At 45.7% G+C, this 72089-nt stretch overlaps 1 protein-coding gene across 1 annotated transcript; it reads left to right on the top strand.

Moving 5' to 3' along the window:
• Positions 1 to 19888: 19888 nt before the first annotated feature.
• Positions 19889 to 68388, top strand: LOC130281905 (steroid 17-alpha-hydroxylase/17,20 lyase). The gene is made up of 8 exons (XM_056529645.1): positions 19889 to 20233; positions 25023 to 25161; positions 40872 to 41101; positions 43234 to 43320; positions 44917 to 45129; positions 48374 to 48543; positions 54291 to 54394; positions 65393 to 68388. Exons 1-8 carry the CDS (start codon positions 19919 to 19921, stop codon positions 65668 to 65670), a joined length of 1536 nt encoding a protein of 511 aa, XP_056385620.1. The 5' UTR covers positions 19889 to 19918; the 3' UTR covers positions 65671 to 68388.
• The last annotated feature ends 3701 nt before the right edge of the window (positions 68389 to 72089 follow it).

The following is a 72089-nucleotide window of genomic DNA, read 5'->3' as shown; positions in this document are numbered from 1 at the left end:
GAGCAGGACGGGCCGGCGCCATCTTCAACGACTCTCATCACGGAGCGCCTGCAGCGCTTTGTGCGCATCACTGAAAGGCCTGCTGCCGACAGGGAGAGAGAGACGAGAAGCCCCTGGAGCGCCGTGGAGGGTGAGAAGACTGACTGGCCTGTTACCGGTGATCTTCAACACCTGACTCGAATGTCCACAGTAGGTGAGGGATCTGGGCTGGCTGCTGCTGCGCTCGACTCTACATTTAACCCTAGCAGTACTGGAGTGCAGTCTGCTCTCCTAGGGGACTCCTCTACCATACCCCCTGCTCACTCCTGAGGCTGCTGCTTCTCAGATGGAACCCCCCATTCCTGCTGCATCATCTCCCATGCTCATTAACCCCTTGACTGCTGCACAGGACCCTATACTACTGCCTGTCCCTGCCTCCCCCTCTTCCCCACCAAGCCCCACTCTAAAAGATGTGTTCCCAGCCGTATCCAAGGGGAATGCGGATGTCAAGTTGCTGCTTGGTAGCCTGCGTGAGGACATTAACCTTATCCGACATGACATGCAAAAGGTGTCCGAACGAGTCAGTGCGGTTGAGGAAAGTGTGGGTGATATAGAAGACCAGGTCCCCCCACTTAAGAGGGACATGCACTGAGTGAGTAACCATCTAACTGCTCTAGCGGCCAAGTCGGACGATATGGAGAACCGTCTTAGGCGGAACAACGTCCACCTGATAGGCGTCCCAGAAAAAGCGGAGGGCTGCAACCCTGGGGAATTCTTTGGAAATTGGCTCCTTCACACTTTTGGCCGAGAGACTTTGACCCCTCTATTTGCTGTGGAGCGCGCTCATAGAGTGCCTACCCGCCCCCTGGGGCTCCGCCAAGGGCTGTCCTCATCCGGATTCTTTATTAAAAAGATCGTGATATTATCCTGCGCAAAGCCCGGATTCTGGACTCTCTTGCTATTGATGGTCATCGTGTCTCCATTTTCCCTGACTTTTCGGCTGAAGTTCAGAAGAGGCGCGCTAAATTTACAGACGTCAAGCGTCGTCTGCGTGCACTTAATGTGGTCTATGCTCTATCCTGCACGCCTCCATGTGGTTGCTCTTGGAACTACCCATATGTTTGATACTCCCACAGCGGCTGCGGAGTGGCTGGATGGTCATGAGGCTCAGATTGGACGTGCTGCACCTTGACATCTCCTTTTGTCTATTCGCTAAACTCCCTGGCTGAGGGGGTGTACCCGGATTCCTGGAAGATTGCATATGGACCCTACTTCGGAGCGAAACTGTGTGCCTGTTCTCCTGCACTCCTTTGTTAATTTCTGATGTTATTACTATTTTTATTGTTTCTTTCTGCCGTATCTCAGTTTTATGCTCTAAGTGCCTCATATTGTTGCCAAATGTTCCCATTTTTTTGTTTTTCTAGGCTCAGCCCTGAGCGAGGAATGCTAGTATTGTGCCTTCTGTGTTCCCTATGCTACCTGCTCACCCTAACTGGGCTTTATATTTGCCTCCAATGTCGCGAGTTGCGATGGTTTAGTTTGTAGTTTGTCTGGGGTGTTTTTGTGGTTCTGTGTCTGCCCTTCGGAATTTTTGTGTTATGCTCTATTGTCCTTGTCCGGACTGTCTATCTGTCCGTTCATATTGGTCTCTGCTTTTCTTCCTTTTAATTTTTTTGCACCTTTGCTCTGTGCTACCACGATCTTTGTTTGATGTGGATGCTCCTGGTCCGTGTCTTTCTGTCCTTCCCTGGCCTCCATCTTGTTCTCCTGCCGTACTGCCTAGTACTATCTCCTCTATATTCCCTGTCTTGGGTATCTCTTTCTCCTGGTTGTCATTTATATTCTCCTGGTGGCATAAGGGCTGATCACTTGACTGTAGTGGCGTGGAACGTGCGGGGTCTTAATGACCCTACTAAGCGACTGGCTGTTTTTCAAGCCCCATACCAGCCTGCCATACTATGCCTCTCTGAGACTCACCTGACTGCTGATACTATGCATCTATTGAATAAGCCGTGGTTCAGCCACACTTTTCATGCCACTTTCTCCTCACCTGCTAGGGCTGTTAGTGTACTTATTTATAACAGTATTTTATTTACATGTATATCTAAATTGGTCGACCCAGAGGGCAGGTTCGTATGCCTCTATGGTGCATTTAATCGTATTTTATGTGTTCTTGTTGCTTTGTATATCCCTCCCCCGTACTCGGGTGGCGCTTTACACGGAGTGGTTTCCTTTCTCTCCTCTTTGCCTGATGCGCCACTCCTAGTGGTGGGGGACCTCAATAATGTGCTTGATCCGAACATAGATAGATTCCCTGCTGGGGGACGGGTTGGGTCCACCGGGGCTACAGGTTTAGCTAGATTTCTAGAGATTGATTTGTGGAGACGGAGACATCCCACTGACTTACAGTTTTCTTGCTACTCTAGTTCTCATGGAACGCTCTCACGCATTGATTTTGCGTTGGGTAATGACCTGCTTCTTCCCTTAGTCAGGTCGGTGGATTACCTTCCCCGTACCCTTTCTGATCATTCTCCAATCCTTCTACGTTTTATTACCGACCCGCATCCCAGAATGTGCGGCTCCCTGTGGCGCTTGAATACTTTTTGGCTTCAGGTTCCCACGGTGGGTAATACTGTTCAATCCGATATTGTGGCCTTCCTCGAGATTAATGTGGGGAGCACTTCCATGTCTACAGTCTGGGACTCTTTAAAAGCATATGTCTGAGGTGTCTTTATTAGTGATATTTCTACCTGTAAATCGAAAAATAGGGCTATTGAAACCTCTCTACGGTAGCAGGTACTTAGGTTCCTTAGAGACCCTTCTGACCGCAGTAGGGAGAACTGGCAATCCACGCAAGCCTTGTTGGACGCACATTTACTACAAATGGTGGACAATAAGCGCTTCTTTCAACAGCAACACTATTTCGAGAGTGGTGAAAGTACAGGTCGTTTGTTGGCTCACACCGTCAAGGCTCAATCAGGATCAGCATGTGTCTCTGTGACGGTACCGGGATGCTGCTTCAGGATGATGAAGCTATTTTAGCTGCTGTAGTCTCCTTCTATGAAGAGAGACTTATTCCTCTAAATTAACATTCAGCACCACTGATATCGACCGGTTTGTCGCCGGTATTTTGCTCCCGACCCTGTCGCAGACCCAGAGAGACATGTTAGACAAACCTATTACGCTTGAGGAATTAGAGGTGGCACTGGGTGCGCTGCCCTCCGAGAAATCTCCTGGTGTGGATTGCCTGCCTAATGAGTACCTTAAACGTTACCAAGAGGTGTTGTTGCCCAGATTACTGGAGGTGTGGTGGGTGGCGGCAGAGGGGGAAGGGCTCCCAGGATCCATGATGGAAGCTATTGTTATTGAAACCAGGTAAGGACCCGCTATTTGCAGATTCCTATAGGTCAATCTCCTTTTTGTGTTCAGATATCAAATTGTTGGCAAAAGTATTGGCAAATAGATTGTTGAGGGTGATTGCTACTCTAATCCACGGAGATCAGACAGGATTTATGCCAGAAAAGTCCACCGCTGATAATATTTAAATATTTGATATTTGAATCAACAATAGCAACCTGAAAATGCCACTCGCAGGGTTGTACTTTCCCTCGACGCTGCCAAAGCTTTTGACAGCGTCGAATGGAACTTTTTATAGAGCGTTATGCGCCAAATGGGATTTGGTCCCATATTTTTGAATTGGGTCCGTCTATTATATACTGCCCATAAGGCTAGGATTAGAACTAATGGTATGTTATCCCGCTCATTTCCATTGGGACGCGGTACTCGTCAGTGGTGCCCCCTATCCCCCTTTTTATTTGCCATTGCAATAGAGCCGCTGGCGGCAATGGTTAGGACCTCTCCTGACATCCGAGGGTTTTGCTATGGGACTCGGAAGAACGTTTCGCTCTCTATGCGGATGACATGCTCCTCTTTTTAAGCGATGCTCCGCAATCATTACCTTCTTTAATTAGTCTTATTGAATCATTTGGTTGCTATTCCGGCCTTGCTATTAATTGGGATAAATCCACGTTACTTCCCTTGGACCCTCTCCCTCCGATACCTGTAGTTACTAGGGTTAGGCTTCCCATAATTACTAGGTTTAAGTATCTCGGTGTGTCTGTTACGGCTAATCCTTCTGACTATGTCTCCCTAAATCTAATCCCATTACTAGATCGTAGCTCCCAAAAGGAGTCTGCATGGCGCAAACTCCCCATGTCCATGATAGGCAGATCTAATCTGGTTAAAATGGTTCTTATGCCCCAATTTTTGTATATTCTGCATAATACTCCTGTCTGGATGTCTATGCACTTTTTTCACAGGATTCAGTCCTTATTTAGAGAACTTATCTGGAATGGCAGATCGGCTAGGATCCGCCTGGAAACATTACAGCGCAGCAAGGAGGCGGGTGGTTTGTCTGTTCCTAATCCGTGGTTATACTTTTTAGTGTCTCAGGTTCAACTATTGAAGGGATGGGCACAGTTAGACACCATGGGGCGTACAGGGGCCTTCGTATCGCATTGAATAGGTGGTATGACTCCCCTCTATCTCTTGGAGATGGCGGCGCAGACACGTCCCCTGATTTTCCTCCTACTTTTCTGCTTCTCCGTAAAGTGTGGTTAAAATTTTAGACTCTCTTACAGTTTTTGTAACGTATTCACCGCGGTGGTATAATCCGAGTCTTTCTGAGTTGACTTCCTTGCCTGATATTGCTTTGTGGTTATCCTATGGAATACTGTACCTCTCACAGCTGTATGATAGGCCGACGCTGAAGTCATTTGCTCAACTGCAGGTTGACTTTTCTTTACCACATTCTTTTTTCTTTCATTACCTGCAGCTGAGGCATGCACTGGATGTGCAGTCCCGGGCGAGTGACCTGACCGTCGGCCCCTCGTCAGTGGTAAATGACTTGTTCACCCGAGTCTCTACTAAAGTAGTTATCTTGGTATTGTATAAGGCATTGTTATTTAAATACCATGAAGCCTATCCCTTACTTGTCAGGGAGAAGTGGGAGTCGGGATGTGGGTCCCCTGTCGGACCAACAACGGGCAAAAATTTTAACTATGACCCCGTGTCTCGCTGTCTCGGAGGCTCACTGGGTGTCCCAAATTCTACTGTTACACCAGGTGTACCGCACCCCTGTATTCCTACATCGGATTGGGGTGCACTCGGACTCCTGTTGTCCCAGATGCTCTAGATCTGATGCCCATTTGCTTCATATGATGTGGGACTGCGCCTCTCTTACACAGTTTTGGGCTGATGTAGGACAGTTGATTGGAAAGGTGTTCGGGTGTCCGTTTACTATATCTGCTATGTCATGTATCTTGGGGTACGTAGATGGTCTAGATGAGGATGGCGGTTTATATATTGGTATCAGTAGAATTTTATATCAAGCCCGCAAGTTGATTGCACAACATTGGTTGAAAGCCTCTCCGCCTACTGTTTCAGAACTCATAATGAAACTGAACCATTGTTACGATTCGGCAGGCTGGATGTGGATCCTCTGTGTCAGCGAGGGATTGGCGTGGACCGTGTCGGTGGACCGGTTCTAGGGTTGCTACTGGTTTTCACCAGAGCCCGCTGCAAAGCGGGATGGTCTTGCTGCGGCGGTAGCAACCTGGTCGTATCCACCGGCAACGGCTCAACCTCGCTGACTGCTGAGAAGGCGTGGGACAGAAGGACTAGGCAGAGGCAAGGTCAGACGTAGCAGAAGGTCGGGGCAGGCGGCAAGGTTCATAGTCAATAAGGATAGCAGGAGATCTGGAACACAGGCTTTGGACAACACTAAACGCTTTCACTGGCACAAGGCAACAAGATCCAGCAAGGGAGTGCAGGGGAAGTGAGGTAATATGGACAGGGAGCAGGTGGAAGCTAATTAGGCTGATTGGGCCAGGCACCAATCACTGGTGCACTGGCCCTTTAAATATTAGAGAGCTGGCGCGCCCTAAGGAGCGGAGCCGCGCGCGCCAGGACGTGACAGCCGGGGACCGGGACAGGTGAGTGACTTGGGATGCGATTCGCGAGCGGGCGCGCCCCGCTATGCGAATCGCATCCCCGCCGGCAATGTCAGTGCAGCGCTCCCGGTCAGCGGGTCTGACCGGGGCGCTGCAGAGAGAGGGACGCCGCGAGCGCTCCGGGGAGGAGCAGGGACCCGGAGCGCTCGGCGTAACAACCATATTATTCGGTTAGAAAAGGGAGTGTATCTTAAACGAAAAACCATGCATAAGTCTGAGCTTATATGGGAACCTTGGATTGACACTCCAGGTCTGCCGTCAATATACTTACGGAGGACCCCAATTGAGGTATTGTTGGGGGGAGCGAGAGTCAGCCTGTCTGTCTTCCTTTTCTGCTATTTTCCCTGTGTCGCCTCTGCCTTGTATGTCTTATACCCCTATGTTTGTTTAATCCTTTTGTGTGTTTTTATGGCGGTGGTGTCCTTTTTGAGCTTATGAGTGTGACCCCAATTCTGTTTCTTATGCCACCCCTTGTGGACGTCACCTCTCGACAACTTTGTCTTTGTTTCATGTGTCGTGGTTGTACTGTATCCATGCTATCTATGAACGGATCTTGTATCTTATTGCATTTCTCTTTGTCTATTTTGCGGTTTTCTCTTCATCTTTCACGGAGGGCACGACACGGGAATCACGGGGGGAGGGGGGTGGAGTTTCTTTGGGTGGGGGGGGTGGGGTTTTGTTTTGCTTTGTTGTTTGTTTGTAATCTAAAAAATGTTCAATAAAAATTTTCTGATTTAAAAAAAAAAACTCAACATTTCTCTGTGTACAGTAGCTGCGGTGGCCGAGCTTGACTATTTGTTTTCCTGTTCCCTACTACAGTCCTAATGTTTATTCTTTACTATGTGGTTCCTTGCTTTCAGCTACCGTATTTATCGGCGTATAACACGCACTTTTTAGGCTAAAATTTTTAGCCTAAAGTCTGTGTGCGTGTTATACGCCGATACACCCCCAGGAAAGGCAGGGGGAGAGAGGCCGTCGCTGCCCGCTTCTCTCCCCCTGCCTTTCCTGGGGTCTAGAGCGCTGCTGTCGGCCCTTTTCACCCCCTGGTTATCGGCGGGGAGAGAAGGGGCAGCGGCACCCATTGCCGGCACCGCTGCCCCGTTGCCTCCCCCCATCCCCGGTGGCATAATTACTTGAGTCGGGTCCGCGCTGCTCCAGGCCTCCGTCGTGCGTCCCCGGCGTCATTGCTATGCGCTGAACGGTGCGGCGCATGACGTCAGAGCGCCGCGCCATGCATAGCAACGACGCTGGGGACGCACGACGGAGGCCTGGAGCAGCGCGGACCCGACTCAGGTAATTATGCCACCGGGGATGGGGGGAGGCAACGGGGCAGCGGCGCCGGCAATGGGTGCCGCTGCCCCTTCTCTCCCCCTGGCTGTCGGCGCCGCTTCTCTCCCCCTGGCTATCGGCGCCAGCACCGATAGTCAGGGGGACAGAACGGGCAGCGGCGCCGATAACCAGCGGGAGAGAAGCGGTGGCTGCAGGGCTCTAGACCCCAGGAAAGGCAGGGGGAGAGAAGCGGGCAGCGACGGCCTCTCTCCCCCTGCCTTTCCTGGGGGTACATCGGGGTATACACGCGCACACACGCACCCTCATTTTATCATTGATATTTGGGTAAAAAACTTTTTTTACCCAAATATCCTTGGTAAAATGAGGGTGCGTGTTATAGGCCGGTGCGTGGTATACCCCGATAAATACGGTAAGTCTACTACATATTATCATTTCCTATTGCTATTGGTAAGTGAATTGTTCCTCTGAAAATCCTTGCCCCTTTGCCCTATAAAGACTTATGAAAATCACAGCTGGAGTCCCCTGCTCACGATGCCTATGTGCCAAAATAAAGAGCCATTGATTTCAATAGCAAACGTGTAATGTTACAGTATAAAAAGAGAAAATAGCAAAAGCTAACACTGACTGGAGCTCAAACAAAGGATAACTTATTGAATATATCCACCAACACAAAGATTATTGGCTGGACTTCTAAAACAAAAATGTATTATCTTGTTAGAAAATTACAAATACCAAGAGATTGCAGCATAGACCTTGGCACTTTAGAGTCAACTAAGAGGTAGGAGGTGCCAGACATAATATAGCGTATGCTGGCCCAACTTGTTATGAATATTTTTACATCACTATCGCTAGTACAAGTGACTTTAAAATAAGCAAAAATCTGCTCATTGTATTTAGGGTACTTAGGTTGGTCTTATACAGTGCAGTACTGCATTAAAACACAGGCAGTGTTTAGATACACAGTAAGGGTACGTTCACACGAGCAGATTTTTGCAGCGTATTTCGCTGTGGATCCGCTGGTGAAGGCCCGCTCTATGCTGTCTTTACATGTGCCTGCTCGTAGCGGCAATACGCCGCTAAGAGCAGACACACTGTCATGTGTGAGTCGCAGTATACTTGCACATCACGGGAGCTCTCTGCCTAGCTCAGAGCAGAGAGAGTGACTGCGATGTGCAAGAACGCCGCGCACATCGCTGCAGGGTGTCTGCTCGTCGCGGGGTATTGCCGCTACTAGCAGGCACATGTAAAGACAGCATAGAGCAGGCCTTCACCAGCGGATCCGCAGAATAAAATACGCTGTAAATCCGCTCGTGTGAACGTACCCTAAAGGTAAAAGCTGATCCAATACATGAAACAATTGACAAAACACAATTCACATAAGGCTGCTCTAACACAGGTTTTGTAATGCACAATAAAAAATTAAACAGCAGCACTTATCAGGAAGGATTAAAATGTCCAACTTTAGTCTGGCTTCATTAAAATATACATGCTCGGGTGCTGTGAAGGGAGTCTGTCGTCTGTTTCGTGGTCTGCCTGCTTTCTCGGACCCTGCCTGGCATTATTCCAAGGCACTATTTCTCCTGGTACTTCTGATGATATAACTGGGATTCTCAGTCAGTAGTGAGCAAAGTCTATATCAGAATTGAATAGAAAAAACAATGCAGAACTACTATAAAAGATACAACAAGAGGACTATTGATGTAATGCAAATTGAAGTAGGAAAGATCACAGGAAGGCATTCAACTCATTGGGATCATTCAGACCGAGCTCTCCCTGAGCTCCAGTCTGAACGATCTACACTTCTTTTTCCGCAGGAGATTGTCTATTATGTCCTTGCTCTATTCTTTCTAATCCTGCAGACTACAATGTTTTGATCTCAGTATTATGAGCAATTCTAATATGCTCTATCATACGAGATGCCCTTATTCCCATCTGTGAGGATAGTATGTGCTCCCGGAATCTAGAGTGAAGCCAATATAAAAACGGCCACAATTACAGTATAGACAGTACACGACAAACTTCGACCGTCAGCAGATGAATTGTCTAATATTAATATCACTGCCTTCAATTAAAAAAAAAAACTATTTCTTTTGGTGTGACTGCACCATGCACAGTGTCCACATGGATAATTCCTTGTTAAAGGAAAACGGTCATCCCGTTCACCCACACTAAACCCAATACACTGGGTTATAGTGCGGGTGAACAATAGACCCATGCGGGGTCTCTGACTAATATACGTACCTGCAGCCCGAAGCGGTGTCCCTCTGAAGGTCCGCTTCTTTCATTGGCTAATTGCACACTGGAGGTGGGGCTTTCGCGGGAATTGGAAAATTCATGTGGCGCTGGTCACTTGAGCAATTGCGCCTACTGAGCGCTCACGTGACCAGCGCCCATAAATATTCAAATTCACCCGCCTCCAGTGCGCAATTCGCCGAAGAATGAAGCGGACCTTCAGAAGGACACTGCTCCAGGCTGCAGCTACGTATGTTAGTCAGAGACCCGCATCGGTCTCCTGTTCACCCGCACTATAACCCAGTGTATTGGGATTAGTGTGGGTGAACAGGATGTTTTCCTTTAAAAAAAAATGTCGGCAACCAAGTCTTTTTCACATCAACTCATGGACTAAAAGCATTACTCACAAGTTCATTGCTTCTACTTCTTATAAAATGACATTAAAGGATTTTTTCATAATTTAGGATTGATGTCCTTGTCAGTTGCTATTATGTCCCAATATTTGTGAATAGTTTTTCTTGTTATGTCAAATAGTGAATTGTACCTTAACCCGTACAGGACCTAGGGCGTATGGATACGCCTTCTGTACCAGGGTCTTAAGGACCCAGGGCGTACCTGTACGCCCGTGGGAATTTCGGTCCCCGTCGCGCGCAGAAGCAGGCACCCTGTGCAAATGCCCAGGGGGGTCATCAGACCCCCCCCCCCCCCCATGTCGGCGATCGGCGCAAATCGCAAGAGAATTCACACTTGCGATTTGTGCCGATTCCCGATCATACAGTCTATGGTGACCCAGTGACCCGGAATATAAGGGGGATCGCGGTTGTCTAAGACACCCACGATCCCCCTGTAGTGATACGAGTGAGGTGGCAGAGGTACCACCCCTCTTATCTATGCTATTGGTGGTCTAGACGCGACCACCAATAGCAGATCGGGGGCGGGGGGGGTTTACTTTCGTTTTCCCCGTTCTGCCCACTCACAATAGGCGGGGAAGAACGGGGAAACGACGGGGACCGAACGCCGAAGATCCACTTACCCGTCGGTGGAAGCTGCGGGACGGGATCGTCAGCGGTGATTGGCACAGGCGGCGAAGTCGTGCGGCAGAAGAGGACGGTTCCCTGGATCCGACGGAAGCCGGTAAGTTGCCTAGCAACATCTAGAGGGCTACAGTCTGAGACTGTAGCCCTCCAGATGTTGCAAAACTACAACTCCCAGCATTCTCCCTACAACTCCCAATAAAAGTGAAAAACGTATTGTACAGCAGTGTTTCCAAAACGGAGCCTCCAGCTGTTGCAAAACAACAACTCCCAGCATTTCTGGACAGCCACTGACTGTCCAGGCATGCTGGGAGTTTAGCAACAGCTGGAGACACCCTGTTTGGGAATCCCTGGCGTAGAATACCCCTATGTCCATCCCTATGCAATCCCTAATTTAGTCCTCAAATGCGCATGGCGCTCTCTCACTTCAGAGCCCTGTCGTATTTCAAGGAAACAGTTTAGGTCCACATATGGGGTATCTCTGTACTCGGGAGAAATTGCGTTACAAATTTTGGGGGGCTTTTTCTCCTTTTACCCCATATGAAAATGAATAGTTGGGGGCTACACCAGCCTGTCAGTGTAAAAAAATTAAAAATTTTACACTAACATGCTGGTGTTGTCCTTTACTTTTTTTTTCACAAGTGTTAAAAGGAAAAAGAGACCCACAAAATTTGTAACGCAATTTCTCCTGAGTACGGAAATACCCCATATGTAGGCGTAAAATGCTCTGCGGGCGCACAACAAGGCTCAGGAGTGAGATGGCACCATGTACATTTGAGGCCTAAATTGGTGATTTGCACAGGGGTGGCTGATTTTACAGCGGTTCTGCCATAAACGCAAAAAAAGAAATACCCACACGTGACCCCATTTTGGAAACTACACCCCTCACGGAAAGTAACAAGGGGTATAGTGAGCCTTAACACCCCACAGGTGTTTAACGAATTTTCATTAAAGTTGGATGGAAAAATGAAAAAAAAAAAAAAATTTCACTAAAATGCTGGTGTTACCCAAAATTTTTCATTTTCACAAGGAAAAATAGGAAAAAAGCCCCCCAAAATTTGTAACCCCATTTTTTCTGAGTAAGAAAATACCCCATATGTGGATGTAAAGTGCTCTGCTGGCGCACTATAATGCTCAGAAGAGAAGGAGCACCATTGGGATTTTGAAGATAAAATTTGTCCGGAATTGAAGGCTACGTGTGTTTACAAAGCCCCCATAGAGCTTAAAGTGACAGTGGTCAGATGTGCAAAAAATGGCCGGGTCCTACAGTGAAAATTGGCTGGGTCCTTAAGGGGTTAAAGAGAACACACAATGCTGCTCTTTTACTTCCTTTTTATAGTTTTTCCCTAGTATGCCCTTTCTAGAAATTATTGAAAGCATTCTCTTCAGATCCAACAAAAACATTTTTATTTTTTTTTACATTTCACTCAGTACCTAATTCTGACCATGTACATGTAATTTTTAACGTGTCTAGCACCTTTATTTTTTTTAAATACACTTTTAATTGTATTTAACTGATTGACAGTAGCGGGACACAAGCTGACAGTGGGAGGATTTTTCCTCCAGCTGTGAGCCCTGCACTCACAGCTGTCAATCAAGGAAGTGTGTCCATGACATAGGTGATGACTCATGGACACAGCAGGACTAGTATGTGTCCAAGCAGGCAGGGGGGGGCAGTTGTTTGACTGGCTTTTTCGGTTTGAAATACTGAAAATTTTCTAATGAAGGCAATTGCAAAACCTATTGGTTTTGCATGCTTTATAACATATTTATTTGTTTCAATTGCAACAACTGCCCATAGGGAATTGCTTTCTTCCCATGTACAGGGTGGTAACTTCCATAATTCATATTCAATGCTGTTGGTTTTTTATAGTTGTTTCTGAGGACTCCTTTTTTCCCTTTCACCAGCTAAATGTCTAGAAATCCCATGTGTCTGGAACTTGGATGTAAAAGACATATTCATCTTATTTTGTTTGTTCAAATAGCTTACAAAATTACTAAACTCCTGTTCAGAACCTGACCAAGCGAGAAAGAATGTCATCTACATTCCTGGTGTATATTTTGATGTTACTAATAAATGGGTATCACTACCGAAGTGAAAAGTGTTATAAATGAAATCCACATATTTCTCACTTTTACCAACATTCATTAGAAAGTGTCGGACAGCTTGAACTCCCGAGGCTTGTGGAATTCTAGTGTACAAACCTTCTGAGATAGGCTATACTGGCAGCGATCAGTCTACTTGGATGGGCAACTGTGGACTTGTGTGTGTTCAGCAAAAAATAACAATTAGGTCTCTTTGGATTCATTTTATTAGCAGTTTCTCTGGTCTTTTTTAGATAGAATTACTTGCTCAACACACGTACGTAGAAAAGTCTGTAGCTTAGCAGAGATCTTGGGGGTAGGATCCCGGCGTAGAGGTTTATAAATGTCTGTGTTTTTTTTTTATTTGTCTTTAAGCTTGTCTTTGGATTTTAACAATTTCAGTACCTTTAGTTCTCTTTCTGTAAGGTTATTGGGGCAGCGGGGTACATCAAAGCCTTTACATCCTTTACGCCCAGACTTCTGCCAGTGGGAATAGCAGGTGAAAATATGGACTTACCCCCACCAGTAATGTTCATGATTTCCATTTCTCTCTCTGCCTGGTCTGGTTCCGATGTTTCCAACTCAACCAATGTGGCTATACTCTCAACTTCTCTTTCAGAGAAGACGGTACCTGCAAAAAAGCCCAATGGACCAATGACTGTGGGAGTTTCTGCCTCCAGTCTTGTCTGGCTCTTAAATTTTTTTTTTCTCTTGGAAGAATTTATGTAAATGAATTGTTTTCACACCTTGCTAGAGGTCTACCGCGAACAATACGAAAATTAAGACCTTTAGACAGATGACTAACACAACCCTCATTTAAACTTAGGTTTGATAAATGAATTACTAAAAATCATTTTTTATTCATCAATGCTGATTCCATTTAACTTATTTGCATTTCGCGCTGTGCATTATTATGCCCCCTCGTTGTGTTTTCTCGCTAAAGGGACTTTCTTAGAAGTTATGTTGGGGGCTTCAGTACCTATACTTGTCGTTGGTTTTACTTGTCTCCTTCCATTCTGCTTGAAAGGCTTTATCTGCTTGAAATTGTGAAGCTTCTTTATAATAATGTAAGCCTTTAGGCACCAATCTACATTGGCTATACGAATCCAATGATTTCACTGTCCAGAAGAGTCGCACTTCTTTCTCTGCAAGTTGAATAATTTTTTTATTCCAGACTCCATGTACTAATAAGTTGTAGGTCCTCTTTTACATTGCATTGTGCAAAAGCATCTTCCACATTTTCTGTACCTGCGCATTCACCTGCTTAATGTTTCTTTTGTTATATCTTCCATATCCAAAACTGTGTTATGTGGGACAGTGTGCACAAGACCTTTAAAAAGAAACAGATACAAAAAATACACTAAACACAGGAGGGCACTAGCAGTCCCAAAAAAAGGCAGCCCAATATGATTAGTTATCCAAGGACAAAAACTGCAGGCAGGTATTTCATACTTTTAGGAGTACACAGATTTTGTGTATAAAATAATACACAATAGAAAAAGTAATCGGCAGCACTCACCGGTTAGGATTAAAACTTCCAACTTTAGTCTGGCATCATTAAAATAGAGTCTGTGATCAGCACGGGGCTGACTGGCAGAGAGGCCATCGTCTGTTTCCCGGTCTGCCCGCTTTCTCTGAGCCTGCCAAGTGTAATTCCAAGGTGCTATTTTTTCCAGCACCTTTGATGACGTAACCAGGATTTCCAATCAGGCATGATCAAAGTCTATGTCAAAATTAAATATGAAAAATAAAAACAATGCAAAGCCATCTACTATGAAAGATACAACAAGAGGACTATTGATATGTTGCTCAGGATTGATGTCCTTGTCAGTTGCTATTATGTCCCAATATATGTGAATAGTTTTTCTTATTATGTCGGATAGGGGATTCTTCTTAAAAGAGAACACAAAATGCCACTCTTAAGTTATTTTTTTTCTTTTCTTATCGTTTTTCCCTAGTATGTTCTAATAGTTTGTCAGGGTAATTTCTTTTTTGAATTTGAACACAAAGTTCTTTGGCTTTCTCTTCAAATAAGGCGTTGTTACTGTTTATTTTTTTAATCACAACAACTGCCCATTGGGAATTGCTTTCTTCCCATGTACAGGGTGGTAACTTCCATATTGCAATAGCATATTTGATGTTGTTTGTTTCTTGGTAGTTTTTTTTTATATTCTCGTGGTTTTTCTTCCGAAGAGCTGGAGTCTGTATCAGTCGTCCAGTAGTCTTTATTTCTTTTCTTTGCTTTTCTTTTGTTTTCTTGGTTGCAATTTTTTTTTCTTTATTCCATGTAAATATCTTAATATTTTTAAAGTCCTAGTGATCCCTTATAAATTTATACTTTTTCCATTTTTTGATCTTGGATTGTATGGGGATCAATTTCTCCTACAGTTTTTGTAAAAATTGCTGGTACTGTTTTTCTGTAGCCCGTTTCTTTCACTCCAATATTGCTTTATACAGTTCCATGGTGTTAATGTGATGTGGTTCATTACCCCTTGTATGATCGCTTTATGGTGTCCAGCCCAATTCGCTGTGTGTATCCTACTTAACACCACACAATGATTACTGCAGTATCCTTAGGTTCTATTCACACGGCAGAATTTCCGATTGCGGAATTCTGCCTCACATTAAAGCCCATAGACTTCTATGGGATTCCGCACTCCCATTCACACTACTGAATTTCCGCTGCCATGTGAATAGACCCTTACTGTGATGTGGTTGGTGATCGGGTGGCTAACTTGCTGGGTCGCGGCACTGGCTGCCGTGGGTCACTGGGGCAGACGCAGGGAGCCAGCGTCTCCAGTCTCCAAGTTACAGACCATGTGAGGAAATCATCCAGTCAGATGTTAAGGGCTGCAGAGGGGCAGTAAAACATTATCCACAAGAACAACACCATAGTTTAGGTCCTGGATGGAGTGAGTGATCATACTTCTGTCTTCTAGTCCCTAAATGAATTAATTGTTACACACCTGTATTATTCTAGATACTTGAGTGTATTTTCAAGTACTGTTTTAATGTATCAGGTTTTGGTATACACTTAATATTTGCACATACCATATTACTATGAATTGTTTACAAGATGATAACACTAGTGATAATTTGTATAAGAATTTTGTACGTTTTTTAAAATCACTGGGCCCCAAAGCAAAATCTGTAACTGGGACCCTTGTCCACCACGTGCCATTCATACTACTGGTGTCTTCATATGGGGCCCAGCAGTATATTTAGAATGCTGGGTTTCCACGACAGGGGTTGGGATGTCACCCAACGCCCCCTCATGAATCCACACCATGCCCCCTCGTAATGTCACATCACACCCCTCCATTCATGTCTATAAGAGGGACATGACAGCCGTCATGCCCACTCCCATAGACGTGAATGGAGGGGGTGGGGCGTCATGAGGGGGCATAACCCCTGCCACGGGGCATGACCCCTGCCACGGGAACCCAGCGTTCTAAACATACTGTTTAGAATGCCGGTTGCTGCATGGAGATTCCAGGGGGTCCCAGCGGCGGGACCTCCACAATCACACATCTTATCCCCATTTCCTATGGATAGGGAATAAGATGTCTAGGGGTGGAGTACCCCTTTAATAATGTGTTTAACTTTGCTTGAAAATCTAATGGAGAATCTAAACATTGCTGATGTGACATGAGTTAAATAAATCGCACTTATCTGGAGTGTTGAACCATTGAGTATCTCTTTAAGGGTAGGTATTACACACTGCAGATGTGCCAACGGCAGTCACAAGTGTGGGCTCCCCTTTGTGGCTGGGTAGCTCTGTGTGTCCGCTGGTAGCGGCAGATTTCTAACGCTACAAGCAGACACACAGAGCTACCCAGCTGCAACAGGGATCTCACTCTTGTGACTGCCATTGGCGCTTCTTCATCATGAAATATGCTGCATATACGCTCTGTGTGACCCTGTTATGATTCGGCTAGCTGAATGTGGATCCTCTGTGTCAGCGAGGGATTGGCGTGGACCGTGTCGGTGGACCGGTTCTAGGGTTGCTACTTGTTTTCACCAGAGCCCGCCGCAAAGCGGGATGGTCTTGCTGCGGCGGTAGCAACCAGGTCGTATCCACCGGCAACGGCTCAACCTCGCTGACTGCTGAGAAGGCGTGGGACAGAAGGACTAGGCAGAAGCAAGGTCAGAAGTAGCAGAAGGTCGGGGCAGGCGGCAAGGTTCGTAGTCAATAGTAATAGCAGGAGGTCAGGAACACAGTAATGGTAACCACAGTAGAAGCTTTCTCAAGGCACTAAGGCAACAAGATCCGGCAAGGAAGTGCAGGGGAAGTGAGGTAATATAGCCAGGGAGCAGGTGGAAGCTAATTAGGCTGATTGGGCCAGGCACCAATCATTGGTGCACTGGCCCTTTAAACCTCAGAGAGCTGGCGCGCGCGCGCCCTAGAGAGCGGAGCCACGCGCCAGAACATGATAGCCGGGGACCGGGACGGGTCAGTGGCTTGGGATGCCATTCGCGAGCGGGCGCGTCCCGCTATGCGAATCGCATCCCCATCATGAATGTCAGTGCAGCGCTCCCGGTCAGCGGGCCCGACCGGGGCGCTGCATAGAGGAGAACGCCGCGAGCACTCCGGGGAGGAGCAGGGACCCGGAGCGCTCGGTGTAACAGACCCTACCCTAAAACTAGATGCCTCAACCGAAAAAAGCTGTTTAATTCAATCTCCTTTCATTCTGCACGAAAGGCTTCATTTTCTTGAAATCGTGAAGCTTCTTTATAATAATCTAAGCCCTTAGGGACCCGCTATACGAAGCCAACGATTTCTCTGTCCAGTAGAGAGGCACTTCTTTTTTTTCAAGTTGACTAATTCTTAATTCCAGACTTCATATGCTTATTCATTGTAGGTCCTATAAGAAATCCTTATCTGCCTGCATTCAGAGCTAAGACAAAACTGCACTGTCTAAGAGCACATGTGGCAAGCCAGGGAAGTTGTCTGAGTAGGTTAGTATGATGAGGGTAGTAGTTTTTGATGTGTTGCATGAGTTCCTTGATGTGACTTCTCTTGCACGGGTATTTGTGAATCTCTAAATGCTGATGTAGACAGACGTGTGAGTCTCTGATGCACTAGCTTTATGTTCCTATTACATGTGGTAATTGAACAAGGAATCTCACAGGGGCAAGAGAAACTGTAGAACTTCACTCCACTTACTTTAAAGGGCTACTCCGGTGAAAACATGTTTTCTTTTAAATCAACTGGTGCCAGAAAGTTAAACATATTTGTAAATTACTTCTATTAAAAAATCTTAATCCTTCCTGTACTTATTAGCTGCTGAATACTACCGAGGAAATTCTTTTCTTTTTGGAATGCTCTCTGATGACATCACGAGCACAGTTCTTTCTGCTGACGTTATTATAATAATAATAACACTTTATTTATTGTTGTCCTTAGTGGGATTTGAACCCAAGTCCCCAGCACTGCCACCATGCTGCCCTTAGCATACATCTGCTATGCATGGTTGCTAAAATGAACAGAGATGTCAGCAGAGAGCACTATGTGTTCCAAAAAGAAAGGAATTTCCTCTGTAGCATTCAGCAGCTAATAAGTACTGGAAGGATTAAGATTTTTTTAATAGAAGTAATTTACAAATATGTTTAACTTTCTGCCACCAGTTGATTTACAAGAAAAAATGTTTTCACCAGAGTACCCCTTTAATGGAAAACTGAAGCACAACACTGGAAAAAGGGGATAAGATGTATGATCACGGGGGTCCCGCCGCTAGGAACCCCTGTGATCTCTCCTGCAGCCCCCGACTCATCAGCTGCACAGAGCTAAGTTTGCTCCAAACAGCTGATGACTCGGGGGTGCTGCAGGTGAGATCGCATGGGTTCCCAGCAGCGGGACCCCCGCGATCAGACATCTTATCCCCTATCCTTTGGATAGGGGATAAGATGTCTAGGGGTGGAGTACCCCTTTAACAGGTAAGGCACTGTTTCATGACCTGAGGAAAAACAAAACCAAGGTAGACAAACACAAGGTCCTTGTGCTGCATTATCCTCATAATACCCCTTTGGTACGAAGCTGGCCTAATCAGCGGCCACAACAGTGTCCTGCCTCTGATTGGGTAAGTGAGCATGTGATGTACCTTCTCCAAACCTGTAAGCGCCAGGCAGCAAAAATGAGAAAGGCAAGAGAGTGTTTTTTGTTTTGTATCTTTACCCCTCCTTGATTATTGCTGCTGCTGGTCATCTACTTAAAATAGTACTCCGGTGGAAAACTAATTATTTTCTAAACCAAAAAGTTAAAAAGATTTGAAAATTACTTCTATTTAAAAATCTGAATCCTTCCAGTACTTATCAGCTGCTTTATACTACATAGGAAGTTGAGTATTTCTTTTCAGTCTGACCACAGTGCTCTCTGCTGCCACCTCTGTCCTTGTCAGGAACTGTGTGGAGCAGGCGAGGTTTGCTATGAGGATTTGCTCCTACTTTGTACAGTTCCTGACATGGACAGAGGTGTCAGCAGAGAGCACTGTGGTCAGGCAGAAAAGAACAACTCAACTTCCTATGTAGTATACAGCAGCTGATAAGTACTGGAAGGATTAAGATTTTTAAATTGAAGTAATTTATAAATCTGTTTAACTTTTTGGTTTAGAAAAAAAAAAATTCCACTGGAGTACTACTTTAAAGGGGTACTCCGGTGGAAAACTTTTTTTTTTTTTTTTTTAATGAACTGGTGCCAGAAAGTTAAACAGATTTGTAAATGACTTCTATTAGAAAAATCTTTATCCTTCCAGTACTTATTAGCAGCTGTATGCAACAGAGGAAATTCTTTGCTTCTTACATTTCTTTTTTGTCTTGTCCACAGTGCTCTCTGATGACACCTCTTTCCGTGTCAGCAACTGTCCAGAGTAGCATAGGTTTGCTATGGGGATTTTCTCCTGCTCTGGACAGTTCCTGATACAGGCAGAGAGCGCTGTGGACAAGACAAAAAAGAAATTAAAAAAGAAATGAATTTTCTCTGTAGCATACAGCTGCTAAAAAGTACTGGAAGGATAAAGATTTTTTTTAATAGAAGTAATTTACAAATCTGTATAACTTTCTGGCACCAATTGATTTAGAAAAAAAAAAGTTTTCCACCGGAGTACCCCTTTAAGATACATTTTTATTTTAAATTTGAAACATATGGCACGAGCATGGGAAACGAAAACTTTGTCCAGCACTGTGGTAGTTAAAAATGTCCTTGCAGTGATTGGTTGCTGTAAAAATCCTGACAATATTTATTTGAGCTGTAGAGTGAACTTGTCATTACCAGGTGGAGGAGGTCCCAGCATGATCGTGTGGCTTGGTGGTGCTTTGCTTCTGTCCATTGGGCTTATTCTCTTCTCTATCTGGAGATGGGGATTAAGAAGCCATGGATCGGTAAAATACCCCAAGAGCTTACCTTCATTGCCTGTCATTGGGAGTCTACTTCACCTTGGGAGTCACTTACCTCCACACATTCTGTTCTGTAATCTCCAGGAAAAGTATGGCAGCCTCTACTCCTTCATGATGGGATCCCACTATGTGGTTGTTGTGAATAACCATGAGGATGCCCGGGAGGTTCTGCTGAAGAAGGGTAAAACGTTTGCCGGAAGACCCAGGACGGTGAGTATCAATTGGATAAGTCCTACTTTAGTTACTTCATGGTGAGACTATAAGTGAAGGCTTCATAGATGCATAAGAAGTATCTCATACATATCGGTTAACATAGTAATACCGTACGTTATTAGTGTAAGGAATGAGCAGGATAGTCAGATACTTGGATGCCTTGGGTTGTCATAATGCTAACGCTCATTTACAAGGACAGAACTTCAAGGCTGAACACAAGACACGGTTAAATTCTTTAGACATGTCTAAACATTACTATCTCCTGGCGGCATTGCGACTCTTATATCCTGTACAGCAGAATTATTCAACTTTTTGGTTCAAGGACCACAGATAAGTTTTTACTGGAAGGATGAGATATAATATTTAGCTAGGATGTAGCAAACAAACTTCAAGTTTATCGTAAAGCTGCCAGAGGGCCACCTGTAAAACAGGGAAATGCATGGGGGTTGGAAAGACCAGTGTATGTATAGAAGTGGTGACCATAGGAAACGGTAAATCGGTTTATCGGAGGGAATAGGAAGCAGTATTTGTGAGGTTGGGAGCAGTATGTGTGAAGTAGGGGGCATAGGGAGCAATAAATATATTCTGTCCAATAAAACAGAAAGGTAATGATGAGAAACACAGTGAGCATGATGGAACAGGTGAGGCAGGGGACGCTCAGGTGGGCAACGACATGTTTCACGCTCTACGGCGCTTCGTCTGGCCCTTACGGGCCAGACGAAGCGCCGTAGAGCGTGAAACATGTCGTTGCCCACCTGAGCGTCTCCACCTCACCTGTTCCATCATGCTCGCTGTGTTCCTGTACCTGTTTATATACTTCCCCTAATGTGGGCTAAAACCTGAAGTTTTTTACAGCAACTAACGGGTGAGTGCTTCATCATTACCTTTCTGTTTTATTGGACTTTACATGGAACTGTATCCTTTAGATGTGAGCACTACCCACGCTGATTGAGGTACAGGCACATTTCTGCTAATAGCAAGCGGCTTCCCGTAAGTCCGAGGTGGACAACAGCTAGTGGTGCCGGAATATCTGCCATATATATATGTATAGTGAGCATAGAAAGCAGTATATATAACATAGGGGGCCATAGTAATCAGTGTATATCAGAGGGGGGGGGGCATAGGGAGCAGTATATGTGAGATACAGTGCCATAAGTGGAGGGAAGGAGTCTCTGGAGTCTATGGGGAAGATTTATCAAAATCTGTGTAGAGGAAGAGTGGTGCAGTTGCCCATAGCAACCAATCAGATCGCGTCTTTCATTTTTCACAGGCCTCTTTAAAAAGGAAATAAGCTATCTAATTGCTATGGGCAACAGCACCACTCTTACTCTGCACAGGATTTGATGAATCTCCCCCTATATCCCAAGATTAAAAGCCCTCACCTACCCGAGGGATTGGTGAAAAGTATTGGATCGGTGGGATTGGACAACTGGCACCCCCCACCGATCTTGAGAATGGAGGTCCCTTGTGACCCAGGTAAATGGAGAAGCAATACACATAATCACAATGCTCTATTCATTCTCTATCAGACTTGCTGAGCACTGAACCTATCACTGTATGGAGAAGGTATAGAGAATGAATGGAGCGGAAGGCGATCATGGGTATTTTCGCTCCATTCACTCAGGGGACAAAGGACCTCCATTCTAAGTATCAGTGGGGGTTCCACTAGTTCGACCCCCCCACTCATCAGATACTTACAGTATTCCCAGTTCCGTGGATTAGTGAATAGTTTAAATCTTGGGATAGCCCTTTGATTTTACAGTTTAGTCTGAGGCCCATTATTTTGTAGTTACCCAGCCTCATGTTCACATCCATCATTGCCATCTCTGCCCACCCAGCATGTCCTCATCCATACTGGGCACCCTCTGCATATCCCCCATACAACCATACTGTGCCCCCTTCAGCATGTCTCCATCCATACTGTGCCCCTCGTCAGCACGCCCTTCCATCCATTCATCCATACTGTGCCCCCTTCAGCATGTCCCCATCAGCATGCCCCCATCCATCAATACTGTGCCTTCCTCATAATGTCCCTAATAATACTGTGCCCTCCTCATCAGCATGTCCCCATCCATCCATACTGTGCCCCCTTCAGCACGCCCCCATCCATCCATACTGTGCTTTCCTCATAATGTCCCTAATAATACGGTGCCCTCCTCATCAGCATGTCCCCATCCATCCTGTGCCCCCTCAGCATGTCCCCATCCATCCATCCTGTGCCCCTCAGCATGTCCCCATCCATCCATATTGTGCCCCCTCAGCATGTCCCCATCCATCCTGTGCCCCCTCAGCATGTCCCCATCCATCCATACTGTGCCCCTCAGCATGTCCCCATCCATCCATATTGTGCCCCCTTAGCATGTCCCCATCCATCCTGTGCCCCCTCAGCATGTCCCCATCCATCCATACTGTGTCCCTCAGCATGTCCCCATCCATCCATACTGTGCCCCTCAGCATGTGCCCATCCATAGGCGTGCGCAGCCTATTGCATTAGGGTGTGCACCCTAAAGCACAAACTCCCGCTGCGCGTGTGTGTATATATATATATATATATATATATATATATATATATATACACGCACACATACACACAGTTAGTATAGTTCCCCCACATTAGGTGCAGCATAGTTCCCCCACATTAGGTGCAGTATAAGTCCCGCCACATTAGGTGCAGTATAATTCCCGCCACATTAGGTGCAGTATAAGTCCCGCCACATTAGGTGCAGTATAAGTCCCCGCACACTAGGTTGGCAGTACAGTTCCCCCACATTAGGTTTCAGTATAAGTCCCCGCACACTAGGTTGGCAGTACAGTTCCCCCACACTAGGTTGGCAGTACAGTTCCCCCACACTAGGTTGGCAGTACAGTTCCCCCACATTAGGTTGGCAGTACAGTTTCCCCCCATATTAGGTTGGCAGTACAGTTCCCCCACATTGGGTTGGCAGTACAGTTCCCCCACATTGGGTTGGCAGTACAGTTCCCCCACATTAGGTTGGCAGTACAGTTCCCCCACATTAGGTTGGCAGTACAGTTCCCCCACATTAGGTTGGCAGTACAGTTCCCCCACATTAGGTGCCACCTAATGTAGGGGAACTGTACTGCACCTAATGTGGGGGAACTGTACTGCACCTAATGTGGGGGAACTGTACTGCACCTAATGTGGGGGAACTGTACTGCACCAGTACAGTTCCCCCACATTAAGTGCAGTACAGTTCCCCCACATTAGGTGCAGTACAGTTCCCCCACATTAGGTGCAGTACAGTTCCCCCACATTAGGTGCAGTACAGTTCCCCCACATTAGGTGCAGTACAGTTCCCCCACATTAGGTGCAGTACAGTTCCCCCACATTAGGTGCAGTACAGTTCCCTCACATTAGGTGCAGTATAGTTCCCCCACATTAGGTGCAGTATAGTCCCCCACATTAGGTGCAGTATAGTCCCCCACATTAGGTGCAGTATAGCTCCCCCACATTAGGTGCAGTATAGTCCCCCACATTAGGTGCAGTATAGCGTGCAGTATAGTCCCCCACATTAGGTGCAGTATATTCCCCACAGACATAAAGCCTTCAGCCATATACAGTGTATGGCTGGAGGCTGTATGTCTGTGTACTGCCCCACTTCAGTGTTCCGACCACCGGTCCTCCGGTCCGGGGTCACGATCTACTGCTATGGCCTATAGTCCATAGCAGTAGGTCCCGGGACCGGAGGACCGGTAGTCGGAACACTGAAGAAGACGTGCTGCCAGATCGTGTTGGTCACTTACCATTCCGGCCGGCGCGCGCATCCTCTTCCTTGAATCTCCGCTCCTCCGTTACTATGGGCGCACGCACGGGACGTCAATGACATCCCTGCGTGCGCTACTTCCCGGCGGCCCCTGTTTTTTTAAAGTTAACGCGGGGGCCGCTGTAGAAAGGTAACCGGGACATCCTTGTGTCCCGAAAAGATCTTTCGGGACACAGGGATGTCCCGAATGTGAGGGCTGCGGGCTGCTCAGTGGTGGCCTCGGATGCCCCCCTGAGCTTGATTAGGGTGTGCCTGGGCACACCCGGCACACCCCGTGCGCACGCCTATGTGCCCATCCATCCATACTGTGCCCCCTCAGCATGTCCCCATCCATCCAGAGTCCCCCTTTAAGCATGTCCCTATTCCTACTGTTTCTCCCTCATAATGGGAGAGATTTATCAAAACCTGTCCAAAGGAAAAGTTGCCCATAGCAACCAATCAGATCGCTTCTTTCATTTTTAACAAGGCCTCTGCCAAATAAAAGAGGCAATCTGATTGGTTGCTATGGGCAACTCGGCAACTTTTCCTCTGAACAGGTTTTGATAAATCTCCCCAATGTCCCTAATAATACTGTGCCCTTATCGTCAGCATGTCCCCATCCATCCATACTGTGCCCAATCAGCATATCCCCATTCAGCCAGTGTCCCTCCTCAGCATGTCCCCATTCAGTCCCCATCCATCCGGAGTCCCCCCCCCCCCCCCCCCATTCAGAATACCTAGCAACTTTTGCTTAGAGCAAAGAGGGTCAGCCACACCCCTAACCATGCACAGTCTCCTTCAAAATTCTCACTGTTTTAACCCCTCAACGATACAGGATGTATATTAACATTCTGCGCCGGCTCCCGCGATATAACGCTTGGATACATGGTGACTCTGCGTCATATCTGGTCAGTCCTGGTGGCCATTGTCTCCTGGGAGGTGCCTTTAATACAGGGATGGGTGCCTATGTATATGCAGTGCGTCAGATATTGTATCTTAAATAATTATGTCCTTTTCCTTTCAAGGTCACAACTGACATTTTGACAAGAGATTCCAAAGATATTGCTTTTGCCGACTACAGCCCCACGTGGAAGTTTCACCGTAAACTGGTGCACTCTGCGCTCGGCATGTTTGGTGAAGGGACCATTGCCATTGAGCAGATCGGTGAGTACCGAAATATTTATTCTATGTTGGACATTTATTCATGTTGGTGTGAGGTAGTAGAGATTTTACCCCTGTTGCTTGGTGTATATTTTATACAGTATCTCAAAATGTATCAAAATGGTGCCCAGAAGCAATTATAGAAGCCAGTGAGCTAAAGAGATTGGGTTAAGCTTTGTGCTCGTCCTGCTTGTTGTCATGCACCTGCACAAAAAAAAGCAGATGTGCGCAAAAAAAAACACTACTACATTTATTTTGCGTAAATAAGAAATACAGCTCCACTGCAAAGAGTGATGTACGGTAGGGCTGGGCGGTATGACCAAATGTGTGTATCACAGTATTTTTTTTACTTTTGGCGGTTACACGGTATATAACGGTATTTCCTAGCCCCCCCCCCCCCATATTAATTATTAGCCCAGCGCTGTGCTGTCCCCATTGGGGTAAATACTCACATATCACCCGCAAGCGCTTCCCTCCTCGTCCTGTTTGTTGCGGCCGCCGGAGCTGACACTCTATACTGTGCGGTATCCCTATGCCCGGGCTGCAAAAGGTAAACAAAATAAACCTTAACGCACCTACGTCGGCCTTACGCTGGGGACGGGAACGTCGGACAGCCGTCAGCCTATCACCGGCTGCAGCGATGTTCTGCCTCGGCCGGTGATAGGCTGAGCGCACTGTCATGTAAGAAACCGGCTTCTTACATGACAGTGCGCTCAGCCTATCACCGGCCGAGGCGGAACATCGCTGCGGCCGGTGATAGGCTGACGACTCGCCGACGTTCCTGTCCCCAGGAAACAGGTGAGGCCGGTACCGGACCAGCGGGAGGTGAGTTAAAGTTTATTTTGTTTATTTTTTGCAGCCCGGGCATAGGGATACAGCGTACAGTATAGACCAGTGGTCTCCAACCTGCGGCCTCCAGATGTTGCAAAACTACAACTCCCAACATCTGGAGGTCCGCAGGTTGGAGACCACTGGTATAGAGTGTCAGCGCCGGCGGCCGCAACAAGCAGGACGAGGAGGGCAGCGCATGCGGGTGACATGTGAGTAGTACCTTGATGGGGACAGCGCTGGGCTGATAATTAATTGGGGGGGGGGGGGGGCAGAACAGTGCTCGCAGGTCACATATGATTAGTTCCCCGGGACAGCGCAGCGTTGGGCTGATTCATTCATTCCCGAGGGGGAGGGGCCAAACCGGTATTGCGGTTTGGGTTAAAATTCATATCGTGCAGGACAAAAATTTTGGTGTTCAGTATGAACCGGTATACCGGCCAGCCCTAGTGTACGGTGCACCAAACAGTAGATAACTTTGAAAGTGGTATAAAGCCAATTAGAGATGAGCGAACTTACAGTAAATTTGATTTGTCACAAACTTCTCGGCTCGGCAGTTGATGACTTATCCTGCGTAAATTAGTTCAGTCTTCAGGTGCTCCGGTGGGCTGGAAATGGTGGATACATTCCTAGGAAAGAGTCTCCAAGGACTGTATCCACCTTTTCCAGCCCACCGGAGCACCTGAAAGCTGAACTAATTTATGCAGGAAAAGTCATCAACTGCCGAGCCGAGAAGTTTGTGACGAATCGAATTTACTGTAAATTCGCTCATCTGTAAAGGCAATGATAAATGTCCCCCTATATGTCTATACAAGTAGAAGGGCAAATGCTGAACTCGGACACCAGATTTCAAGGGGCTGTCAGCCTTAGGCTGGGTTTCAAAGGACTGCTAACCTAGACAATTACCACTTGTTGGAAGTGTACCCAGATGATAACCTGATCGTGGAGGGGGAGATTTATCAAAACCTGTGCTGAGGAAAAGAGGAGCAGGTGCCCATAGCAACCAATCAGATTTTTTTTCTTTATTCTTTAAAAAGGCCTCTGAAAAATGAAATAAGCCATCTGATTGGTTGTTATGGGCAAATGTACCACTCTGCACAAGTTTTAATCAATCTCCCCCTGGGTGTCCTGCTTCTAGGACCCCAAGTGAGAAAGTATAATGTTTGGAGAAAGTTGGCAGCAAGTATTTAGTTCCCCCGCAGCCCCCTGACAAGGGAAATTAACGAATACCCAAAGATGCTAGGTCCCTTGTAGCATGCTGGGAGTTGTAGTTCTGCAACAGCTGAAGGCACTCTGATTAGGAAACACTGCTCTGTGCCCATAATATTTGCTTGTTGTAAAGTTGACGTGCTCCCTCTTGTGGTAAAGTTTAAGAATACAGCTCAAATTACAGTGATCATGTAACAGTTCAGGAGGAAATATTATTTATAATCCGATACATATTTCCTTTAAATGTAATACCAGATAAATCAGCTGGGGCAAAAACTATCCAATCCCTGCCACAGAGAAAACATACATGAAGATACTTCAGAACAATATCACAGTGATCCTGGGCTAGTGCAGTACTATAAAGTGGAAAGGGGGAAATGATTGCAGCTCTGATGACCTCTAGTGGTCAAATATTATAGTACTGTATATAAACAACATTTAATACAATACACTGTTCCCTCAACTTACAATGGCCTCAACATACAATAGTTTCAACATACAATGGTCTTTTCTGGACCATTGTAACTTGAAACCAGACTCAACATACAATGCTATGGAATCTGCGAAACGTGTCAATGGCTGGAAGAACCGACCAATCAGAATGGATATTTCACTGGTAAAACCCCTGTGTATGCACTGACTGGTATCTGGTAGCGCCCCCTACAGTACAGGGAGGTATTACATGTTCTGTACTCTTAACCTGTGCCAGGGTTAGCTGCTCCTTTGGACACCAGGTGAGGGCGGCTCCATTCTCCATTTTTTAGGACATTGCGTGTTCTGTACAGGACCCTGAAAAAGCTTCTGTCCTCTGCATAGACCAGTGTTTCCCAAAAATGGTTGCCTCCAGCTGTTGCAAAACTACAACTCCCAGCATGCCCGGACAGCCAAAGGCTGTCCGGGCATGCTGGGAGTTGTAGTTTTGCAATAACTGGAGGCACCCTGGTTGGGAAACACTGACACAGACAGTGATTTACAGCTCCCAGCAGATCTTTCTTACTTTTATATGTAAGGATTTGCTTTATCTATATTAGTTATCTACTTATTTATCTTTAATCCTCACATTTTCCTATTTTTGGATGACATTTTGGTGGCTTCAGAACCAATTAACAGGTTTCCATAGAGTTATGGTCTCAACATATGATGGTTTCAACATACAATGGTCGTCCTGGAACCGATTAATATTGTAACTTGAGGGACCACTGTAGTCCCTTAAGTTTTAATATTAATGGGTTTCAGGACGATCCATTGTATGTTGAAACCATTGTAGCTTGACCATAACTCTATGGAAACCTGGTAATTGGGTCTGAAGTTCCCAAAATGTCATCCAAAAAAAAAATATATATATATAGGAAAAAGTGATGATTTAAGAAAACAAGTAGATGACTAATACAGATAAAGCAAGTCCTTACATATAAAATGATATATAAAAAGAAAGAGCTGCTGGAAGCTGTAAATCACTGTCTATGTAGACCAGTGGTCTTCAACCTGCGGACCTCCAGATGTTTCAAAACTACAGCTCCCAGCATGCCCAGACAGCCGATGGCTGTCTGGGCATGCTGGGAGTTGAAGTTTTGCAACATCCGGAGGTCCGCAGGTTGAAGACCACTGATATAGACCATTCTATGTTAAAAATATAGGGGGACATATTCAAAACTCTTTTTTATGTCATAAATTTCACCTTTTACACCAAAATTTCAGCAAAAAAGTTTCCATCAGATATTCAAAGTGTTTTACATGAGAATTAGAGATGAGCGAACTTACAGTAAATTCGATTTGTCACGAACTTCTCGGCTCGGCAGTTGATGACTTTTCCTGCATACATTAGTTCAGCTTTCAGGTGCTCCCGTGGGCTGGAAAAGGTGGATACAGTCCTAGGAGCACCTGAAAGCTGAACTAATTTATGCAGGATAAGACATCAACTGCCGAGCCGAGAAGTTCGTGACGAATCGAATTTACTGTAAGTTCGCTCATCTCTAATGAGAATGATCCAAGATTTACACTAGTCATGGCATATATAAATTTTCTTTACGGTCACTGCTCCTGCACTCGCATTTAACCCCTGGACATGTTTCCTCCACACAGTTATCACTTGTCTGGGCACTAGTAATGATGGAGCATTACGGGAGATGCTTCCAGCGGAATTTTCCAGGTTTTACAATTTAGTGCCAAAATCAACAATGAACAAATTTGTCTGTGTATTTTACTTTTAGCGAACCTTAAATGGTCCTAGATAGTATAAGTGTATATAAAGCAATGCAATATACTCATGATATGTAAACCTAAGGGGATGTGAATAGAACCTATGAGTCACATGTTTCTTTCCCACTGCAATGCACTGTGGTTGTCAGTGTTTTATAGTACATGCAGGGGTGGAATGATCGTAGTCACAGGGGGTACAACCAGAGCTCAAGTCCTGCAGGAACTCGTGGGAACGGAGTTCCTGCACTTTCCCATTACCAGGAGTCCTGCAGGACCAGCCATTGAGTGGAAATCTTGGGTGAGTTCCTACACTTTTCCCAGGACTTGACCCCTGGGTACAACCACAACCAGGCCTGTAGGGGAATGGAGGTCCTTCTGTGAATTCAAGGCCCATGCATGAGCTTAGCACTGGGCAATGTCCAGAAGCCTCATAGAGAATGAATGGAGAGCTGGCCATGCATGGCTGGGACACTCCACTCATTCTTAGGTTGATTGATAAATGGCATATCTGTAGACTTTCTAGTTTAGGTTTACGCCAACCAGAACTGTTGCACATTTTGGCTGCATACAGGCCACACCCCTTTTGCCAAAACCCCTTATACAGAGGCCATAACCCTTTTGTTATACACCCAGCAAAAAAAAGTGTCATAAAAGTGTGTAAGGGCTGGGATTGCACACAACTTTTGTTTGGCACTTTAAGGGCCAGAAAAAAAAATACACCACGAAACAAATTGCCCTCTTATTTTTTACTCCCAAGGTTCAGTCTTTGTGACAATAGTGTGCACTAGTATATGTGTTTTTATGTGATTTTTTCATCATGTGATTCAAGGATTTCTATTGAAGAATTGTCGGGGAAAATGCAAATATTAAATATACATTGCATATTTTTCTGGCATGTTTTCTGCCAAAATTTCGTGAAAAAACACAATACCCTAAGCATGCTGAGATTTTGGAAAACAGCCCCTGAGCCTAAAAATGCCATGAAAGCACAGAAAAAAATGTCCTATTGATTCCCAGCTAACATCTGTCTGCATAGTTTTTGGCCCATAAATAGACGATGCAGCGAATATGGCGTTTTCTCACAAAAGTACCAAGTGTAATCCCAGCCTAAAACTCACAATTAACCTCTTAAGGACCCAGCCATTTTACACTTTAGGACCCGGCCATTTTTTGAACATCTGACCACTGTCACTTTAAACATTAATAACTCTGGAATGCTTTTAGTTATCATTCTGATTCCGAGATTGTTTTTTCGTGACATATTCTACTTTAACATAGTGGTAAAAAAAATTGTAACTTGCATCCTTTCTTGGTGAAAAATTTTAAAATTTTATGAAAAATTTGAAAATTTTGCATTTTTCTAACTTTGAAGCTCTCTGTTTGTAAGGAAAATGGATATTCAAAATTATTTAAAAAAAAATGTTCACATATACAATATGTCTACTTTATGTCTGCAACATAAAATTGACGAGTTTTTACTTTTGGAAGACACCAGAGGGCTTCAAAGTTCAGCAGCAATTTTCCAATTTTTCACAAAATTTCCAAACTCACTATTTTTCAGGGACCAGTTCAGGTTTGAAGTGGATTTGAAGGGTCTTCATCTTAGAAATACCCCATAAATGACCCCATTATAAAAACTGCACCCCCTAAAGTATTCATAATGACATTCAGTCAGCATTTTAACCCTTTACGTATGTCACAGGAATAGCAGGAAAGTGAAGGAGAAAATTCACAATGTTCATTTTTTACACTTGCATGTTCTTGTAGACCCAATTTTTGAATTTTTATGAGGGGTAAAAGGAGAAAGTGTATACTTATATTTGTAGCCCAATTTCTCTCGAGTAAGCACATACCTCATATGTCTATGTAAAGTGTTCGGCGGGCGCAATAGAGGGCTCAGAACCGAAGGCGTGACAAGGGGATTTTGGAGAGTACGTTTTTCTGAAATGGTTTTTGGGGGGCATGTTGCATTTAGGAAGCCCCTATGGTGCCAGAACAGCAAAAAAAAACACATGCCATACCATTTTGGAAACAAGACCCCTTGAGGAACGTAACAAGGAATTAAGTGAGCCTTAATACCCCACATGTGTTTCACGACTTTTGCATATGTAAAAAAATAAAATAAAATTTCACTAAAATGTGTGTTTCCCCCCAAATTTCACATTTTTGCAAGGGTTAATAGCAGAAAATACCCCCCAAAATTTGTAACCCCATCTCTTCTGAGTATGGAGGTACCCCATAAGTTGACCTGAAGTGCACTACGGGCGAACTACAATGCTCAGAAGAGAAGGAGTCATATTTGGCTTTTTGAGAGCAAATTTTGCTCGGGGGCATGTCCCATATAGGAAGCCCCTATGGTGCCAGGACAGCTAAAAATACCCACATGGCATACCATTTTGGAAACTAGACCCCTTGAGGAACGTAACAAGGAATAAAGTGAGCCTTAATACCCAACACGAGTTTCACGACTTTTGCATACGTTAAAAAAAAAAAAATTTCATTAAAATGGGTGTTTCCCCCCAAATTTCACATTTTTGCAAGGGTTAATAGCAAAAAATACCCCCCAAAATTTGAAACCCCATCTCTTCTGAGTATGGAGGTACCCCATAAGTTGACCTGAAGTGCACTACGAGCAAACTACAATGCTCAGAAGAGAAGGAGTCATATTTGGCTTTTTGAGAGCAAATTTTGCTCGGGGGCATGTCGCATTTAGGAAGCCCCTATGGTGCCAGAACCACAAAATAACCCCCACATGGCATACCATTTTGGAAACTAGACCCCTTGAGGAACGTAACAAGGGGTACAGTGAGCATTTACCCCCATTGGTGTCTGTCAGATCTTTGGAAGAGTGGTCTGTACAACATTTTTAATTTGCACAGCCCACTTTTCCAAAGATCTGTCAGACACCAGTGGGGTGTAAATTCTCACTGCACCCCTCATTACATTCCGTGAGGGGTGTAGTTTCCGAAATGGGGTCACATGTGGGGTTTAGTTTTTTTTGCGTTTGTCAAAACCGCTGTAACAATCAGCCACCTGTGCAAATCACCTCAAATGTACATGGCGCACTCTCCCTTCTGGGCCTTGTTGTGCGCCCCCAGAGCACTTTACGCCCACTTATGAGGTATCTCCGTAGTCTGGAGAAGTTGCATTACAAATTTTGGGGGGCTTTTTTCCCTTTTACCTCTTGTCAAAATGAAAAGTATAGGGCAACAGCAGCATGTTAGTGTGAAAAAATTTTTTTTTTACACTAACATGCTGGTGTAGACCCCAACTTCACATTTTCATAAGGGGTGAAAGGAGAAAAAGCCCCCCAAAATTTGTTAGGAAATTTCTCCCGAGTACGGCGATACCCCATATGTGACCCTAAACTGTTGCCCTGAAATACTACAGGGCTCCAAAGTGAGAGAGCGCCATGCGCATTTGAGGCCTAAATTAGGGATTTGCATAGGGGTGGACATAGGGATATTCTACGCCAGTGATTCCCAAACAGGGTGCCTCCAGCTGTTGCAAAACTCCCAGCATGCTTGGACAGTCAACGGCTGTCCAGCAATACTGGGAGTTGTTGTTTTGCAACAGCTGGAGGCGCCATTTTGAAAACAGTGGCGTACCAGACGTTTTTCATTTCTATTGGGGAGGTGAGGGGGGCTGTGTAGGGGTGTGTGTATATGTAGTGTTTTTTACTTTTTATTTTATTTTGTGTTAGTGTAGTGTAGTGTTTTTAGGGTACAGTCACATGGGCGGGGGATTACAGCGAGTTTGAGCTGCCGCGCAAAATTTGCTGCATCGCAAACTTGCAGCCTGATACTCACTGTAAGCCCCCTGCCCATGTGACTGTACCCTGTACATTCACAGGGGGGGGACCTCCAGCTGTTGCAAAACTACAACTCCCAGCATGCACAGTCTATCAGTGCATGCTGGTAGTTATAGTTTTGCCACAGCTGGAGGCACACGGGTTGGGAAACACTGAGTAAGGAAACAGACAATGTTTCCCAACCAGTGTGCCTCCAGTTGTTGCAAAACCACAACTCTCAGCATTCTCAAGCATGCTGGGAGTAGTAGTTCGGCAACATCTTTAGAGCCAGATGTTGCCGAACTACAACTCCCAGCATGCTTGGAGTTGTAGTTTTGCAACATCTGGAGGACTAGTTTGTAGACCACTAATACAGTGGTTCCCAATCTGTGCCCTTCCAGATGTTGCAAAACTACAACTCCCAGTATGCCAAAACTGTCCAGGCATTCTGGGAGTTGTAGTTATGCAACATCTGAAGGGCCAGATGTTACAGAACTACAACTCCCAGCATGCCTGGACAGTAAGGGCATGCTGAGGATGTGTAGTTTTGCAACATCTGGAAGGGCACAGTGGTCCCAAACTGTGGACCTCCAGATGTTGCAAAACTGCAACTCCCAGCATGCCCAGACGCCAAGGGCTGTCTGGGCATGCTGGGAGTTGTAGTTTACAGGGTCCCATTACAGCAATGCATGTCGCTTTACGGCGACGTGCATTGCTGTAAAGGGCCCGACCGCGGCTGAAGATCTACTCACCTGTCGCCGCCGCCGCCATCTTCCTCGCCGGGATCCGGGTCTTCAGGGACGAGGTAAGTACCGGGGCCGGTCCCCAGCACTCCCCTGTCCCCCGCTGCGTCCTTCCGGTCTTCCTCCCGTCCTCTCCGGACTTTCAGGGGCCGGGCAGGACGGGAGGAAGTAACCGCCCCCCTCCTGCGATTGGTCGGTTAACTAACCGACAGATCGCAGGGGATCGGAGGAGGTGGCAGGCTTGCCACCTCGCTCCTAGGCTCCAGCATGGTCCTTGCTGTCTGTGACAGCCGGGATCATGCGAAATTACCGGGTGGTCGGGTCCCAGAGACCCGATCAGCCCGGTATCGCCGCAGATCGCAAGGGCGATTTCCCTTGCGATTTGCGGCGATCGCCGACATGGGGGGCCTACATGGCCCCCCTCGGCGTTTGCCCTGGATGCCTGCTGAAGGATTTCAGCAGGCATCCAGTTCCGATCTCTGCCCGGCGCGCGGCAGAGACCGGAAAACGCCAGGGCGTATGGATACGCCCTGGGTCCTTAAGGCCCAGGGTGTGAGGGCGTATCCATACGCCCTGGGTCCTTAAGAGGTTAAAGAGTACCTGTCACCAAACTAAACTTTAATATATTGTTCCTTATGTAATTATGTGACACTTTGCTATTTATTTGCTGTTAAAATTCTCAACCTTTATATGTTTTTAATGTGAAAAAAAAAAAAAAAAACGTCCACTAGGTGGCTCTGTTCTGTTCTCTGCATAAGTTAAACAGTTAGTTTGGTCTCCTTCCGGGCCTGGCAGGAGACCAAACTCAGGAAGTGCATGTGGGGCATGGTGAGGCCCAGTTCTCCCAGGCATCAGTGACATCGCGCCTGCTGGGGAACACCCACTTTCTCCTGCCGGGAGCTCATACAATGTGAGCAAGGGGAAAGGTGTGATACACAGCTTTTTAAAGCTCTGGAAATTTTTTGTAGGGGCAGGATGGGTGTTAGGAGGAGTTAGGGAATATAATCTGAGTTAGTTTAGAAAATATGGATTGATGACAGGTACTCTTTAATGTGGTGCAAATCATGGGCACCAGTTTGTTTATTTTCTGGAGCAAGTCAGAAACAGATCCACACCAAAAGCCATACCATTTACCATTGGAAATGGTGTGGACTTTCTGCTTAAAGGAATTTGCAGTAATACTGCCCTGTGTGAAAGTACCCTGTGTTGGCCCATACACGGCTGAGCAGTAGTAGCCACACACAGTTTGCCACTATTTTCCATGCTTCACCTGCACTTATGTCATTTTCAAGTTAGAATTACAGGTGAAGAATAACTATTGGAAGTAAACCATGTGCGGTTATCATGTCACAACCACTAACCGTGAATCCCCCAATCCAGTAAGGGTGTGGCCTATAGCAATGTAAGTTCTGTAATGCTGCCTGGCTGTATGCTTTGTAGAACTTTCTCGGCTATTTCCTCAGAAAATGTAAACCCCTATGAACACTGTCATTATGAAAAAAAAAAATTGATTTGTCACAGAGACGTAACACAAGTTTTTATGAGGCTGGGATCAGCGTTCAGACCCTGTCTGATCTCTAGAACATGCAAGAATTGTGCTCTGTGTCAGGTAATTAAAGGGGTACTCTGCCCCTAGACATCTTATCTCCTATCCAAAGGATAGAGGCTAAGAGGTCTGATCGCTGGGGTCCCGCAGCTGGGGGCCCCCCACAATCTTCCTACTGCACCCAGCGTTCGTTTTGAGCATTGGGTGCAGCGCTGGAGGCTCGTGTCATCAGGTCCGCTCCCCACTCGTGACGTCATGGCCATGCCCCTCAATGCAGGTCTATGGAAGGGGGCATGATGGCCTTCAAGTCCCCACCCATACACTTGTATTGTGGGGGCATGGCCTTGACGTCATGAGTGGGGCGTGGCCCTGCCGACACAAGCCTCTGCCCCACATCGCCAGTCATCCGGCACGGAGCAAAGTTTGCTCCGTGTACCGGATGTCTGAGGTGCCGCAGCCGAGATCATGTGGGTCCTCAACGGCGTGACCCCCTGTGATCAGACATTTTATCCCCTATCCTTTGGATAGAAGGTAAGATGTCTAGGGGCGGAGTACATCTTTAAGACAAGTCTCATAATGCAAATCTATGGGACCATCTCACCCACGTAGATAAAGAGGAGAGAGAAGCGCACAGTTGTGTGCTTGTCTCCTCGCTTGTTCCAGTGATTGGTCAATGTCTAAACACTCATTGACAAGTACAATTTAAGTTGTCCTAATGGGTGTCCATAAAACCATATGTGCACTATACTTGTAGGGTTAAAGGGGTATTTCAGGAAAAAACTTTTTTTATATATCAACTGGTTCCAGAAAGTTAAACAGATTTGTAAATTATTTCTATTAAAAAATATCAATCCTTTCAGTACTTATGAGCTTCTGAAGTTAAGGTTATTCTTTTCTGTCTAAGTGCTCTCTGATGACACGTGTCTCGGGAAACGCCCAGTTTAGAAGCAAATTCCCATAGCAAACCTCTTCTAAACTGGGCGGTTCCCGAGACACGTGTCATCAGAGATTACTTAGACAGAAAAGAACAACCTAAACTTCAGAAGCTCATAAGTACTGAAAGGATTAAGATTTTTTAATAGTAGTAATTTACAAATCTGCTTAACTTTCTGGTGCCAGTTGATATATAAAAAAAAAGTTTTTTCCTGCATAACCCCTTTAAGTACAGTGGCCTAAACATAGCAGACACTTTCATAAGAAATAAGGGTAATTCCGGAAAAAATCGATAAAATATTATGCAATCTCATCTGTTTAAGAATTTAAACAAAAACAGGGACAGTCAATATAGTTTATATGTAAACATGCAATAAACTTTTCAAGGAACATCCCTTGTATTTTAATATACTGTATTCTGGCAAAGAAGATGTAATTAAATAACAGACTAGAAGGATTAGAACTCAGGTACCTGGACTTCCTCACATCCTCCATCTGTTTGTCAAGATCCTGTCCCTAGATTGAGCCATCTGGCAACTTCATACAAATTGCAATAAACCATTGTTTCTATATTTATTACGTTCCATGAATTAGAGGAAATCGTGATCTTTTTTATGTCACACTTATGTAGGAATATTAAAACTATATTTATATTATACTTGACTGTATGTCGACTGCCTTATATGACTGGATATTGAGCTTGTTTGCTCAAAACATTTGAAAAACAGCTCTCCCCCTCTTTTAGGATCCTGTCTGCACAGATCTGGATAAATCCAATAGTAGGAAAAAAAATGATCTACCTGTTGTAGCTTGACTAGGCTCAGTGGATATATTTTAAAGGGGTACTCCGCCCCTAGACATCTTATCCCCTATCCAAAGGATAGGAGATAAGATGTCAGATCGCCGCGGTGCCGATGCTGGGGATCCCCGGGATCCCCGCAGCGGCACTGCGCTATCATTACAGGACGGAGCCGCGTGACGTCATGGCTCCGCCCCTCGTGACATCACGGCCCGTCCCCTTAATGCAAGTCTATGGCAGGGGGCGTGACGACCGCCGCGCCCCCTCCCTTAGACTTTCAATTGAAAGGGGCGGGCCGTGACATCACGAGGGGGCGGAGCCGTGACATAACGATGCTCTGGCCCATGTATTGCCCGTCATTACGTGCAGAGTGAACTCGCTCTGTGCTGTAATGATAGCGCAGTGCTGCAGCGGGGATCCCGGGGATCCCCAGAAGCGGGACCGCGGCGATCTGACATCTTATCCCCTATCCTTTGGATAGGGGATAAGATGTCTAGGGGCGGAGTACCCCTTTAAGATTACTTTTTGTTTTGTTTTTATGGGACCCTGATCAGCTGGAAAAAAAATATTTCTGCTATTGCATAATGCATCTGTATTTCACTTGTTATCTCCTCCGTATGGTCTAATGGTTAAACACAATTTTTTTATTTTTTTTTATTTTACCTGTTGCTTTGTCCAAGAGACAAGACAAAAGTTTCGATCAGTCAGGGTCTGAATGTTCAGTCCCCGACAGATCACTAGAATAGGCGGGGACTGAGAAGTGTATGCTGAACAGGACAAGTCCATAGACTTACCGTATTTTTCGCCCTATAGGACGCACCGGCGTATAAGACGCACCCAATTTATAGGTGCAAAATCTAAAAAAATAAAGATTTTGAACCAATAGTGGTCTTCAACCTGCGGACCTCCAGATGTTGCAAAACTACAACTCCCAGCATGCCCGGACAGCCGTTGGCTGTCCGGGCATGCTGGGAGTTGTAGTTTTGCAACATCTGGAGGTCCGCATATTGAAGACCACTGCATAGGAGGTAATACTCACGTGTCCCCGCCGCTCCGGACCCGTCACCGCTGCCCTGGATGTCGCTCCATCGCTGTCGCCGTGTCCCCGTCGCTCCGGAAAGTCCCTGCTGCCGGCCGGGTATCCTCGCTCTCCGTCGCCGGCATCATGTCGTTACGCACGCCGACGCATGTACGCGACGACGTGATGACGAGGAAGGAGAGCGCCGGCCATACAGGGGATCCCTGAACAGAGAAGACACCGAGGAGGCAGGTAAGGTCCCTCCCGGTGTCCTGTAAGCACTAACCCGGCTATTCAGTCGGGCTGTTCGGGACCGCCACAGTGAAATCGCGGCGGTCCCGAACAGCCCGACTGAACAGCCGGGTTAGTGTCACTTTCCCTTAAGACGCGGTGATCAGCTTTGATCGCCGCATCTGAAGGGTTAATACAGGGCATCACCGCGATCGGTGATGTCCTGTATTAGCCGGGGGTCCCGGCCGTTGATGGCCGCAGGGACCGCCGCGATAGGGGTGTATTCGCCGTATAAGACGCACCGACTTTTTCCCCCCAGTTTTGGGGAAGAAAAAGTGCGTCTTATACGGCGAAAAATACGGTACATTGAAAGTCTGTCTCCTTAATACGCGCCTCTCCTGGCTCATTCTAGTGATCATTCGGGGTCTGAACATTTAGACCTTGGCAGATAAAAATTTCTACAAGATGTCAAAAGTTTTTTTTTTAAGTGAGAGTTCCCATTTTAGCCTTAGTCACCTCTTAGACATGTCACAAGCATACACTATCACTTTATGTTTGGTAGCGGTTGGACTTCTAAAACCCACAATGTAGAGATTAAAGGGGCTGTAGTTTCGCTTTAGCATTGCACTCTTTAATTTGTTTCGGTTTTTTTCAGATCGATTTTTGTCCATGTAATTATACCCTTAGGCCAGGAAAAATACCGTCTGGAGCTTTCGAAAGCGGCCAGTGCCGACCGAATCAGTCGGTGGTAGGACCAGGCAGACATTTTGTCCCCATAGACGGCAATGTCTGCCCAGCGGATTGTGGACAAGACCATTCTTTTGACAACGGAATTTCAGCAGAATATCTGCCGCTAAAATTCAGTGGGCAGCAGAATCCCATTGCCGCTTGAAAATTCCGTGGTGTGAATCGGGCCTTACGGTACATTTGCCTGTGCCGTATCCACTACAGATTTACTGCTGCAGATTGGATTCTGTGTTCAACCACTTATTTATATTGATTTGACAGCATTAAAGCTACAGCAAAAAATACACATTGGATACAGTGGGGGTCATATTCAAAACTCTTCACTTCAAAAATTTCGCATTTTGCTCCAAAATTTTGGTGTGAAAAAGTTCATAAATTTAAAGTGTCAGATATTTAAAATATTTTACATGAGAATTATCCAAGGTTTACACCAGTTTTACAAAAGTGGGTGTGGCTATGTAAATGTCATGTTTTACATGATATTTTTAAAGGGGTCAAAAATCCATTTTACATCAAAATTTTCCAGAGTTATTGAAAAATAAACAATTATTATTGGAAAATGTTATAAAAATAAAATAAAAATTAAAGGGGTATTCCAGGAATTGTTTTTATATGACTATACTACAGGGGCTGTAAAGTTAGTGTAGTTGATAATATAGTGTCTGTACCTGTGTGTGATGGTTTTCTCACAATTCTTCTGTGATTTTCGCCCCAATATTTATTTTTAACAGCATACAAAATGACTGTTGTCTCAGATTTTTCACAGCTTGCAATGCGCCCGAGACCTGACTCACTAGTCAGCTGGTCAGCTTATGACAGGGAGCCTGTCTGCTTCAATGGGTGGAGGGATCGCTTGGTGGGAGAGAGATCAATCTGTAACTAATGCAACAGCCGTAGGCACCCTGATTTAAAATCCCAGGTCTTTGTAATGGATGCAGCTCATTTATGTTTCAATGGGTCGAGTGGCTGATGTGTGGGAGGGAGGAAAAGGGAATTATGGAATTTTTAGGCAAAGAAGAAAACTCAAACAGGAAATATCCGTTCACAAAAAGCTAGCCACAGTGTTAGGGTGGACTCACAGCATAGCCATTTATCCCCAAGACAAGCGCAGATCCTTCCTAAGCATGTCCATTACTGTCTGCCAGGTACGTACTAAAATCATCCTATGGTGGATAACCCCTTTAAGCCCCAGAAATGTTTTATTTACACAGTTGTGGCTTGTCTGGGCACTAGTAACCATAGAATATTATGTGAGAGGCTCCCGCCAGAATTTTTCGGGATGTAAAACTTGGAGACAAATTTGGCGACAAAATGTTAAATTTTGGCGACAAACTACGCAATTTTAGCACAACCCCCCCCCCAAATATAGCAACAAAAATAATAATTTGGCTATTTTGCCATGAAAAAACTACAAAAGTGGGACGAAAATGAAGTCTCACTTATTTTCATTTTTTTCAAAGCAGCACGAGACCTTTGAAAATGTGAGGAGAAAAAACAAAGAGTGATTTACATTGCTGTAATAGAACTAACAGTAGTTTTTGAATATCTCCCCCAGGGTGTGTAAATGAACGTGTAAAAGTTTTGTCTTTCCCAAAAAAAAAAACACTCAAAAGCCACCTTGTTCCAGTGCATAAGATAATGACGCATGGACTCTTGTTTCCTTATTACAGTTTCCCGCGAGGCGGCCTCCTTGTGCCACACGCTGACTACTTTCCAGACTGTCCCATTCGACGTGACGCCAGAACTCACCCGAGCCATCACCAATGTGGTTTGCTCGTTGTGTTTCAGCACAAGATATAGCAGAGGTGATGAAGAGTTTGAGTCCATGTTAAGATACAGCCAAGGCATTGTGGACACCGTGGCAAAAGACAGCCTGGTTGACATCTTCCCCTGGCTCCAGGTATGGACATAAGAAAAGGTAGACCGAAAAGAGCAATCCTAAAATCTGTGCTAAAAATTACAATGGAAATGGAGTGACCACTGATATATTCCATTGTGTCACCTATGGACATTGGGGGAGATTCTTAAAGAATTTTGCGCCCAAAAAAAAAAATTTTGCGGCAAAATTTTGTATTGACCACATTTTCAAAGAGCTTTGTGCTGCGGTTTACACTGTTCACGTCAATTTTTTAAAAGTGGGCGTGTCCACGTATATTGTCTGCTTTACATGATATTTTCAAATGGGTGAGAGTCCAGTTTACATCAAAAATATCACACCAGCTTTTTGATAGTCTAGAAATCCCAGAAATGGTTGCAGTTTTATTGATTTTTTTTCTTTGTTTTTTGGGGGGTAAAAGGTGTTATTTAAAGGGGTACTCCGGTGGAAAACTTTTTTTTTTTTTTTTTTTTTTATCAACTGGTGCCAGAAAGTTAAACAGACTTGTAAATTACTTCTATAAAAAAAATCTTAATCCTTCCAGTACTTATTAGCTGCTGAATACTACAGAGGAAATTATTTTCTGTTTGGAACACAGTGCTCTCTGTTGACATCATGACCACAGTGCTCTCTGCTGACATCTCTGTCCATTTTAGGAACTGTCCAGAGCAGCTTATGTTTTCTATGGGGATTTTCTCCTACTCTGGACAGTTCTTAAAATGAACAGAGATGTCAGCAGAGAGAACTGTGCTTGTGAGAGCTCTGTGTTCCAAAAAGAAAATAATTTCCTCTGTAGTATTCAGCAGCTAATAAGTACTGGAAGGATTAAGATTTTTTTTAATAGAAATAATATACAAATCTGTTTAACTTTCTTGCACCAGTTGATTTAAAAAAAAAAAAAAAAAGTTTTCCACCGGAGTACCCCTTTAGGTAATTATAAAAAAAAAGAAATAATTATTATTGAAAAATTGCACTCACATTTAAGCTCAGAAATGTTTTATTTATACAGTTATCGCTTTTCTGGGCACTATTAACCTTGTAATATTTTGTGAGATGTTTCCACCAGAATTTTCTGGGATATAAAAATTGGTGCAGAAATCGACAATTTTGGCGCCAAAATTGCCGGTTTTGGTGCCAAACTCGGCAATTTTAGCACAAAAAAAATCCAATATGGCTGCAACAAAAAACATTTTTTTTTGTGCGAAAAAAAAACAGAAGTGGCGCGAAATAGAATTTTCACATATTTTCATATTTTCAAAGCAGCAAAAGGGACCTTTGAAAATGTGAGGAGAAAAAAAAGGTGTGAAAAATATTGCTGGGACAGAAATTACAGTAGTTTTTGAGAATCTCCCCCCTTGTGTATACAGTGAGTGACTTTATTTCTAGAAAATAGGTAAATTCCGTTATTACAATGTGAACACTCAGGGACCTATGGACAATTATAGCTGTTTGCACTATTTTACTTCCTAGATCCTTTGTATGTGGCACTTACAATGCCCAGTCGTTAGATCAATGTTTCTTAAAGGGGTATTCTAAAGAAAAACATTTCTTTTTCATATCAACTGGCTCCAGAATGTTAAACAGATTTGTAAATTACTTCTATTAAAAAAATCTTAATCCTTCCAGTACTTATCAGCTGCTAAAGTTGAGTCGTTCTTTTCTGTCTGACCACAGTGCCCTCTGCTGACACCTCTGTCTGTCTCAGGAACAGTCCAGAGCAGGAGAGGTTTGCTATGGGGATTTGCTCCTACTCTGGACAGTTCCTGAGACAGACAGAGGTGTCAGCAGAGAGCACTGTGGTCAGACAGAAAATAACGACTCAACTTTAGCAGCTGATAAGTACTGGAAGGATTAAGATTTTTTTTTTATAGAATTCATTTACAAGTCTTTTTAACTTTTGGGAGCCAGTTAATATGAAAAAAAATAGTTTTTCACTGGAATACCCCTTTAACCAGGGTGCCTGCAACTGTTGCAAAACTACAACTCCCAGCACGCCCCGACAGCCTTTGGCTGTCCGGGCGTGCTGGGAGTTGCAGTTTTGCAACAGCTGGAGGCACCCTAGTTGGGAAACACTGCATTAGATATAAGAAATAATAGAAGCGTAAGGCCATCAATAAAGGCAAATAACCAATGAAATGTTTGATGATTGTTGTCAGATATTCCCAAACAAGGACCTGGATTTATTGAGGAAGTCAGTCGCAATTCGAGATCATCTTCTCCAAAAGAAATTAAGGGAACATGAGGTAAAAAAAAATGCATATACTGTAATACAAATAATATAAGAATTTCCCTGTAAATAATTACTATGGAATACACTATTTAGTGTTTTTTGTGCAGCTTCCTCTTTAGGTTAATAGGGTTGTACTCGTACACCCCTCAACCCCCCCCCCCCCCCCCCCCAATCTACAATTATCACACTAAAACATTGTAGTAAAAGTATTCAGCATCTTCCAAAATTAACCACATTTTGCAGTACAGATGAGTGATCCTACAGATTGCGGCACCCTAGATTGGGCCAAAATATGTCTGCTTAACCAAGCCACTCCCCCTGTTTCCAGTGCTTAAACCCCTGCCTAGAGCCCTGCACAGGACTGTTTTCTTAAAGGAATACTGTAGTGGAAAATAACTTATCCTCTAACGAAGATAAGGGATAAATTATAGATTGTGGGGGATCCGACCGATAGGACCCCCGCGATCTCCTGTACGGGGCTGCAGCAGTCTGCAGGAAGGGAGCGTTCTGTCCCCGCATGACTTGGCAGCCGACACGCCCCCTCCTTGTATCCCATAGAGATACATGAAGGGGGTGTGTCTGCCGCTGCTTCCTGCTGGGGTCGGCACAACGCTTGCTGCAGACTGCCGTGGGCCCGTATAGGAGATCGCGGGGGGGTCCGACCACTATAACTTATCCCCTATCCTTTGGATATTCTTCTGCACTATTCCTTTAATCCTGATCCTGCTGGACTTCTGACCTCTACCCTCCAATCCCACAAGGTGTGTGTTCCACTCCTGCAACACGTGTGCCCAATCCCGCCCGCTCCCACAAACATTTTGTCACTGTTTTTAGAGATAGCCTCCTTGTACCATTTCGTTACCCCCTTGTGCTATTTCATCAGCCCCTTGTGGCATTTTAGTGGTTGGTGGGGCTGCGCAGGATTTTGCAGGACCCACTGTATGTTCTGTGGCAGCCTGGTCCGGCCCACTGAAGACTAAAAATCACCTGTTCCCGCAAGTATATATTGGGCCCTGTGTGACCCATGGCTTCCCAAACCTATTGCAGTCCTCTATCCCCACCCGCCCCCATTCCTCTACTCTACTCAGTTTGGTGCCAGTGATTCCCATGCACCTTCAGTGGCTCCCCCAGGCAGCAGTTGGTCATCCCAGACCAATAGTCATGGCTGCACTAGTTCTTCTAAATCGGTAGCCTGTGCCCCTCACCCTCCTGCCATAAACCCTGTGGTCAGCTCACCATGGTCCAAAGCTATTCCCTCTCTAACAGCCTCCACTAGATCTCCTGGTGCTGGTGGCTAGACAGATATGCCAGTTTCACAAACCGTACCTACTGCTCCGAATTTGCCCCTATAACTAAAAAAACCAGCACTGTACCTGTAATGATAGAACAGCATGGATTGCCTCAAAGTGTCCCTCCTACAAATGGTGTATAACAATGCAAAGAACACATTAGTCTTGTAGGAGGTCAAAATGTCAATTTTATTGCCAGATTAAGTCTCTTTACATCGCAGCACCATTTCCTTGTGTTCCCATTCCCAGTAATAATAGTAATAAGTGAGGGCAGGTGTTTGAGGCATCTGGTTTCTGACTCTACTTTCTTTATGTTGCAGGCGGCATTTTGCAGTGAAACGGTAAATGATCTATTGGACGCTCTTATAAAGGCCAAACTCAGCATGGAAAATAACAACAGCAACATATCCAAAGATGTAGGACTGACAGAGGATCACATCCTGATGACCGTTGGGGATATATTTGGAGCCGGAGTAGAGACCACATCTACCGTGTTGAAATGGGCACTTGTGTATTTATTACACTACCCAGAGGTAGGGGGATTATGTGGAGAGAATTTTAGAAAGTAGTAGAACTATTGATGATACTAGGAGAATCACAAGCGGTTAAACTGCAGTTACTCCTCACACTTAGAATGTATTTATCTGTTGGATAGAGTCTAGACCAGGGGTCGGCAACCCTTGGCATGCGTGCCACTCAGGGTATGTGGAGTGCTTTTGAGGGGCATGTGGGGCTCTGGGAAGAGAGGGGGCTTGTCTGGCAGAGGCGCTCACTCTGCTAATGGGGATCCGGGACTCTTGTCCTTGAGCCCCAGACGAGCGAGTGCCGCTTCTAGCTGTGTGTGCGCACGCTCACCGCTAAACCCTGCTCTGGATGTGAGCTGCAGGACCTGCGACTTCACTGAGAGTAGACCTGTGACCTCTGCCCACAGTGAAGGCACCGATGACGTCGGGAAACAGATGAGTAAAGGTGTTTGTTTTTTTAAATATTTTTTTTTAACATCCGGGCATCAGCAGGGAAGGAGAAGTAACAGGGGGGGGGGGGGGTGCAGGTGAGAGGAGGGTGTAGGTGAGAGGGGGAGTGCAGGTGAGAGGGATGGGGGTGTAGGTAAGAGGGAGTGCAGGGGAGAGGGAGGGGGTGCAGGTGAGAGGGGCGCGGGGGGGGGGGGTGATGATGTGGAGGAGCACTGGCTACCTACCCAATTACCTGCTTGGCTACTTGGCTACCTACCTTATTACATTCCTGGCTACCTATTTAGCCACCTGGCTACCTTCCTACATAGCTACTTAGTTACATAAAAACCTAATTACCTAACTACCTACTTGCTACCTACCTATCTAGCTACCCAGCTACCTACCTACATACATAGCTACCCACTTACCTACCTGGCTACCTACTTAGCTTCCTTGCTACCTACCTATGAACTTACCTCCATGTCCACTTACCTACCAATCTACCTGCATAGCTACCTACCTACCTAATTGGCTATCTACCTACCTACCTAGCTAGCTACCTATACCCAAGAAAAATTGCAGCAAGCCAAAGTATAAAGTGCAGAATTCAGTAGAGTTTATGCCATTCCAAACAGTCTTACAGAGCAGGCTTGACAAAAGCCAAGACAGGTTGCTGAAACGTAGCCTGTTCTGTAACACTGTTTGGAATGGAATAAAATCCACCAAATTCTGAACTTCTGGAGAGTGCACTGGAAAAATATAAATGGTCTGTATGATGGCGTGGTCTGTATTATGTAGGGAAGTCCTGATTCTGGGGTCTGTATTATGTAGGGAAGTCCTGATTCTGGGGTCTGTATTATGTAGGGAAGTCCTGATTCTGGGGTCTGTATTATGTAGGGAAGTCCTGATTCTGGGGTCTGTATTATGTAGGGAAGTCCTGATTCTGGGGTCTGTATTATGTAGGGAAGTCCTGATTCTGGGGTCTGTATTATGTAGGGAAGTCCTGATTCTGGGGTCTGTATTATGGTGGGTGGTGATTCTGGGGTCGGTATTATGGCGAAGTGTGATTCTGGGGTCTGTATTATGGTGGAGTCTGATTCTGGGGTCTGTATTATGGTGGGTGGTGATTCTGGGGTCTGTATTATGGTGGAGTGTGATTCTGGGGTCTGTATTATGGTGGGATCTGATTCTGGGGTCTGTATTATGGTGGGGTCTGATTCTGGGGCCTGTATTATGGTGGAGTCTGATTTTGGGGTCTGTATTATGGTGGAGTCTGATTCTGGGGTCTGTATTAAGGTGGGTGGGGATTCTGGGGTCTGTATTATGGTGGAGTGTGATTCTGGGTTCTGTATTATGATGGGATCTTATTCTGGGGTCTGTATTATGGTGGAGTCTGATTCTGGGGTCTGTATTATGGTGGGGACTGATTCTGGGGTCTGTATTATGGTGGATGGTTATTCTGGGGTCTGTATTATGGTGAAGTGTGATTCTGGGGTCTGTATTATAATAGGTTCTGTTTCTGGGGTCTGTATTATGGTGGAGTCTGATTCTGGGGTCTGTATTAAGGTGGGTGGGGATTCTGGGGTCTGTATTATGGTGGGATCTGATTCTGGGGTCTTTATTATGGTGGGGTCTGATTCTGGGGCCTGCATTATGGTGGAGTCTGATTCTGGGGTCTGTATTATGGTGGAGTGTGATTCTGGGGTCTGTATTATAACAGGTTCTGTTTCTGGGGTCTGTATTATGGTGGAGTCTGATTCTGGGGTCTGTATTAAGGTGGGTGGGGATTCTGGGGTCTGTATTATGGTGGGATCTGATTCTGGGGTCTTTATTATGGTGGGGTCTGATTCTGGGGCCTGCATTATGGTGGAGTCTGATTCTGGGGTCTGTATTATGGTGGAGTCTGATTCTGGGGTCTGTATTATAGTGGGGTCTGATTCTGGGGTCTGTATTATGGTGGAGTGTGATTCTGGGGTCTGTTTTATGGCGGAGTCTGATTCTGGGGTCTGTATTAAGGTGGGTGGGGATTTTGGGGTCTGCATTATGGTGGAGTGTGATTCTGGGGTCTGTATTATGGTGGGTGGTGATTCTGGGGTCTGTATTATGGTGGGATCTGATTCTGGGGTCTGTATTATGGTGGAGTCTGATTCTGGGGTCTGTATTATGGTGGGGACTGATTCTGGGGTCTGTATTATGGTGGGTGGTGATTCTGGGGTTTGTATTATGATGGAGTCTGATTCTAGAGTCTGTATTATGGGGGAGTCTGATTCTGGGGTCTGTATTATGGTGGAGTCTGATTCTGGGGTCTGTATTATACAGGTCTGAGTTAAACGCACAGCTTGAACAATATATAGGGACAATTCTGAAAAAAAGCCACCACCCCCACAAACCCCTCCCACAGCAAGCCACACCCACGACAAGCCACACCCAAATTACCACACACCAAGCGACATCGAAAAAAAATTGGGCACAGCACTACCAAAAGGTTGCCTACCCCTGGTCTAGACCATAAATATCTGATTGGTGGGAGTCACAAACGTGGACCACCTGCTGATCAGCTGTGTACCAGTGCCACAGCGCCCACAACACACAGGAAGCAGACAGCGCTGTACATTGTAAAGTGGCCATGCTGGGTTACTGCAGCTCAGCTCCAATTCAAAAATATATAGAAAATGTGAAAAATGTATAATATAAAAATGTATATTTCATACAATAAAAATAAAAATTTGGTGACACATTCCCTTTAATGGGGGCTGAGCTGCAGTGTTCCAATTGATTTTATGCTGTATATTCACTCATTTAAACCAACTCCTTTAAAATACAGGTGCAGAAGAAGATCCAGGAGGAGCTGGATGTGAAGGTTGGATTTGGGCGACATCCACAACTGAGTGACAGGAAAATGTTGCACTACTTGGAAGCCACCATAGCTGAAGTTCTGAGAATTCGCCCTGTCTCCCCTCTGCTCATTCCTCACGTAGCATTGAAAGATACCAGGTGGGAAGTGTTGAGAATTTTGCAGCATGGGGGGGGGGGGGGGGGGAGACATTTTAGAATACATTGAATGATTTACTCGCTGCTTTACTGGACTGCAGTGAATCTAGTTTTAAACAACAATATTGTAACTGTACGGTATTGTCAATTTTATGAATGAAGTTATGTCCTTCTGCACTAAAAGGCGTACTCCGCCCCTAGACATCTTATCCTCTATCCAAAGGATCCCTGTGATCCTCCTGCTGCACCCAGCGTTCGTTTAGAGCGTTGGGTGCCGCGCCGGAGCCTCGTGACGTCAAGGCTACACCATGCTCATGACTTCATGGCCACGCCCCCTCAATGCAAGTCTATGGAAGGGGCGTGGCTGCCATCATGCCCCCTACCATAGACTTGCATTGGGGGGTGTGGCCATGGTGTCACGAGTGGGGTGTGGCCGTGACGTCACAGGCCTCCACCCCGCATCACCAGTCATCCGGCACAGAGTGAAGTTTGCTCCTTGCACCGGATGTCTGGGGTGCCGTAGCCGAGATTGCAGGGGTCCCCAGCGGCGGGAGCCCCGCGATCAGACATCTTATCCCCTATCCTTTGGATATGAGATAAGATGTTTAGGAGCGGAGTACCCCTTTAACAACTAACAGAACAGTTTGGATTTATCTTGTAGTATCATCAATGATGATTAAGTGATGTCCACATTATGGCCCTCTTATATCACAACAGTGACAAAGATAGTAAAGAATGACTCAAAGAATACTATTGTGCCAAGAACCAAAATCTCAGGTGCCTGGGGTCGCAACACTTCTCCACTTTGATGCCCTGCCTGGTACCCACTTTAGACAAGGAGAGCTCAGCTTCCACTGATAATCCTTCTAAAATCCTGTGCTTACTCCTAGCAAATCCACTGAACATGTGCCATACATAATCTGCATCAATGGCGCAGGCGTGGGATTTCAGCAGAGCACAGCGCTTTTCAAGAAGACTACCTCACTTATATAACATTGTTATTTGCCAATGAAAACATAGTAACATAGTAACATAGTTCATAAGGTTGAAAAAAGACCAGAGTCCATCAAGTTCAACCTATATCCCTAATGAGTCCCTACTGAGTTGATCCAGAGGAAGGCAAAAAAAAATCTATAAATCTAGTATTCATAACCAGCAATGTTCTTTCTCTCCAAAAATGCATCTAGACCCCTTTTGAACTCTTTTACAGAGTTCACCATGACCACCTCCTCAGGCAGAGAATTCCACAGTCTCACTGCTCTTACAGAAAAGAACCCCCGTCTGTGCTGGTGTAGAAACCTTCTTTCCTCTAGACATAGAGGATGCTCCTTTGTTATAGATACAGTCCTGGGTATAAATAGATTATGGGAGAGATCTCTGTACTTCCCCCTGATATATTTATACATAGTTATTAGGTCGCCCCTAAACCTTCTTTTTCTAAACTTAATAACCCCAATTCTGATAATCTTTCTGGGTACTGTAGTCCTCCCATTCCCCGTATTACTCTGGTTGCCCGTCTTTGAACCCTCTCCAGCTCCACTATATCTTTCTTGCACGCTGGTGCCCAGTACTGTACTCAGTATTCTATGTGTGGTCTGACTAGTGATTTGTACATTAGTAGAATTATTTCCTTGTCGTGGGCATCTATGCCCCTATTGATGCACCCCATCATTTTATTAGCCTTGGCAGCAGCTGTCCGACACTGGATACAACTAGAGATGAGCAAATCGAATCTGACGAACCCAAATTCATTACGAATTTCAGGAAAAATTAGATTCTGATCGAATACGAACTTCGCCGCAATTCGATCGCACGAATCGCTTTATTAAACTCCATTTTCCTGCGTTCTAGGCTGTTTTAGACATAAGATGGCGGCTCCATATGTCAGTACATGGGGAAGGGCACCATGGGAGGGCGGGAAGCTGGCGCGAGAATCATGGTAGGTGGGCTGACCCTGAATCACATGTGAGATGCAGCCTATCAGTGTTCCTGACCCCTGTGATGTAACAGCCCTATATAATCGGCGGCCATCTTCCCTCTGGTCATATCTCCTATGCATGAGATAGGGAAAGGAGGTGACTGCACGTTCTTGTGCTGATCGCATACAACGGCGTTATACAGCATCCGACCGCTACGAGTAGCGGTGACATCAGCATTAGGGAAAGATACAAGGCACAGTGTTGCTGCAGTTCTGACCGAGAACGATTCTAGAAAAACCTTGCATTCTCCTTACTCAATATAGCAGGCAGAGAGGTGCTGCATAGCAGTCACCTGCGTCATAGATCTCACAGCTGTTTTACCTGTATGGAGCATCTAATCTCCTCTTTTTTCAGCCCAATTGAGTTTTTTCTGTTGCTCCACAAATCTGATTCTCACAATTGTGTGACAGAGTGCAATTTAGGGTTTAATCCATGTAAAATAAAAAATTCTGTGGTGCTGCCCAGTTGGGTCCTGCTGCTGTTCAGAAATAAGTCATATTAGTGTGGACTTTAGTGCCTTTTTACCATTTTTCACCTGTTACTCTGTCTCTGTGCTAAATTCAGTGTTATACCACACGTTATACACCTGCCGGTGTATGAAAGAAAAAAAAAAAAGGTTTTCCTGAGTAGAAATACGCTTAACAGTGGCCTTATCATTGCAAAGGGCCTAAATACAAGCAAGTAGCGTACCATATACTACCTTTTTTCTGTCTCTGTGCTAAATTGAGTGTTATACCACACGTTATATACCTGCCGGTGTATTAAAGAAAAAAAAAGTTTTCCTGAGTAGAAATACGCTTAACAGTGGCCTTATGATTGCAAAGGGCCTACATACAAGCAAATAGCGTACCATATACTACCTTTTTTTCTGTCTCTGTGCTAAATTCAGTGTTATTCCACACATTAGTATACACAGGCTGGTGTATTAAAAAAAAAAAAAAAGCGTTTTTTTCTGCGTAGAAATACGCTTAACAGTGCGCTCATCATTGCAAAGGGCATACATAGAACAAAGGAGTGTACTATTTAGTAAGTGTTATTCTGTCTAGGGCCTATATACTTTGAAAGGACAGCCATAAGTAATAGCCTGCTGCTGTTCTATACCCTCATAAACGCACTAAGTATGTCAGGCAGGGAAGTGCCAGGACGTGCACAGAGAAGGGGCAGAGGCCTACATTCGTCAGGCAGAGTTGGCAGCAGACTTGGGGCGAGTGGCAGCAGGAGTCGCAACAATAGGCCTGAGCTCCCGTTAACATCGAGTGGTCGTGTCGTCGACCCATCTCTCCTCGTCAATTGGTTTGCACACTCATCCCCATCATCACAAGCGACATCTGACAACCCCAGTCAAGAGTCGGTGGGTTCCTCAGACATAACCCTCAGTTGGCATGGCCCGGGAGCAGTCCCCGTAATCCCATTGCCTTTGTCCTATGCTGTTCCCTCTCCCAAAGAAGTATCTCATGCTTTGGGTTCAGCTCCACTATTTAGTGAGGACGATGTAATAGAGGACAGTCAGCAGCTAATGGGCAGCCAAGAATGTGAGGAGACATGCGTCGCTTGCTCCGCAAGGCGGCCAAGTAGTGATGCGGAGAGTGACGTGGGAGGCGGTGTTTCAATTGTTCAGGATCCTGAGGCAGACACTGTTGTGGAACACGAGGAGGACATCAGTGACGTGCACACATCTTTTGATGATGATGAAACCGATCGCAATTGGGAGCCGGGTGCAGAAGCCGGGGCTTCATCACCATCAGGAGAAGAGATTTGCTCTTTGTCTATGAGGCAGCAAGGCTGTAGCACGGTTGGCAATCAGCGTGGTGGTGGCAGTAGTGGAAATTCAGGAGCCAAACGTGCCAGGGGGAGACCACCTGCTTCGCGGCAAGCTACCATTCTGGGAGGTAGTGGAACAGGGGTTCCTGGAGACGGCGCCAATAGCAGTCAAATAGTGCGGACTGCGGGTGGGAAAATCAGCTACTCTGCGGTGTGGCAGTTCTTCATAAAGAATCTGGAGGACCTTAGCGTAGTCACATGCAAAATCTGTTGGCAGAAAGTGAAGCGTGGCCAGGGTCCCAATCTCGGCACCACGGCCCTGCGTCAACACATGATTCCCCACCATAAAGCGGCCTGGGATAACCGTGGCTCCGATCTAGTGGTCCAGCCTGCCGCATCACCCAGTGGCCATCCGCTCCCTCAGTCATCCAGCCAAGGCTCCACCACCTCAGCCGAAGGGAGCATTGTGTCAAACCCTCCTTCTTGCGATCCTGCTTCCTCCGCTCTTAGTCAGCCATTCCGCCAACAATCGATAGGCGAAGCCATGTCCAAGAGACAACAGTATGCGCCCACTCATCCAACGGCGCAGAAGTTGAATGTGCTCCTGTCCAAGTTGCTGGTGTTGCAGTCCCTCCCTTTCCAACTGGTGGACTCTGCAGCTTTCAGGGAATTGATGGCTTGTGCCGAGCCGAGGTGGAGAGTCCCAAGCCGTCATTTCTTTGCGAAGAAGGCAGTACCAGCCCTGCATAAGTTTGTACAAGAGAAGGTGGGCCAGTCCTTCAGCCTGTCGGTGTGTTCAATAGTGCACGGCAGCACCGACTTGTGGAGCTGTAACTACAGTCAGGGACAATACATGTCTTTTACTACCCACTGGGTAAACGTTGTTCCTGCACCAGTTGTTCCTGCACCTGCACGAAGGAAGGTATGTACCTGTTTATTTTTTTACTGCCGGCAGTATGGGGGACAATTTTCCTATTCCGGCGTTCTCCATTAAACCCTGGCCCTGGCTGGTCTTTCTCCAGTGACCAAGCCTCATACAAAGTCACTCAGATGACTTCATTTACCATATTGTTATTGCTGTTATACTGAACACTGAAAGTGATCCACAAACACTCGCTCACTTGATCTTTGTTCTGTATAGGGGGTCTCAAGTGTAAGGCTGCGTTCACACGTGTGTATTTTCTGTTGCAGATCTGCTGTGGATTTGCTTTAGGAGATTTAACTGCCCATTAAAGTCAATGGACTGGAAAGTCTGCAGCAGCAAATCTGCAGTAGATCTTCAGCAAAAATACGCAGGTGTGAACTTACCCTAAGGGCTCCTTCACACGAGTGGATTTTCTGCTACAGATCTGCTGCAGATTTGCTTCAGCAGATTTTTCTGCCCATTAAAGTCAATGGGCAGCAAAATCTGCTGAAGCAAATCTGAAGCAGATCTGCAGCAGAAAATCCACTTGTGTGAATGAGCCCTAAGACTGGGTTCACATGCCAGAATTTCTGCACGGAATTCTACATAGAATTCTGAATGAATTTATAGGCAATTCACTTTAATGAGATTCTGCTGTCCTGTTCCTATAGCAGAATTTCTGCTGCAGAAGTTCAGCTGGATGAATTCCAATGAAGTGAATGGGGAATTAATTTCTGCGTCATGCCCCCTCCATTCATGTCTATGGGAGGGGGCGTCATGCCCCCTCCCATAGACATGAATGGAGGGGGCATGGCATGACGTCACTAGGGGGTGTGACATCACGTCCCCGTCTCGGAAGCAGCGCCTGGCACAGAATGCCTGGGTCTGCACTGAGATCGTGCGGATCCCCAGCTGCGGGACCCCTGCGATCATACATCTTATCCCTTACTCCTTTAATGTAGAATTTTCCTGCAGAATTTCCTGCAAAAATGTTGCCTTCAGAAGCTTCAGACAAGAAAGGGAAGGTGTCTCTAATAAAGGGCCATTGAGTGTATACTTACTTTATTGTATCGTGCGTTCCATTAATGTTTTCCTTTGTTTCATAGCATTGGAGAATACACCATTCCTAAAGAAGCCCGAGTGGTGGTAAACCTGTGGTCCCTGCATCATGACGAGAAGGAATGGGTGAACCCTGGAGACTTTAATCCAGGTTTGTGGAGAATTTTTGGAATCTTTGTGAACACCCATTTATTTCAGTATGAGATTTTTTTTATTTATTGCGGTGTCCCGGTACCGCATTCTATGCGGTACCTATATGTCTGTGGGTCCCCATAGCCAGAGTCCCTAGAACGTAGCGGTCCACATTATATAGTCTGCCCTTGTCACCTCTATTCCATATAGTAAATCAGTAGTTTACTCAAGGTTTATGTAAATATAGTGATATACATGTAAATAAATGGTTAATTACCTGCGGGTAGTGTACCAGGACCTGTGGGTCACATGACTAGGTGAACTCTATGGTATTTCTGCTTTAGGACCTTTGGAGGTCCTTATGACGTATGCAATCCCATCATACTGTGTAACAGTGAATGACAGGTATTCGGACCAATCAGATTCACCCGCCCCCTGCCCATATAAGGGAGCGGCGGCCATTGTTCTCTCTCTTGTTCCTGGGCTGGCAAACGAGAAGGATCTGCAGCGCAGCTATTATCGCAGTGAGTTAGGCCTGAGCCTTGTGGCAACGGCTGAATCTATTCAAAATCGTGAGTGTAATCAATCCCAAGCACTCTGCAGGATCACCGGACCTTATCTATCCCCTAAATCCGGACGGATCTGCAATAATTACCCTAAATTCAGAGACTTGTAAAATTAATCAAGGTCCGCAACAACTGTCAGTCACTGAGCAATATAGAGACTGTTTATATAAGACTGTCACTGTGCATTGGATTTACCTCAAGCGCTTAAGTAAAGTTATTGAAGTTCAAGTTCAACTTCCTTGTGGACCTTCAGTCATTTCATGCACCTATCGTTACTGGGAAGGGCGGCGATAGGCCGGAGAATTACCTCAGCATACCAGCCCTCAGCCTGGCGTCACGAACTATCGGGTTAATATTAACCCCTCATATACCGAAACAACATCCCCACTACTATACACCCCCCAAGGGCTACCACATTATAATATGAGTTCACATGAAAGACCATCTGCAGAGGAAACAATTGTAACCAGTCAGATAAAATCTGATATGAATATCAGGAAAAATCAATGGGTAATGGTGGCTGTGTAGCCATAGATACACACATTACAAGTAGTAATCCTCTCCTATCAGTTATATCAGCCTCATTATCCATGTCTTTATGACAGTCTTAATTAAATACAGAACATTATCAGTTCATCAGTGTCTATGCTAAGTGCTTAGTTTTTAGCATTCTGAAACAGTATAGCTTAAAGTGGTGAGCTACAACCATAAAACTGGGAGACATCCTCAGACTGCTGGGTTAAAGGTCGACCCCGAAGTGGGAGCCGGCAAACGTGTGCTCATAAAGGCAATGTGTACATTCTTGTGATCTGAAAGTAAATGTGAGTGCTTTCCATGGTGTATTAAAAGAGATAAAGCACAATATAAAAGGAAGGCATGAAAGCCGCTAAACCCAACGAGTTGTGTAACAACATACAGTGGTCCCTCAACATACGATGGTAATCCGTTCCAAACGGACCATCGTTTGTTGAAAACATCGTATGTTGAGGGATCCGTGCAATGTAAAGTATAGGACAGTGGTCTACAACCTGCGGACCTCCAGATGTTGCAAAACTACAACACCCAGCATGCCCGGACAGCCGTTGGCTGTCCGGGAATGCTGGGTGTTGTAGTTTTGCAACATCTGGAGGTCCGCAGGTTGTAGACTACTGTGAGAGAAAGTTGTACTCACCTGTCCCCGCCGCTCCGGACAATCACCACTGCCCGGGATGTCGCCGTCCATTGCTGTCGCCGCGTCTCCGAGGTGTCCCCGACGCTCCGGTAAGGCCTCTGCTTCCCCGGCATCCGCGCTCTCCGTCGCCGCCATCACGTCGTTACGCATGCCGCTCCTATTGGATGACGGGACGGCGTGCGCAGCGATGTGATGACGACGATGGAGAGCGCCGACGATGCAGGGGATCCCGAAGAGGACACGCCGGAGCCCTGAGGACAGGTAAGTGATTGTCAGCGGACCACACGGGGCACCGTAAAGGGCTATCCGGCAGCAGCTGAAGCAGTCAGCGCTGCCGGATAGCCGTTTATGCGATGGCCCCGACATACAAAAGCATCGTATGTTGATGCTGCCTCGCATGTATCGTATGTTGAGGCCATCGCATGTTGAAATGATCGTATGTCGGGGCCATCGTAGGTCGAGGGGTCACTGTATACAACAATGGCAAAAGCATATAGAAATCAAGATCCCCCTCCGGCTATTGTAACAACGAGGATCGGTAAGGCTTCAGACAGGACGAGGTGCACGAGGTGCAGGATAAACTCAAGGAAAGACCAGGTACAATCCAATAAGTAGTTTATTCCCAGATTGCAAAGCATTTCACTGCAATTCCGCAGCTTCATCAGGCAGAAGAAGCTGCGGAATTGCAGTGACACTTGTTGCATTCTGGGAATAAACTACCTATTGGATTTTACCTGGTCTTTCCTTGAGTTTATCCTGCGCCTCGCGGAGCCGGTGTCCTGTCTGAAGCCTTACCGATCCTTTCTTGTGATGGCCTCTTTAACCTAGTTTGTATCACCGGTCTCCAGTGCCTTAGTTGTATCAACTGGGATTTCTAGCCTACCATAAGTTCTGGGTATTTCTGAGTATTAAGAGACATACAAGGTAAAGGCCTCCCATGATACAGCTTTACTTCTAAATCCCTATGTTGGTGGAGGTTGTATCCTGAATATAGATGTTTTTAGCTGGCCATAGACATTTACCTAGTTTTTTCCTGAGATATGATGGTGTGGTAGCCCTTGGGGGGTATAGTATAGTTGGGGTGTTGCTTCAGAATATAAGGGGTTAATTTAACCCCTGTCACTCGTGACGCCAGAGTGAGGGTTAATACGCTGAGGTAAATCTTCGGCCTATCGCCACCCTTCCCAGAAACGATAGTGCGTGCTTAAATGAATGAAGGTCCACAATGGAGATGAACTTGCATAAACTTTACTGAAGTACTTGCGGTACATCCAATTAACAGCAACAGTCTTAGTATTACAGTATCTATATAGCACAGCAGTGATTGACAGATGCTGATGACCACTGACTTATCCAAAGAGTTATTAGATTTAGGATTTTTGCAGAGATCCGTCTGGATTTAGGGGAATATTTAGGTCTGGTGATCTTGCTGAGGTAATAGGGATTGAAGTAACTCACAGTTTTTAGAGATGACCGTTGCCGCAAGGCTTAGGCCTGGTTACTACTGATGACAGCTGCGCAGATCCGTCCTCATCAGCAGCGCAGGAACAAGAGGGCGATTAATGGCTGCCGCTCCCTTATATGGGCAGGGCCGTTTTGGATTGGTCCGTGTCAGCTGTCACTCACAGTTACAAGGCATGGTGGGTGAACACGTCACGGGGACCTTCAAAGGTCCGTAAGCAAAACCATAGAGTTTCTACCTGATCACATGACCCGCAGGTTCTGCTAGGCTCCGTACAGGTAAATAACCAAATATATACAGTTTCTATATCTATAGCTATATAAATATCAAATAGAATTACTATAGATCTACTGACTAAGTGAGAGGTGACAATGGGAAGACTAGACAAGAGGGACCCCGACGTCCTAGGGACTATGGCTATGGGGACCTCTATACAGGTAGCGTATAGGATACCGTACCGGGACACCACAATGGTTTCTGAAGCTGGAAGAACTTTTAATGGGGCCTGACACCACCATAGATGAACAAAAGGTGCAGTGTAGTGCAGTTCAACTACAGACTTTAAGTGCAGATTTGATGCGCAGGATTTGAAGCTGTGTTCAGTCATTTAGTTTACATTGAAATCTGAAGCAAACAATCTTGTGCATCAAATCTACGCAGAATACTGTACGTGTGAATAGACCATAAAGGGGTTAGCCACTATTGTTAAAAATCTGCCAAGTGTTGTAAAATGAAGTAGAACTCACCTTACCAATCACCCGTCTTTCCCGGTCAAACTTTTCTGGGGTCTTCAACTAGTTTTTATCTTCTGGTCCCTCTTGACACAGACATGTGACCCCTGCATGCAGTCAGTACCATACACAGTATGACATAGGTAGGTCGCCAGGTAAGTAGCTTTCTAGTTAGATTGTTAGTTAACTAGGTAGACAGCTAGGTAGATAGCCAGGTATCAAGTAGATATGTGGGTAGGTACCACTCACATTCCCTGCCCACAATGACAAGGCCCGGCTGCCCCATGTGCTTGGGCCCGGCACAAACCTCTCCAGTTCCTGCAGATGATTGCTGCCGCCTGATGCTCTTCTGCCCACTAAGGATGGGGCCGGCTGTAGAGCAGGGAGCACTAGGAAGGCTCTGGTTCTTCCCTCCATGGTGCTGGCCACTTCTCCTCAGTGCTGTCTGTGTCCAAAAATGAAATGTTTCCCCAGCCCCCTGCTATAAAATTACTGCAACCAAAATGCCCTTACATCCATTATTTTTATTATCATTAAAGGGGTACTCCCCCCCCCCCCAAACATCTTATCCTCTGTCAAAAGGATAGGGGAAAAGATGTCTGATCGCTGGGGTCCATGTTTTGCTGTCTCTGGCACTGGGTGCCTTTAATGTGTGCAAGGCATCATGAAATTTGAGGATTACCAACGGATTTTGGGTCGCACTGTACAGCCCAGTGTCAGAAAGTTGGGTTTGCGTCCGAGATCTTGGGTCTTACAGCAGGACAATGACCCCAAACATAAGTCAAAAATCACCCAGAAATGTATGGCAGCAAAGTGCTGGAGAGTTCTGAAGTGGCAGCAATGAGTCCAGATCTAAATCCCATTGAACACCTGTGGTTAGATCTTAAAATTGCTGTTGGGAAAAGGCGCTGTTACGCCGAGCGCTCCGGGTCCCCGCTCCTCCCCGGAGCGCTCGCTTCTCTCTCGCTACCACAGCGCTCCGGGCAGCTCCACTGTCCCGGTGCGCTGCGATACCGTCTCCAGCCGGGATGCGATTCGCGATGCGGGTAGCGCCCGCTCGTGATGCGCATCCCGGCTCCCATACCTGACTCGCTCCCCGTCTGTCCTGTCCCGGCGCGCGCGGCCCCGCTCCCTAGGGCGCGCGCGCGCCGGGTCTCTGCGATTTAAAGGGCCACTGCGCCGCTGATTGGCGCAGTGGTTCCAATTAGTGTGTTCACCTGTGCACTCCCTATTTATACCTCACTTCCCCTTCACTCCCTCGCCGGATCTTGTTGCCATTGTGCCAGTGAAAGCGTTTCCTTGTGTGTTCCTAGCCTGTGTTCCAGACCTCCTGCCGTTGCCCCCGACTACGATCCTTGCTGCCTGCCCCGACCTTCTGCTACGTCCGACCTTGCTTCTGTCTACTCCCTTGTACCGCGCCTATCTTCAGCAGTCAGAGAGGTTGAGCCGTTGCTAGTGGATACGACCTGGTCACTACCGTCTCGCCTGACACCTCAAGAGAGGACACGACGCCGCATGGAGAATCTCTGCCTGTACTGTGCCAGTACCGAACACTTCCTGAAGGATTGTCCTATCCGTCCTCCCCGCCTGGAAAGACGTACGCTGACTCCGCACAAAGGTGAGACAGTCCTTGATGTCTACTCTGCTTCTCCACGTCTTACTGTGCCTGTGCGGATATCTGCCTCTGCCTTCTCCTTCTCTACTATGGCCTTCTTGGATTCCGGATCTGCAGGAAATTTTATTTTGGCCTCTCTCGTCAACAGGTTCAACATCCCAGTGACCAGTCTCGCCAGACCCCTCTACATCAATTGTGTAAACAATGAAAGATTGGACTGTACCATACGTTTCTGTACGGAGCCCCTTCTAATGTGCATCGGACCTCATCACGAGAAGATTGAATTTTTGGTCCTCCCCAATTGCACTTCCGAAATCCTCCTTGGACTACCCTGGCTTCAACTCCATTCCCCAACCCTGGATTGGTCCACTGGGGAGATCAAGAGTTGGGGGCCCTCTTGTTTCAAGGACTGCCTAAAACCGGTTCCCAGTACCCCTTGCCGTGACTCTGTGGTTCCCCCTGTAACCGGTCTCCCTAAGGCCTATATGGACTTTGCGGATGTTTTTTGCAAAAAACAAGCTGAGACTCTAATTCCTCACAGGCCTTATGATTGTCCTATTGACCTCCTCCCGGGCACTACTCCACCCCGGGGCAGAATCTATCCTCTGTCCGCCCCAGAGACTCTTGCTATGTCGGAGTACATCCAGGAAAATTTAAAAAAAGGCTTTATCCGTAAATCCTCCTCTCCTGCCGGAGCCGGATTTTTCTTTGTGTCCAAAAAAGATGGCTCTCTACGTCCTTGCATTGACTACCGCGGTCTTAATAAAATCACGGTAAAGAACCGCTACCCCCTACCCCTCATCTCTGAACTCTTTGATCGCCTCCAAGGTGCCCACATCTTTACCAAACTGGACTTAAGAGGTGCTTATAATCTCATCCGCATCAGAGAGGGGGATGAATGGAAAACGGCATTTAACACTAGAGATGGACACTTTGAGTATCTGGTCATGCCCTTTGGCCTGTGCAACGCCCCTGCCGTCTTCCAAGACTTTGTTAATGAAATTTTTCGTGATCTCTTATACTCCTGTGTTGTTGTATATCTGGACGATATCCTGATTTTTTCTGCCAATCTAGAAGAACACCGCCAGCATGTCCGTATGGTTCTTCAGAGACTTCGTGACAATCAACTTTATGCCAAGATAGAGAAATGTCTGTTTGAATGCCAATCTCTTCCTTTCCTAGGATACTTGGTCTCTGGCCAGGGACTACAAATGGATCCAGACAAACTCTCTGCCGTCTTAGATTGGCCACGCCCCTCCGGACTCCGTGCTATCCAACGTTTTTTGGGGTTCGCCAATTATTACAGGCAATTTATTCCACATTTTTCTACCGTTGTGGCCCCTATCGTGGCTTTAACCAAAAAAAAATGCCAATCCCAAGTCTTGGCCTCCTCAAGCGGAAGACGCCTTTAAACGGCTCAAGTCTGCCTTTTCTTCGGCTCCCGTGCTCTCCAGACCTGACCCATCTAAACCCTTCCTATTGGAGGTTGATGCCTCCTCTGTAGGAGCTGGAGCGGTCCTTCTACAAAAAAAATTCTTCCGGGCATGCTGTTACTTGTGGTTTTTTTTCTAGGACCTTCTCTCCGGCGGAGAGGAACTACTCCATCGGGGATCGAGAGCTTCTAGCCATTAAATTAGCACTTGAGGAATGGAGGCATCTGCTGGAGGGATCAAGATTTCCAGTTATTATTTACACCGATCACAAGAACCTCTCCTATCTCCAGTCTGCCCAACGGCTGAATCCTCGCCAGGCCAGGTGGTCTCTGTTCTTTGCCCGATTTAATTTTGAAATTCACTTTCGGCCTGCCGATAAGAACATTAGGGCCGATGCTCTCTCTCGTTCCTCGGATGCCTCGGAAGTTGAACTCTCTCCGCAACACATCATTCCTCCTGACTGCCTGATTTCCACTTCTCCAGCCTCCATCAGGCAAACTCCTCCAGGAAAGACCTTCGTCTCTCCACGCCAACGCCTCGGAATCCTCAAATGGGGTCACTCCTCCCATCTCGCAGGTCATGCAAGCATCAAGAAATCTGTGCAACTCATCTCTCGCTTCTATTGGTGGCCGACTCTGGAGACGGATGTCGTGGACTTTGTGCGAGCCTGCACTGTCTGTGCCCGGGATAAGACTCCTCGCCAGAAGCCCGCTGGTTTTCTTCATCCTCTGCCTGTCCCCGAACAGCCTTGGTCTCTGATTGGTATGGATTTTATTACAGACCTACCCCCATCCCGTGGCAGCACTGTTGTTTGGGTGGTCGTTGATCGATTCTCCAAGATGGCACATTTCATCCCTCTTCCTGGTCTTCCTTCAGCGCCTCAGTTGGCTAAACAATTTTTTGTACACATTTTTCGTCTTCACGGGTTGCCCACACACATAGTCTCGGATAGAGGCGTCCAATTCGTGTCAAAATTCTGGAGGGCTCTCTGTAAACAACTCAAGATTAAATTAAACTTTTCTTCTGCATATCATCCTCAATCCAATGGACAAGTAGAAAGAATTAACCAGGTCTTGGGTGATTATTTACGACATTTTGTTTCCTCCCGCCAGGATGATTGGGCAGATCTTCTACCATGGGCCGAATTCTCGTATAACTTTAGAGTCTCTGAATCTTCCTCCAAATCCCCATTTTTCGTGGTGTACGGCCGTCACCCTCTTCCCCCCCTCCCTACTCCCTTGCCCTCTGGTTTGCCCGCTGTAGATGAAGTGACTCGTGATCTTTCCACCATATGGAAAGAGACCCAAGATTCTCTTTTACAGGCTTCATCTCGCATGAAAAAGTTTGCCGATAAGAAAAGAAGAGCTCCCCCCATTTTTGCTCCCGGAGACAAGGTATGGCTCTCCGCTAAATATGTCCGCTTTCGTGTCCCCAGTTACAAACTGGGTCCACGCTATCTTGGTCCTTTCAAAGTCTTGTGCCAAATTAATCCTGTCTCTTACAAACTTCTTCTTCCTCCTTCTCTCCGTATTCCTAATGCCTTTCATGTCTCTCTTCTTAAACCACTCATCATCAACCGTTTCTCTCCCAAGTTAGTTTCTCCCACTCCTGTCTCCGGTTCTTCTGACGTCTTCTCAGTGAAAGAGATACTGGCCTCCAAGACGGTCAGAGGAAAAAGGTTCTTTTTGGTGGATTGGGAGGGCTGTGGACCTGAAGAGAGATCCTGGGAACCTGAGGACAACATCCTAGACAAAAGTCTGCTCCTCAGGTTCTCAGGCTCTAAGAAGAGGGGGAGACCCAAGGGGGGGGGTACTGTTACGCCGAGCGCTCCGGGTCCCCGCTCCTCCCCGGAGCGCTCGCTTCTCTTTCGCTACCGCAGCGCTCCGGGCAGCTCCACTGACCCGGTGCGCTGCGATACCGTCTCCAGCCGGGATGCGATTCGCGATGCGGGTAGCGCCCGCTCGCGATGCGCATCCCGGCTCCCGTACCTGACTCGCTCCCCGTCTGTCCTGTCCCGGCGCGCGCGGCCCCGCTCCCTAGGGCGCGCGCGCGCCGGGTCTCTGCGATTTAAAGGGCCACTGCGCCGCTGATTGGCGCAGTGGTTCCAATTAGTGTGTTCACCTGTGCACTCCCTATTTATACCTCACTTCCCCTTCACTCCCTCGCCGGATCTTGTTGCCATTGTGCCAGTGAAAGCGTTTCCTTGTGTGTTCCTAGCCTGTGTTCCAGACCTCCTGCCGTTGCCCCCGACTACGATCCTTGCTGCCTGCCCCGACCTTCTGCTACGTCCGACCTTGCTTCTGTCTACTCCCTTGTACCGCGCCTATCTTCAGCAGTCAGAGAGGTTGAGCCGTTGCTAGTGGATATGACCTGGTCACTACCGCCGCAGCAAGACCATCCCGCTTTGCGGCGGGCTCTGGTGAAAACCAGTAGTGACTTAGAACCGATCCACTAGCACGGTCCACGCCAATCCCTCTCTGGCACAGAGGATCCACTACCTGCCAGCCGGCATCGTGACAGGCGCCTTCCAATAAGAGAGACCTGGAGCAGTTTGCAAAGGAAGAGTGGTCCAACATTCCGGCTGAGAGGTGTAAGAAGCTTATTGATGGTTATAGGAAGAGACTGATTTCAGTAATTTTTTCCAAAGGGTGTGGAACCAAATATTAAGTTAAGGGTGCCAATTATTTTGTCCAGACCATTTTTGGAGTTTGGTGTGACATTATGTCCAATTTGCTTTTTTCCTCCCTTTTTTGGTTTAGTTCCAATACACACAAAGGGAATAAACATGTGTATAGCAAAACATGTTACTGCAATCCTTTTCTGTGAGAAATACTTCATTTTCTAGAAAAATTTCAGGGGTGCCAGCATTTACAGCTATGACTGTATATGTCAGGGTAGAGTTCACGACCGTCACCCCCCCCCCCCCCATAAGCTTGCACTGAGGGGGCGGGGCATGACATCATAAGGTGGGTGGAGTCATGACATCCCGATACTCCTACCCCGTGGTCGCGAGGATTCAGACAAGGAACGATCATCGATTCGTGCAGCTGAGACAGGTGGGTGCTGCATGAGAGATTGCAGGGGTCCCCAGCGGTGGGACCCCCGCGATCAGACATCTTATCCCCTATCCTTTGGATAGGGGATAAGATGTCTTAGGGCCAGAGTACCCCTTTAAGTAAAAGTCTTGGGTTAGTTCCCACACTTTTTTCCTAGGACCTGCTTAAAGAAGTTTTCCAGGAATAGAAAAACAGAGCTACTGTCTGTCTCCAGGTTGAGTGTGGTTCTGCATCTTTGTTCCATTGAAGTTAATGGAGCAAAGTTGTAAAACCACACCAAACCTGGAGACAGACGTGGAACTGTTTCTGAAAGAAACTAGCTGTGTTTTTGTTTTCCTGGATAACCCCTCCAAAGGGATTTGTAAATTATCAAAAAATCAGCTGCTGTATGCTCCAGAGGGAGTTGTGAAGTTCTTTCCAGTCTGACCACAGTGCTCTCTGCTGACACCTCTGTCTGTGTCAGGAACTTTCAGGAATATGAGCAAATCGCCAAAGCAAATTTCTCCTGCTCCAGACAGTTCCTGACATGGACAGAGGTGGCAGCAGAGAGCACTGTGGTCAGACTGGAAAGAACAACACAACTTCCTCTGGAGCATACAGCAGCTGACAAGAACTAAAAAGGATTAAGATTTTTTCCATAGAAGTAATTTATGAATCTTTATAACTTTCTGGCACCAATTAATATGAAACCTTTTTTTCTTCTCCTAAGTAACCCTTTAAGACCAGCATGTCAAACACCAGACTTACTACATTTCTCCCCTTACTGTTTTGCAGCTTGGTAGCCTCTATTGTTCCTAGTAAAGCCCGTTCCCCTCACCCTTGGCCATATTTGTCATAATACTTGGGCAGAACCCATTTCCTTCTTTTTTTTTTTCTGTCTTTAAAAAATGTTAAGCATGTCCTCCACAATGCTGTCATGGTGACTGTTCCAGTAGTCATCCCCATTCCTATGATCACACTAAACTCCATGACTTCTATTACAGATCGCTTCTTAGATGAAAATGGACGCCGTGTGCGCTCCCCAAGCCACAGTTACCTGCCATTTGGTGCTGGAATCCGGGTATGCCTTGGAGAAGCCCTGGCCAAGATGGAAATCTTTCTCTTCCTTTCCTGGATCTTACAGAGGTTCACTCTGCAGGTTCCTGACGGAGACCCCTTGCCAGACCTGGAGGGGAAATTTGGTGTTGTACTCCAGGTGAAACCATTCAGGATGACTGTAAAGCTGAGAGACGTCTGGAAAGACATTGACATAACTACATAAACACTGCACGTTGCGACCCAAATGGAGTATTTTGACCAATAACATTTTAGACAGACCACATGAGGTTTAAGCATATAACAGTATTGTCAGCCTCATCATTCTTTATTTATAGATGTTAAATAGTCTCGTACAGTAATGTCAAGCAGTGACGGTCTGTGCATTCTTAGTATGAGCACCCCCTGAGCCAGTGGGGCCACTAAATTAGGATAACATTGCTGAAAATGTGCTTTTCAAATAAGTTCTGTAGTGTGAACAGTGCATATATACTCCAAAGTCCCTTCTTTTCTACCATTGATTTTATGGCCTGCACTACACATGGGTGAGAATACATGTACAAAGATAAAAACTCAAAAATAAACACAAATTCCCTTTATACACTGGCTTCCTTATGTGAGTTAGGCTGGGTTCACATCGTGTTTTCAGTCATACAGGACTGCATACGGCTGGGGGGGAGCTAAAACCAGGCGCTCCCGTATGTCATGTATTTCAATGAGCCAACCACGGTTTTAGGTCCGGTGGAAAACCACATACGGGGCAAAAATGAGCTGACCGGTTCACTCCGGTCTGCTCATTAAAATACATTACATACAGGCCGCATACGGCAGGGATACCAGAGCGCCCGGTTTTAGCTGTATGTGGTCCCGTATGGCTGAAAACGTGATGTGAACCCAGCCTAATAAAGACATTACATGCATCAACATAAACTTAGTAGGAGCAATAACTGGGCGGTGACTCTATCCTCTTGCTCCATCTTTATGTATTCAGCAAAGCCCAGTACTGTAAATATTACAGATAAATATTATACTTTATAAGATTGCAAAACACAAAACAGCTTTCCCTACAAACCTGACTAGTCTCCCAGCGGTGGGGAAAAAAACACCCCCATAGTGCGATGCTGCCACCACCATGGCGCCCCCCTATGCAATATTTTACTATTTTCTTTTTAAAGGGGTTATCCAGGAAAAAACTTTTTTTTTAATCAACTGGCTCCAGAAAGTTAAACAGATTTGTAAATTACTTCTATTAAAAAATCTTAATTCTTTCAGTACTTATGAGTTGCTGAAGTTGAGTTGTTCTTTTCTGTCTAAGTGCTCTCTGATGACACGTGTCTCGGGAACCGCCCAGTTTAGAAGCAAATCCCCATAGCAAACCTCTTCTACTCTGTGCAGTTCCCGAGACAAACAGAGATGTCAGCAGAGAGCACTGTTGCCAGACAGAAAAGAACAATTCAACTTCAGCAGCTGATAATTATTGAAAGGATTAAGATTTTTAATAGAAGTCATTTACAAATCTGCTTAACTTTCTGGAGCCAGTTGATATAAAAATAAAAAATAAAGTTTTTTCCTGGAATACCCCTTTAAATAAATTAGCAGAGATTTCGATCATTCTGTTTTTGCTTTGTCATTATGGGGTATTGAGTGCAAAAGGATGGGGAAGGGGGTCTGAAGACTTTCCGAATGCATTGTAACAATAATCCTTTAGAGCTGTGGTCCTCCAGCTGTTGCAAAACCACAATTTCCAACATGCGCGGACAGCCGTTGGCTGTCCGGGCATGTTGGGAATTGTAGTTTTGCAACAGCTGGAGGGCAGCAGGTTGGATACCCTTGCTATAGGATGCCTAAATAAAGACAGGAGGAGGCAGGGGAAGCACTCTCATGAATATATTAAATACCTTTTAGCATTGTCTAGATAATACATTTTTCTTCAAATTGTGCTGCCCTCGAACAGTACAGTCTATGGTGATGGGTCACCAGACAGAAAAAAACAACTCAGCTTCAGCAGCTGATAATTATTGAAAGGATTAAGATTTTTTAATAGAAGTAATTTACAAATCTGTTTAACTTTCTGGAGCCAGTTGATATAAAAAAAAAAAAAGTTTTTTCCTGGAATACCCCTTTAATGTTATTTGCTTTAGGGTATTTCTGTCATATGTGTAACATAAATGTACATGAGATGTATTAATATAGGTGTTTGACCTTTGCACCGCTGCAATTGCAAACTTCTCTTTAAAAGGAATCTGTCGCTTATGTCTCTTATACCTGTGAGATTCAGTTTGTGTTAAAGGGGTACTCCAGAAGAAAGAAAAAAAAAGTTCTCAAATCAACTGGTGCAAGAAAGTTGTACAGATTTGTGAATGACTTCTATTTAACAATCTGAAACCTTCCAGTACTTATCAGCGGCTGTATGCTACAGAGGAAGTTGTGTAGTTCTTTTCTGTCTGACCACAGTGCTCTCTGCTGACATCTCTGTCTGCGTCATGAACTGTCCAGAGCAGGAGCAAATCTTCATAGCAAGCCTCTCCTGCTCTGGACAGTTCCTGACATGGACAGAGGTGTCAGCAGAGAGCACTGTGGTCAGACAGAGAAGAACTATACAACTTTCTCTGCAGCATACAGCAGCTGATAAGTACTGGAAGCCTTTAGATTTTTACATAGAATTACTTTACAAACTTTTTAGCACCAGTTTATTTGAAAACATTTTGTTTCTCTGAGGAGTACCCATTTAATTCTAACATTATAATTTTATATTTGTGTACTTTTATGTATGATACTATCCACATCCTATACGCTTGTGATCTACAATTTATATACATTATTTTAAAATTCCTGTACTTTGATATTGTACTACAATTTCTCTTAACTTTTTGATGTGTAACATTTCTTAATGCAAATGTATTCAATAAACTTCATTCAAGTTAAAAAAAAGAAAGAAAGAAAAGAAATCAGTCTCCAGGGTTGCATTTCCCTATAAGAAGGCAGCATAGAGTAAGGAGAGACCCTGCTTTTAGCGGTGTATCACCTGTCAATATGGTATTGTTATCATAAAATCACAGTACAGGGTCCCACTGAGTTCGCTGTTGGTTGGGTGTTGCGCAGCTAATACCTTGTGTTGTACCGTATATACTCGAGTATAAGCCGACCCGAATATTAGCCGAGGCCCCTAATTTCACCCCAAAAACCTAGGAAAAGTTATTGACTCGACTATAAGCCTAGGGTGGGAAATACATCATCCCCCCAATGTCATCATCCAGACCCCCGTCATTATCCAGGCTGGATGATGACGAAGGCCGCAGTGGTCTTCAACCTGCAGACCTCCAGAGGTTTCAAAACTACAACTCCCAGCATGCCCGGACAGCCGATGGCTGTCCGGCCATGCTCGAAGTTGTAGTTTTGCAACATCTGGAGGTCCGGAGGTTGAAGACCACTGAGAAGGGATTAACAGGCGGAGAGTTTATTCGAGTATAAGCCGAGGGGGGTGTTTTCAGCACCAAAAAATCGTGCTGAAAAACTTGGCTTATACTCGAGTATATACGGTATATGCTTTATGTTTTTCCACTGTTTTGTGTTGTTTTATATTGTAACTATGTTTATCGCAGGTTTGGCTTTGAGCAAAGAGTTAAAGGGGTTATCCACCATAAGGTGATTTTAGTACACACCTGCCAGACAGTAATGGACATGGGAAGGAAGGATTTGTACTTCTCTTGAAGCTAAACGGTTCAACCATACGGCTGTGGCCAAACTACAAGTCCCATGATCCCTTGCTTGTTAGTGTAAGGTTACTTTTCTCCCTCCCACACATCAGCCACCCCACCCATTAAAATACACCTTTCCATGAAATAGACCCCTGTTATTTAACCAGGGTGCCTTCAGCTGTTGCAAAACTACAATTCGCAGCAGAATGATCTACCTCCCACCCAGTGGTCGCTCCACCCATTAAAGCACAGACAGGCTCCCTCTGAACACCTTATTAGTGATGTAATGTCTCGGGTTGCACTGCACTCATTTTGTATGCTGTTAAAAATAAACATTGGGGCAAAAATCACAGAAGAATTGCGAGACCACCATCAAACACAGGTACAGCCCCTGTTGCATAGTGAAATAAAAAAAGAATAATAATATAATGGAATACCCCTTTAACATAAAGGGGTTATCCTGGGAGCAGATCATAAGGGATAAAATAACCTGTACTTACCTTCCCTTCTCTTCCACCACCACTGTTCTTGCTGAGCCCTAGTCCCACAGCGCTGCACTACTGGGTTTGGGGTCAGCCCATGGATATGGACATGGACAAGGCTGCATGAACAGACGTACCAATCACCTGCAACCACCACAAGGGAGGGACACGCCCCCTTCCCCAGATTTATAACCCTGTGATCTAATGAAAAGATGTAAAATAAAGGAAATTCAGAATGAAGCTACTAAACTGCCTTGCAGTAACACACAAGGAATCACCTCTAAAAAAAGAGCTTCCTGGAACTATCACCTGAAAGGTGGGTAAATTCACACATATCAGTCATTTCTGAAATTGCACCAAATTTGTAGCCCGACTTGTCCCTTTTTGAGTTAAAAAGCCACCCATGAAAAAAAGGAGTAAAAAAAAAAACACATACCACAGCCATTATTTGTAAGTACGCCCCAAAATACTATTAATAGTATTTAGAAATATTCGGCAGACTAGATGGGCCAAATGGTTCTTATCGGTCAATACATTCTATGTTTCATAGCCGACTCAAGTGACTTTTTTCAGTAGGGAGATACGTTTTTTCGAAGACTTTTCTACTGATTTGTCACATACATTCCAGCATCTCCTCACAATGTTATATCAATGTTTGCAGCAGGAAACATAATGTGGGGTTTTGGGTTGTTTTCCTGTGCTCCAGATGCAGAGAAGGATGTTGCTGCCTGCACCAAATATCTATCCCGGTAATCAACACATTCCCAGTTGCCAGCTCCAATTAATGGCCTTTGAGGCTCCGGCGGGGAGGAAATGAGGTTGTATAATTAGATATTCAATCACAGCCATTTCATTTCAACTTTATATCTAGGGAGAGACACATCTGCAGGACAAATTTAAAAAATCAAAATGTTTATGACAAAACATCCAGATTTAGATGACACACGCACGCTCCCAGTCCGCAGAGCTTCTCATGCATAGTGTTCCTAACATTTTGAAAGAAACAAATCAGAAGGAAAAGAAGTGAAAACACTTGGAAGACATGGTCACCAATCCACTTACCGCCGGTCATCGGCATTGGATTGATTAGAAATGAAAAGCGAATGGCTGCTCTATGAATTGCAAATGCCCCGTACTAGAGATGAATTATAAAATGAACTAGCTGAATACCCGGCGTTGCCCAGTTTTTCCTTCCTAATCCTTGTTGGGGAGGAAAATAAACAAAGGAGGAAGCTTTTGACTTCATATCCAGTCCTCATATATTGTTGTTATATCCCAACCCCACATCCCGACCTCATATCCTGTCATCATATCTCAACCTCATATCCCATCCTCACATCCCATCCTCATATCCCATCCTCATATGCCGACCTCCTATCCCAACCTCCTATCCTGTCCTCCTATCCCGACCTCCTATCTCGACCTCCTATCCCGACCTCCTATACCGTTTTCCTTTCCCGTCCTCCTATCTCGGCCTCCTATCTCGGCCTCCTATCTCGACCTCCAATCTCGACCTCCTATCTAATCCATCTATCCCATCCTCCTATCTTGACCTCCTATCTCGACCTCTTTCCCATCCTCCTATCCAGTGCATCTATTCCAACCTCCTATCTCATCCTCCTATCCCGACCTCCTATCCCGACCTCCTATCCAGTCCTCCTATCCCAACCCGTAATATGTGTACCATGTATTGAAATATCTCCAGCCGTACAGAAGTTATGTGGAAAAAATACATTTCCCATTGATTTGCATGGGACTTTAAACAAAAACCCAACCCTCACAAATGGGGGTAGTTAAGGATTAAATTAACTATCCTATATTTTAAGTGGACATATAAGTAACATGTGACCAAGTATTATCAAAATATCTCCAGCCGTTTGGAAGTTATGCAGTAACATATATTTCCCATAGACTTGTATGGGACTTTAAACATAAACCCCGCCTCTGGCAAACCGGGGTGGGTAAGGGTTAAATTACCTATCCTATGTTTGGCCCTCATTTACTAAAGGATAACCAACGCTTTTTCTCGGTTATTGCGCCTAAAATTTGGTTGCATCCCGCTTGCGACCAAATCTGCGACTTAAATTTAGGAGCACAACCTACATTTTCTTAAACACTCCGAGATTTTTTTGTAACCTACAAAATGGGCGTGTTTTACTCGAAAAGGGGCGTGAACCCGACAAAAAGAGAAAAAACACTCCGAGTGTGAAGAAAACTCACAGGAAAATCTGTGAGTTTTGCTTCACAGAAAGCCGACAGCTCAGATCTGTCGGTAAATTCCTCAAAACGGAGTGAATCCTGCTACCCCCAGCATGGAACAGAGTCTGTTCCATGTTAGGGGTAGTAGTACAGGGGCTGAGGGATTGATCGCACTGGGTCTCACTTCTGAGATCCGATCCGATGTTATTAGGCAGGGGAGCGGGCGGCATGTTCCGATCCCCTGCAATGTACAGTAAACTTTCATT

Source organism: Hyla sarda, chromosome 7, assembly GCF_029499605.1.
Source record: "Hyla sarda isolate aHylSar1 chromosome 7, aHylSar1.hap1, whole genome shotgun sequence".
NCBI classification, from domain to species: Eukaryota; Metazoa; Chordata; class Amphibia; order Anura; family Hylidae; genus Hyla; species Hyla sarda.
This window is presented reverse-complemented; position numbering and strand designations above follow the sequence as displayed.

Excerpts from the sequence above, each read along its gene's own strand:
- LOC130281905 (XM_056529645.1), top strand. The coding sequence starts at position 19,919 with ATGATCGTGTGGCTTGGTGGTGCTTTGCTTCTGTCCATTGGGCTTATT. Across the intron at positions 41,102-43,233 it reads ACATCTTCCCCTGGCTCCAG|ATATTCCCAAACAAGGACCT; the intron begins GTATGGACATAA and ends GATTGTTGTCAG. Across the intron at positions 54,395-65,392 it reads CCCTGGAGACTTTAATCCAG|ATCGCTTCTTAGATGAAAAT; the intron begins GTTTGTGGAGAA and ends CTTCTATTACAG.